Source organism: Mustelus asterias, chromosome 15 (genome assembly GCF_964213995.1).
Source record: "Mustelus asterias chromosome 15, sMusAst1.hap1.1, whole genome shotgun sequence".
In the NCBI taxonomy this organism is placed as follows: domain Eukaryota; kingdom Metazoa; phylum Chordata; class Chondrichthyes; order Carcharhiniformes; family Triakidae; genus Mustelus; species Mustelus asterias.
In genome coordinates this window covers 26,898,253-26,970,341 of record NC_135815.1, presented here as the reverse complement: position 1 = coordinate 26,970,341, position 72,089 = coordinate 26,898,253, and positions in this window count along the sequence as shown.

Genomic DNA, 72,089 nt, shown 5'->3' with positions numbered 1-72,089 from the left:
GAGCCTGGTGGAGTTCTTCAAAAATGTGACTAAACACATTGACGAAGGGAAGGCGGTAGATATGGTTTATATGTATTTTAGCAAGGCGTTCGATAAGGTCCCCCATGCAAGGCTTCTAGAAAAAGTGAGAGGGCGTGGGATCCAAGGGGCTGCTGCCCGGTGGATCCAGAACTGGCTTGCCCAAAGGAGGCAGAGAGTGGGTATAGATGGGCCTTTTTCTAAATGGAGGTCGGTCACCAGTGGTGTGCCCCAGGGATCTGTTCTGGGACCCTTGCTGTTTGTCATTTTCATAAATGACCTGGATGAGGAAGCGGAGGGATGGGCTGGTAAGTTTGCCGACGACACGAAGGTTGGTGAGGTTGTGGATAGTCTGGAGGGATGTCAGAAGTTACAGAGGGACATAGATAGGATGCAAGACTGGGCGGACAAGTGGCAGATGGACTTCAATCCAGATAAATGCGTCGTAGTCCATTTTGGTAGGTCAAATGGGATGAAGGAGTACAATATAAAGGGAAAGACTCTTAGTACTGTAGAGGATCAGAAGGACCTTGGGGTCCAGGTCCATAGGACTCTGAAATCGGCCCCGCAGGTGGAAGAGGTGGTTAAGAAGGCATATGGTGTGCTGGCCTTTATCAATCGAGGGATTGAGTTTAGGAGTCCGGGGATAATGATGCAGCTATATAAGACCCTCGTCAGACCCCACTTGGAGTACTGTGCTCAGTTCTGGTCACCTCATTACAGGGAGGATGTGGAAAAGATTGAAAGTGTGCAGAGGAGATTTACAAGGATGTTGCCTGGATTGAGCGGCATGCCTTATGAGGATAGGCTGAGGGAGCTCGGTCTTTTCTCCTTGGAGAGACGAAGGATGAGAGGAGACCTAATAGAGGTGTATAAGATGTTGAGAGGCATAGATCGGGTGGACTCTCAGAGGCTTTTTCCCAGGGTGGAAATGTCTGCTACGAGAGGACACAGGTTTAAGGTGCTGGAGGGTAGGTACAGGGGAGATGTTAGGGGTAAGCTTTTCACACAGAGGGTGGTGGGCGAGTGGAATCGGCTGCCATCAGTGGTAGTGGAGGCGAACTCAATAGGGTCTTTTAAGAGACTCCTGGATGAGTACATGGAGCCTAATAGGATGGAGGGTTATAGGTAGGTCTAGAAGGTAGGGATGTGTTCGGCACAACTTGTGGGCTGAAGGGCCTGTTTGTGCTGTAGTTTTTCTATGTTTCTATGTTTCTAATATCTATAAAATAATTTCCAAAGTTCCTGATTAATCTAAACTGGGACAATGAAAGAATGTGTTTGAATTTGCTCAGTTTGAATCCATTTGGCACCTTAAAAACAGAACTAAATCCTTTCCTGTCCTCCTCACAGTCTTCCAACAAAGTCAAGGGCAGTTTGAGATTAGTACTGTTCAGACTCAATCAATTTCATGAAATAAACTTTGGGAGGAATTTTACCGCCCCATTTTACAGTCCCATAATTTCACCACCCCAATTTAGCACTGCTGCCTCACAGCGCCAGGGTCCCAGGTTCAATTCTGGCCTCGGGTCACTGTCTGTGTGGAGTTTGCACATTCTCCCATGTCTGCATGGGTTTCCTCCGAGTGCTCTGGTTTCCTCCCAAGGATGTGCGGGTTAGGTTGATTGGCCATGCTAAATTGATCCTAGTGTCAGGGGGGTTAACAGGGAAATATGTGGGGTTACGGGAAGAGGGCATGGATGGGATTGCGTCGGTGCAGACTCGATGGGCCAAATGGCCCCCTTCTGCACTGCAGGGATTCTATGATTCGATGATCATGGCGGAAAAAGTGGCGAACCATTCAAACTTCCATTGACTTCAGCGGGACTGGAAAAACCCGTCGGCAGGAGGAAAAGTAAAATTCCACCCATTTGGTCTTAACAAGCAAACCACACTTATAGTCAAACATCTCATTCTACAATTCCTGTTCAGGAAGGTACACCATGTCATTAGGATAAATAACATTTGCTTATCCATCTGATCTGCCTGAGCATGAAAAAGAGATGATACTAATGAGACACCTGAATACATGAATCCTAATCATGATCCTCCCATTACGATATGTCATCAAGGACAATATCAGTTGTGCTCAGAATGTAAGAAATGGGAGCAGAGGTAGGCCACACTGTCCCACCAGCTTGCTTGGCCTTTCAATAAGATCATGGCTGATCATTTACTTCAATTTCATATTCCTGCCCTATCACCATGTCCCTTGATTCCCTTACTCTCCAAAAATCTATTGACCTTAGTCTTGAATATACTTAATGACTGATCCATAGCCCTCTGGGGGACAGAATGCTAAAGATTCACAGCACTCTGAGTGAAAAAAATTCTTCTCATCTCAGTCCTAAATGACAGATCCTTCACTCTGAGACCAAATACTATAAACAAGGAAACAATTATGTTGTCTGTGTAATACGTTGGTCACATGTTTGGCAAAGTACATGCTTTGGCATAAATAAGGTATTTTGGGATGGTTATGATCTTGGTGGAGACCAGTAACTTTTTAAAAAGAATTTGTACTCCCTGTTATTAACTAAAAGAATTGTACCACAAGTTTTAAACAATTTTTTTAACCACAGAGGAATTAAACAAAGCAAGTTAAGCAAGCATGAGTTAAGTGAATGTAGGTGGAAGGTGCCCATAAATGCCAAGTGTTACAGAAAGGTGCAGTCTACTAAATGTTCTTCACACCTTTACAACAGTTACTGAAAGTCACCGCCCCCACCCCCACCCTCCCCCCGCCCTCCCCCCGCCCCTCCCACCCAATCTTCTCAATTGTTACTACCTGCCTGCAATCACCACTATAGATCTGGTCGCGGGACCTTCTGGTTTTGTGGTCAGTACAATCGGACATGATCTTACCCATAGGGTGACACAGTGGCACAGTGGTTAGCACTGCTGCCTCACAGCTTCAGTGATTCCTGGCTTGGGTCACTGTCCGTGTGAAGTTTGCATGTTCTCCCTGTGGCTGCGCATGTTTCCTCTGGGTGCTCCGGTTTCCTCCCACAGTCCAAAGATGTGCGGGTTAGGTTGATCGGCCATGCTAAATTGTCCAAAGTATCCCGGGATGTGTAGGTTAGAGGGGTTAGCAGGGTAAATGTGTGGGGTTGTGGGGATAGGGCCTGGGGTGGGCTTGTTGTCGGTGCAGACCCAATGGGCCGAATGGCCTCCTTCTGCACTGTAGAGTTTCTATGATTTCTGTGCAGTACTACTAACAACACTATCCTGTGAACACTTTCTCTTTAATCTGAAAATCTCAACAGGACATTCCCCAGTCTACTTTTATTTCCACTCAAGAATTCCTATACTTCATAGGATCTTGAAGGTTCCTTTATTTCTAATGGGACCAACCCAATGTGTGCCACGGCTCCCAGGAATGCACTTTGATTCTCCTTAGTGTTCTTAGTAATTTCTGAGGTATGAGATTTCTTGTGGTCCTTCCACTAGCATTCAGCTAGGTGATGTCTAAACTTCCTTCCAGCATCTCATAATTGTGGACACCCCAGCTCAAGCATGGCCCTCACTGCTTTCTTACCTAGTAATTCTAAATCAGAAAATTCCCTTTGCTATTAGCCTACAACTCCTGGCAGGTTTCTCCCTCTGCTTGTCTCAAAGCTGCTTCCTGGCTCCAACGGCCAGTTTCTGTGTTTTATCACACAGATAAAACCCAACCCAAAAAATCCACCCCAACGGCAATGCGGCGTAACTGGGAGGTCCCAGATAGAGATTCAAATTAACCATCTGCAGTTCCCAAACCTTCTCTTTGTTCTGGGAAACTATATGAATAATTTAAACCCTTTATGAAGACAACTGTAGACATTTCATTGCCAGGAAACTCAGAAAGGGCCCACCCACTGTTTAACGTTATCCCACTTCCAAACCTAACATATTAAATAAACACAGGCCACCCTTGGAATTGCAATTAATTTATGTCTGTGCACTAGCTTCTCACCAGGGTTTTCCATTTATCATACAATTAAACTTTTCAATCTCAAAACCACAAGTTACATTTCTAAAACATATGAATGATAAAATTGTGTATTTGTAACAGTGTGAATTACCTACATACAATCTAATGCCTGTATGCTCAGTCTTTATCCCTCTCCCTCTTTGTTCTACATTTCTTTCTCTTTTGTACCTTAAAAATGAATAATTTTAAAGAATCAAATGTACTTTCTCTGACGTACTATTTTGCAAATTCAGTATATTTTTTATTATTCTTACCGAAACTGTCACCAATTAATCCCATAATCGATACATCACAGAATCATGCAAAATAAAAGCTTCTAAGTTACACTATTTAGTAGATGAATCTGTAATTTTCAGCAGAATACATTTCAAACAGCTAGAATTTTAAAGAGATTCAGATCAATGGCTTGTGCTCTTAAAAATATTCAATTAATTTACAAACTCCATAAAAACAAATAGGATAGTGACTCAAATGAAGCAATGGTTGAGGGATATTATTACTGTAATATCAAGTACTGGAAGACAGTAAAAAATCATTACCAGCGGCGCCTTTTAGTTTGAATTGAATTGGAACATTTAATGTTCTAATTAGTAGCACGTACTTAAATTGATAAAGGAATGAAGTAATCAAACATTGAAGCTTCAAAGACAGAAAATGTTAGGAATTACACCACCACGTATGTAATTTTTGAAGGAGAAAAGACTAGTTACTCTTTTGCATGGAAGCCCCTTCCTTTCCTATTTGGGTGGTATGGCGGCACAATGGTTAGCATTGCTGCCTCACAGCGCCACAGACCCAGGTTCAATTCCGGCCTTGGGTCACTGTCTCTGTGGAGTTTGCACGTTCTCCCCATATCTGTGTGGGTTTCCTCCCACAGTCCAAAGATGTGTGGGTTAGGTTGATTGGCCATGCTAAATTGACCTTAGTGTCGGCAGGATTAGCAGGATAAATGTGTGAGGTTACAGGGATAGGGCGTGGGTGGGATTGTGGTCAGTGCAGACTCAATGGGCCGAATGGTCTCCTTCTGCACTGTAGGGATTCTAGGATTCTATCATTCTATTCTATTTAAGATAATGGCCAGGATTTAATGGTCATTCACGCCCCACTGCTGCTGCAAGCAAAGGCAGAGAATTTGGCGCTCAGCCAAATCTCCATTCACTGCAACCAGAAAATCCTGCCGGCGTGGACAGCCGGAAAATTCCACCCATTGTTGGGTTGTTTTTTTTTGCTATTTCAGATTTCAAGCATTCGTAGTTCTTGTTCCAATGTCAAAAGTTAGAATCTATTACATTCAGATAAACAAAGAGAAATTCTGTGAATAACGAGGGCAATTATTTGCAATTGTTTGACATAGAAGTGAATTTATATAAGGTGTAATCATAATTTAATACCCTCCTAAAATAGCTGTTTGGCAGGCTGATATTTAAATTGGTAAGTACATTTCCTAAAATACTACCGACAGTCCATTCATCAACATATTGCACTTGAACAGTGATTAAAAACACAGGAAGCCATAGAATGTACCAACGTCACAACTTATGAGGAAAAATGAAGGAACACAGAGCTACTCTCGAAATATCAGGTGCTTGGTGACAGGCAGAAAATAACACGCATCCATCAATGATCAAGAGGTTTTCCAAAAAACATATACAAAATATTCTGTTCACATGAAAGCAATCAGTGTGACTTGCTATAACCTAACTATCTGGCTTTGTTGTAACTTTGTATAGTTCCATCCTGTAAAACATCACCGCAGTATAATCAGGACTTTGGCCAAGGAGAATTTAAAGAGAAAAATTAGATTTATTATGCAAAAGTGAATCAATGTGTGATGAAATGCTTCATGTTTATTCCATTCAGTTACACAAAGGAGTTAATCCAGTTTGATTAATATATGGAGACTTTTTCCAAAATGGGATGAAAAAATGAATCAAGAAAATTTCAATCGCATGGACCGTATTGAACCTGAAGATTTGTTGGTCTTTGGTGTCTTCGACTGGCTTTTGACAAGGCCATTACTTTACTCTCTTCATAACCGGTACTCCTCTCAAGAGAAGTTGGGCGGCACGGTGGCATGCTTGTTCTCTCATTGGGCAGCACAGTGGCATAGTGGTTAACACTGTTGCCTCACAGCACCAGGGACCCTGGTTCGATTCCCAGTTTGGGTCACTGTCTGTGTGGAGTTTGCACGTTCTCTGCGTGTTTGCGTGGGTTTCCTCCGGGTGCTCCGGTTTCCTCCCACAGTCCAAAGATGTACGGGTTAGGTGCATTGGCCATGTTAAATTGCCCCTTAGTGTCGCGGGAAGCATAGGTTAGAGGGATTAGGGGGGTAAATATGTGGCATTGTGGGATAGGGCCTGAGTGGGATTGTTGTCGCTGCAGACTTGATGGGCCGAACGGCCTCTTTCTGTACTGTAGGGATTCTATGATTCTATGTGACTATTGTTTTCTCTGAAGGTATTGACACTGTTCAGCTACATTGACCAAAACCATGGTAAATATGTCCCATCATCATTCCTGGGGCTGTTAGTTTCTGCAACAATTTTTTGAAGTCACTGTTAACTTTTTATATAAATCTGGTTGGTATTAAAAAGAATCAGAAATAATCCCCATTGTGCTGCTTGTCCCATCTAATCAAGTCATGACACAGTACTCCTGTCATGAGCTCTTGTACAACTCAGTCATTCAATGATTAACATGATTAATAATTATATCTAGTCCAAGGAAATGTGAGATTTATTAGTCCAGCCTACATGTGTCTGTTGTTTTGCTCCCTTTTCTCTTATTCCTGTGTAGTTTAAACAGTTCTCAGATCTCAGAATGACATGGCGAACATCGCCACATTATGATTGTGGTCTCCATCTGCAGGAATGAAATGCAAAATATGGCAGATAATGGAAAGATGAATTTAATAGGGAACACAGGAAATAAACAGCAGGCCAGACACCATCTAGGCCTTCTTAAATAATGGAGTGACATTTGCTGCCTTCCAAACTGCAGGAACCATTCCAAAATCTACAGAATTTTGGAAGGTGATAACTGATGGATCCATTATCTCCATAGCGACCACTTTCAACATTCTGGGATGTAAGTCCTGGGGCCACATCAGCTTCAATCCTATTCATTTCTCCAATACAACCTTCTTACTAATACAAATTTCTTTCAATTCCCCATTCTCCCTCATCTCTTGGATCTCTCGAATTCTGTGAGATTTATTGTATCCTCCTCAGTGAAGACAGACACAAAATAATCATTTAGCTTCTCTGCCATTTCTCTATTTCCTGTTATAAATTCTCCTGACTCTGGTTGTAATGGACTCACATTTGTCCAGCCAAATATTTCCTTTTTACATACCTGTGGAAGCAGTTACTGTCCATTTTCATGTCTTTTGCTAGTTCACATTGATATTCTATTCTCTTTTTCTTTATCAGTTTCTTGGTCCTCCTTTGCTGTATTCTAAAATTTTCCCAATCCTCAGGTTTACTCGTTTTTCTGGCAACTTTATATGCCTTTTCTTTTAATCTTATACAATTCTTAACTTCCATTGTTAGTCACGGTTAACTGACTTTTCTTTTTGGGGTTTTGTGTGTTAAAACAATGCATAATTGCTGTAAACTATGTAATAATACTTTAAAGACTCTCCGTTGCATATGTACGATCGTACCTTGTAATGTATTTTCCCAATCCACCTCAGCCAATTTGCCGCTCATACTTCATAACTTCCTTTGTTCAAATTTAACACTCTGGCTTCAGATTAAACTACATCACTTTCAAACATAAGATAAAATTCTATCATACTATAATCACTCTTCCCTAATGGTTCTTTACAACCATTATTGATCAGCCCTTTTTGGTTATACAATACAAAATCTAAAATAGCCTGTTCTCTAGTCAATCCCTCAACATACTGCTCTAGAAAACCATCCCTAACATACTCCAGAAATTCATCCAGCATGAGAACTCATTAGGTTTAACCAGTCTCCATGAAAGTTGAATTCACACTTGATTACTGTATGCGACATGCTTTTCTAATATCCTGATTTTCATAATGATGAAGAAAAAAAACAAAGTACCTGCAGAAATATTGAACTTTAAATAAGACCTGTGAGTTTTTAACAATGGGCATACAGACTAAAGATGACTAAGGATGTAAAGTCAGTCACTGGCTGAATTGCTGGTGGGTGATACTCTGAGAGACAATGGATAAGTTTCCTGACAGGGATATTTCTAAAGCATAGAAAAACTAATTGCCATCTCTGATGGAGATAATGGGAGGTAATGGAAGATGAGTATTATCTCAACAAGAAATATCCTGTGTGAAATGTCCCAGATGAATTTGTGGATTTTGCCTTCCAGGAACATGCAAAGATTGGAATAAAAGCCAGCTGAAAGGCTGGTCCAAGTGTGTGCTAAGTAGTGCTAGAAATGTTATCATGTATGTGACACAGAAACTAAAAGCCAGCCAACAGCAGTACCCCTGCAAAATGTTTTTGCAGGTATATCTCTATCTCTGTCTCTGATTGTGGAACTAAGCCAAGTCAGCAAAGACCACAGGTGAAAAAGAAACAGGGAAACTACTCAGTGAAACTGCAGAACGCTAGAATATCAAAACCGACTACTCATCTGCTGAAGTTAACGCTACTGGGATCACCAATCACAACGGCCACAACACTCAATCACCCACTCCTCACAAGTCAAGGACTGTTTTGTATCTTTTTTTTTACTTACTTTGGACTCAATCCTCACTTCTAATCTGTATGAATGTTTATGTAAGGGTTAGATCATTTTTTGCTTTTGAGCGGTGAATAAACTCACTTTTCCTTTAACTCGAGAAAACCTGGCTCCTTTTAAAACAATACTATTGGGATTGAGGAAAGGTATTTGCAGAGCAAGGGATTCCTTTTAAATTAATCTTGATGCCACCAGCAGAGGGGATTGAATAAGGAAAGGGAGCTTGTTCATCCCTCCTCACCCTGGGCATAACAATTTGAGGGTTCTCGTCCAGGTTGACCAATTTGGGGAACCTCACCTTGGACTTGGTCATAACATGGCTAATACCATGCTCCACACTACTGTTTGGTGGCCTACCAATGTTTGCTGCCCCTTGCTGTTTCTTAACTCCCCCCACCTAAATAGATTCTATATTTTGTTCTTCTAATCTAAAATTCTCCATACTAATGTACTGGTCCCATCCCTTATTATCAGTGTAACATCATCTCCTTTTCCTTTTTGCCTGTCCTTTCTAATTGTTGAATATCCTTGAATATTCAGTTCCCAGTCTTCACCATATTTCTGTTACTGCAGTTAGATCCAGAGAACCCCTACAGTGCAGAAGGAGGCCATTTGGTACATTGGGCAGGATTTTACAGCCTCGCTCCTCCCATAAAAACCTGCCCGAACCCACCCAACGGACATTCCCATGCTCCGCCCCTTGCCCGCTTCGATTCCCGTGGCGGGCAGGCCGGTAAAATTCCGGCCATTGAATCTGCATCAACTCTCCGAAAGAGCATCATACCCAGGAACCACCCCAGCAACCCTGTGCATTTACCATAGCTAATCCATCTAACCTATCCATCTTTGGACATGAAGGGGCAACTTTGCATGGCCAATCCACCTGACCTGCACTTCTTTGCATTGTGGGAGGAAACCGGATCACCCAGAGGTAGCCCATGCAGATAGGGGAGAACATGCAAACACCACACAGACAGTCAGCCAAGGCCTGAATCGAACCCACGGCCTGGCGCTGTGAGGCAGCAGTGTGAAGCATTGTGCCACCTGCCACCCACCCACCACTGACAACAAGCTCAATTAAACAAACCCCTACATCACTAGCAAATCTCCCTGCAGGGATATTAGTCCTGGTCCTGCTAAGGTGTAACCAGTCCAGATGTACAGGTCTCACCTGCTACAGAACCAGTCCCATTGCCTCAGAATTCTGATGCACCATACCAATTCTCCAGCAACGCATTCAATCGATCAGTCCTCCTATTCCTTTGCTTGCTAGCATGTGGCATTGGGAGTAATCCTGAAATCACTGCTCTTGAGGTCCTGATTCTTAATTTCTTTCCTAACTCCCTAAAATCTGCTTTCAGGAACTCATCCCACTTCCTACCTACATCATTTGTACCAATATACACCTTTATCTGGTTATTCACCCTGCCCCAGAAGTATGTCCTGCAGCCGTTCCATAACATCCTTAACCCTGGCACCAGGAAGGCAACACACTATCCTGAAGTCACATTTACTGCCAATGAGACAATGCCTCCCATTACTGAGTGAATTGGTACTCATTATTCCTGAGCCAACTGCAATTTAGTGGTTGGTCAGGAATTGAATGGAGCCTGCACAGGTCTTCCACACCCTTGGAAGTCTGTCCAACAAAAGCTATCAGGTTTCCAAGTAGTCTCATGAGGGAGGGGGTCCTCAATATCAGGCACTCTGTGCCCGATTGAGGTGATTTACAAAAACATTATGATTTCTTCCCTTCCTTCCAACCTTCCTCCCAGTCCATTCCGCAACATTCATCCACTCAACTGTGGCCTGGGGTCTTTGGGTATTTGTCCTGCCACCAGATGGCATGAGGAACTACCCGCCAATCATTGGCGGTCAGGACTTCTGCTCCCAGGGACCTCAATTGCTGGAAAAACTGATTCAGTGCAGCCAATTCAGTGCCTGAAAGACACATGATTCCATTAGGCCTCCCTCACACTACTGGCAAAGATTCGCCACCAGTTCTCTGACCGGTGGGTGAGATCCCCGTTGGCCCAACAAAATCCCGGTTACATTTTCCAATAAAAACATTGGTGGAAAAATCAGAAATCATAATATTTTTGTCAATCACCTCTAGTTAGGCTGATAATCACTGGTCTACATGAATTTAACTTTTTCATTAATCACTATGAATGGAAACATTTTTCAAGCAACTGGCGGCACGGTGGCACAGTGGATAGCACTGTTGCCTCACAGTGCCAGGGACCCGTGTTCAATTCCCAGCTTGGGTCACCGTATGGAGTCTACACATTCTCCCCACGTCTGCGTAGGTTTCCTCCAGGTGCTCCGGTTTCCTCCCACAGTCCACAGTCGTGCTGGTTAGGCGCATTGGCCATGGTAAATCCTCCCTCAGTGTACCCGAACAGGCGCCAAAGTGTGGCAACTATGGGACCTTCACAGTAACTTCATTGCAGTATTAATATAAGCCTACTTGTGACACTAATAAATAAACTAAAAAAAACTAACTGAAGTAAGCTCCGCATCTATGATTTGAAAACGAGATAGCATTTCACTCTTCGGTCCAATTCTAATTAAGGATAAGGAACATAGAATCCCTACAGTACAGAGGTGGCCATTCAGCCCATCGAGCCTGCATGGACCACAATCTCTCGGACCAGGCCCTATTCCCGTAACCCCAAACATTTACCCTGCCAATCCCCCTGACACTAGGGTCAATTTGCCATGGCCAGTCAACCTAACTAGCACATCTTTGGACAGATATGACTTTTCAAATAACAACAATTGGAAGGCACACATATCGAAGAGAGTGTGAAATAGGAAAATTGGTCTGTTATTTCTGTGCTTACCCGAGGAAGATGGTATCCAATTATCTTGCACTGCAGTATTTTTTCTCAATATCTGTTGCTATTAAAATAGAAGAGAAGCTGATGTTTATGAAAAAGCACCGCACAACATTTATTGAGCATCATCTTTCAAATTGAAGATGAGGTCATCAGCCCATATTCCAAACTATAAAATTATTCTTGATCTGTCCCTGATGTTTTCATGCAAATAATTTGATTATTTTACAATTCATATACATTAAGGAGGGTAGGTCAAAGAGAACTTAAAATTTAATGGCATCTCATTATCATATAGTTAAATACAGTATAACTAAAGACTGTGAAAGAAATTTTGTGCTTTAAAAGTTTTGCACCATCCTCTCCTTCAATTTCTCACAACACCTATGTTGTTTTTTGTAAATGGTAAAAGGTTCTTCCCAATTTTTTGTAAACTTAAGGAGATAGTTGTATATCTTGGAAACCAAAACATCTCCTGATTAATGGTGGCTACTCACCAACCCCTTGACCTGACGCATGACAGCTAGCAAAAATAATGTTATTATTTAAAACAAAGTACTAAAAGATTCTTGGGAGACTCCATAGATTGCTTTTTAGGTGTTTTAAGGCAATTGGGTAAAATGAATTTTCTGCAACAAGGTTTAGACTGGCAAAGGAACTTGTTATTTTTTTATCCATCAGGCTTGCTTTTAGTGGCATGCTCTATACACAGGGTGTTTTCAGGAGTACACTAACACTTGAAATTCTTTGGGTGCCTTCATCAGTGTCAACTGATGTTTACATATATACTCATCACACCATAACCTGCCTAGGAAAGAATCAGTATAATACACCATCTCCCCTCATGGGAGTAAAGCTGCATAATACTCGGACAGATAAAGATCAGTCACATTTATCTCCCGGATACTTTTTAACACTGAGTTATTTCCTGGCTCCTTTGCAAAATGAGCAAAATGACATGGTATAAATAAACCTAAATCTGTTCATCACACTAACATCATTCTGTCATATTAATGAAAGAGTGATTCGAAATGGTCAGACCACACAATATATCTCGCATGGAAAAAAAATACAGAAACTAATCCAAGGAGGTACAAATTTCGTTAATGCAAAATATATCAAGGAAATTACTTTAAAAAGTACATTATCATTCAAAACGTATTATCGGAAGTACTTCAGAGAAATGATGCTAGTTGTTCTTCTTTGTCAAAGCTTATAATGGGAGAAATGGGATGCTATGTCATGCCAACAATTTTCCAAACTGATCAATCTACTTACAAAAGGAGTGAAGTTATCACCACTTAGAATCATAGAATCCTCACTGTACAGAAGGAGGCCATTTGGCCCATCGAGCCTGCACCGACAACAAATCCATCCTATCCCTGTAACCCCACATATTTACCCTGTTAATCTCCCCGAAACTAGGGTCAATTTAGCATGGCCAATCAACCTTACCCGCACATCTCTGGACTGTGGGAGGAAACCAGAGCACCCAGAGGAAACCCACGCAGACAGGGGGAGAACGTGCAAACTCCACACAGACAGTGACCCTGCATCCCTGGCACTGTGAGGCAGCAGTGCTAATCACTGTGCCATCGTGCCACCCCCTTGTTTTCCCTTCACCAGAGTGCATACAAAATATCCAACATTAACTTTGAAACTAAAATTATCCAAACAAAAGATTAATAGAAAGGACACTCTGAGCAAATATAGTTGTTTTCCTATGCAGTTGGTTTTCTCCGAGGTTAGAACATTTGAGTTACTACTCACTAGATTTTATCTTTCATCCTAATACTAATCACTGACATAAATCTGTAAATTAATCATCCATTTAAATGAGGTGGCTGATAAATGTTAATGCTACTCCCAGCACCATCTAAATTGTTATATTCAGAGAAAAATGAAAGCCGTGGTAATCCTAACCAAATATGGGCAACTCTGAATAGCACGAGTATATTAACTTGATGTTACAACACTGCTGTTATCCGTTAAGATTGCCATGGTATTATGCGCAGTACACTGTTGGTGGCACTGCATGTTTGACACGTCATGCAACATATCTCTGAAAAGCGTGCTTTCTTTAGTTTATGAGTCCTTTACTGGGTACACTTGAGGCAGATAGCATGACTGTGGTACATGAAGTCTTGATCAGAGCCTTGATATGCAATGACTTGATTTGATTTGATTTATTATTGTCACATGTGTTAGTATACAGTAAAAAGTATTGTTTCTTGATTACTATACAGACAAAACATACCATACATAGGGAAGAAAAGGAGAGAATGCAGAATGTAGTCTTACAGTTATAGTGGGGGTGCAAAGAAAGGTCAACTTAATGCAAGATAGGTCCATTCAAAAGTCTGATGGCTGCAGGGAAGAAACTGTACTCGACTCGGTTGGTATGTATCCTCAGACTTTTGTATCTTTTTCCCGAGGAAGAAGATGGAAGAGAGTATGTCCACTGTGCCTGGGGTCCTTGAATATGCTGGCTGCTTTTCCAAGGCAGCAGGAAGTGTAGACAGTGTCAATGGCTGGGAGGCTGGTTTAAGTGATGGACTGAACTTCATTTCCACATAATGCTATTTCTTTAAGTGATCTCATTAAATATAAATGTAATTAAACCTGGTGTTTTACCCAATTATTGACAATAATAAACCTTGATATAGAACACCAAGTTTATTACAAAGTAAAACACAAGCAACAGCACTGTAAAATGTATGATGTTGCATGATGTTCTCAGTTGTTTAAGCATTCAATATCCAATAGTGACGTGTTTCGCACTTGTAGCATACTTGTACTTCTAAGTAGGCTACATATTCTTCAAATGATCTTAGTTCATACCCTTATATGCATCATACCCAAATTTAGTGCAGTTTAATTTTAATGGTCCAATGACAAATTCTCCACATTCTCTTGACTTCTCATGATGTATGCTGTTCACCCATTCAAAATGGTTGTCTCTCAACTTCTAAGCTATTTATTAAAATACGTCCATTCTTAAAGCTGGAGCAGATTGATTTTCCACATACTGGATTTTGCTGCTTCATCACTTTTCGTATTTGTGACACAAATGCGAGCATTTAAAAAAAAAATTATTGAAAATAAAACAGGATCAAATTGTTGAAATCTAATCAAATTGTGCCTCGTGTAGTAGAAGGGGAATAATGGTGGAATCTGCAAGAGGGAATAGGATTGGGTTTGCTCATTGTGCTGAGAATATCTGTGATTGTTCATCATGATGCTCCACAACATAAGATAGGTACTGGCGAACATGAATGGAGTGCTGAGTACCTTATTGCTAAAGGCGATTTGGCCAATATTTAGGATATAAGTGGACAGGAAAAGATTCTCAAAGAGCCAGCTGAGGCATTTAATTCAATATATCTTGTATTAGCATCTGGAATACGAGTTTTCATGGTGTACTAGTAAGAAGTCTCACAACACCAGGTTAAAGTCCAACAGGTGTATTTGGTATCACGAACTTTCGAAGCGCTGCTCCTTCATCAGGCGAGTGGAGAGTTGGGTTCACAAACAGGGCATATATAGACAGAGACTCAATTGCAAGATAATGGTTGGAATGCGAGTCTTTACAGGTAATCAAGTCTTTACAAGTACAGACAGTGCGAGTGGGGAAAGGGATAATCACAGGTTAAAGAGGTGTGAATTGTCTCAAGCCAGGATAGTTTGTAGGATTTTGCAAGCCCAGGCCAAATGGTGGGGATTACACGTAATGTGACATGAACCCAAGATCCCGGTTGAAGCCATCCTCATGTGTGCGGAACTTGGCTATCAGTTTCTGCTTGGCGATTCTGCGTTGTCGTGTGTCTTGAAGGCCACCTTGGAGAACGCTTGCCCAAAGATCGGAGGCTGAATGCCCTTGACTGCTGAAGTGTTCCCCGACAGGAAGGGAACACTCCTGCCTGGTGATTGTCGAGCAGTGTCCATTCATCCGTTGTCATAGCATCTGCATGGTCTCGCTGGTGTACCATGCCTCGGGACATCCTTTCCTGCAACATATGAGGTAGACAACGTTGGCCAAGTCGCATGAGTATGTACTATGTACCTGGTGGATGGTGTTCTCACGTGTGATTATGGCATCCGTGTCGATGATCCGGCACATTTTGCAGAGGTTGTGTGGTGTCGTGGTCACTGTTCTTCTGAAGGTTGGGTAGTTTGCTGCGAACAATGGTCTGTTTGAGGCTACGCGGTTATTTGAAGGCAAGTAGAGGGGGTGTTGGAATGGCCTTGGTGAGATGTTCGTCTTCATCAATGACATGTCGCATCTCCACATCATAGTGTACTAGTGTTTGAGGAAATAATCCTAATTTTCATCTGCTATTATGTTGTTTTCTGATTCTGCTGTTATTACAATGGCTTGGTAGTACAGAACTTGAATATTGCTGGAGAGAGAGACATGCTGCTGAAACGTTTTGCCTTGAACTCATTAGGATAAATGCAAGAATGCCAAATTTCAAACAATCACAATTTATACTGCTTGAATTTATACCGGGCTTGAAAAGGGTGCTGACTGGTTGGCAATCAACTTTGATTGGCCAAGGTGGAAAAAGCAATGGGGAACTATAGGCTCTCCAAACTCACAGATAATTCAAAAAATGTGCAAGGCTTGAACAAATTCCTTTTATTTGTTGAGAACAGGTCCCTGCGTAGAAATGTATGTCACTTCCAGCAAGCATAATTAAGTCATGTTCTGAGCTTGGCTGATTATCTTAAATTGGCTCTGGTGTAGCTGTTAGCACACTCAGCATTGTTTTGCAATTGCTGCCCAATTGCGGAATCCTATCTAACCGTAGATGCTTTGTTTTGGAATTTGCAAGGGCGGGTTGGTTGAGCATGGTCTGTATTCTGCCTATTATAGACAAGTGAAGGAATGTGCTGTTTGATTATGTTCTTCTTCCTCAATGTTTGAACAATTTTGTAGAGCAGTGGATGAAGCAGGTGGAGGTACAGCATGAGATAGAATACCTCAGTATGTAAAGCCTATTCCAAAAAGGTAACAGAGACATATTTCATTAGTGCTGAACCGCACAATTATTGTATGTACTTTGTAATCATTCCTTCTCCTTTTTCTCTGCAGTTTTAATGCTGCGGTGCAGATTTGGGGTGACACAGTGGCACAGTGGTTAATACTGCTGCCTCACAGCTCCAGGGACCTGGATTCAATTCCGGCCTTGGGTGACTGTGTGGAGTTTGCACATTCTGTGTCCACATGGGTTTCCTCTGCGTGCTCCAGTTTCCTCCCACAGTCCAAAGATGTGCAGGTTTGGTGGATTAGCATGAAATCAGAAATGGACAACATGATGCAGTGATCTGAATACAGACTGACCCAATATTGAGCAGCTGGCAGCAAAGATGGGGAACAGGAGCAAAAACTTAGAACAATGTTAGTCTGGATTCTATTTGTGGGCCCATTCAGTGGAGCTCTCCTACCCCTCCTGCTCCCACAAATTGAAATTTAATTTTGCAGGGCCTCTTTGACTCCATTGCCAGTAAAACTAGTCATACTGCGCACACTGCTGAATCCGACTAGTTCTATCTTAAACTAGCAATCTAGGTCCTCTGTAGATTCAAGAACCTCAGTTTGCACATTGAAATGACCTGTTTAATGCCTGGTTATAGCTCTTTGCAAAGATGGCAGCATGCCAATCATTGACATTAACAGGATAATAACTCTTCTGACCTCATTTTGACTACTCCTATCCCATTACCACAAATCTTGGTAAGTTATAATTGACTTCTATTTGTGCAAATTGACTGTTTAAATGTGTGACTGTCATGCAAACGCATTCATTTTGAAAAAAAAATTGATTTGATTTGATTAGTTATTGCCACATATATTAGTATACAGTGAAAAATATTGTTTCTTGCGCCCAATATAGACAAAGCATACCATTCATAGAGAAGGAAATGAGAGGGTGCAGAATGTAGTGTTACAGTCATAGCTAGGGCGTAGAGAAAGATCAACTTAACACGAGGTAGGTCCATTCAAAAGTCTGACAGCAGCAGGGAAGAAGCTGTTCTTGAGTCGGTTGGTACGAGTCCTCAGACTTTTGTGTCTTTTTCCTCATGGAAGAAGGCAGAAGAGATTATGTCCAGGGTGCATGGGGTCCTTGATTATGCAGGCTGCTTTTCCGAGGCAGTGGGAAGTGTAGACAGAGTCAATGGATGGGAGGTTGGTTTGCATGATGGACTGGGCTTCGTTAATGACCCTTTGTAGATTTCTGCGGTCTTGGACAGAGCAGGAGTCATACCAAGCTGTGATATAACCAGAAAGAATGCTTTCTATAGTGAATCTGTAAAAGTTGGTGAGAGTCGTAGCGGACATGCCAAATTTCCTCTGCCTTCTGCGAATGTAGAGGCACTGGTGGGCTTTCTTAACTATAGTGTCGGCATGGAGGGACCAGGACAGGTTGTTGGTGATCTGGACACCTAGAAACGTGAAGCACTCGACCATTTCCACTTCATCCTCTATGATGTAGACAGGGGCATATCCTCCACTACGCTTCCTGAAGTCCATGACTATCTCCTTCGTTTTGTTAACATTGAGGGAGAGATTATTGTCATCGCACCAGTTCGCCAGATTCTCTATCTCTTTCCTGTCCTCCGTCTCATCATTGTTTGAGATCCGACCCACTATCGTGATGTCATCAGCAAACATCAAAACTTGAAAACAGCAAACTTCAGGCAATTCCGGATTGATCTGAGATTATGATCACCATTCCTTCACCCATTCTAATCCTAATAAAGTGAGCGAAAGGCATGCTTCTTGTCGTCTTGAAAGTGCTGCATTGCAAACAGGTACTAAAATATCTATGAAAACAGCCAAACATGACTCAACTGTAGAATTTTCTTTCGGGTAGCATTTGACCTTACCCATATAATTCAGCTAAGATTTGGCAGCTCATCGTGTTGGGGATAGTCATTCAATTGATAAACCATTGGAAAATCAAAGCCGTTCTTAGGCTTCTAGGCATATACAAATGGCTTTGAATAGGTTTACTCTATGGTGTAGACAGAGATATTCCATCCCTTATCCTGGATCAAGTTCAGTGCCTACACCATGTTTGTGACATTCATCATGAGTGGGAGTGTGGCCGTATCATATCTCCAATAGCAAACAGTTAAAGTATTAAAATCCAGTCGGCCATCTCAAGTTACAAATGTCTAAGAATAATAATAAATCATTGTCATAAATCATTGTCTGCAAACATAATAGCTCTGGTGTTAATAGGATTTTCAATGGAACAGCACGGAACACGTGCAAGTCACTGTCAAGAGTTTGACACCAGTTGTGCTGCAGGGCACATGGCTATGCATAAAGAAAAGCATTACTTGGTCATGTTACATGAGGAGCAGGATGATTTACTCTTACCTGGGTCTGCTGAATTGTTGCAGAATGATAGTGACACAGCTGCGACACCATACAAATAAATTCAAATGAAGGAAGTAAGAGTAAAGCAGCAACTAGGAGTGGAATTTTCCGCTCTGGAGATTAAGTGTGATGGCATGTGGGATTAGTGACAAATTTCCCACTGACCGATGGATTGGGAAATCATACCCGATGTTACGCTTGGTAGCTCATTAATTATGCATTGGCAAGTAGTTCGTTGAATCACATGGTGGGGTGGCCAATGATTCGTCTGCTTTGCCATAACCTAATGGGGCCATTTCTGAATTCCAGCCTAACACACACATTATGCTCTCCAGCCCAGCTACGTGCACTGCCAAGGCTGAGATGACACCAAGGAAAAATAAGGCAGTGCCAAATTTCAGCAATGACTTCCTTAAGGCCTATTATCGTGGTGTGTGCCAGCACCAGAATATTGTCTATTCAAGAAATGATTCCAGGAGGTCCACTAACCTCACCTCTCCAGCCTGGGAGACAGTCACAAGGGAGGTCAGTTTTTCGGGCACCTGCCCGAGAAATGCCATTCAGTTCAGGAAGAGGATGAATGATCACATCTGTAATACCAGGGTAAGTTATCATTCAGCTCAACCCAAATGCACACTCTCATAATGGCATTATGCGCTCAGAGCAGCACTCAGCTCAGGGATCTCACACAATATTAGAGGGAGAGAAATCAGCATTGAAAGCTTGTTCACCAGCATCTCAACTATCATCCTGCACAAACATCATCCACAGTCCTGACTGGGGAGAGCTCAGCACACACAGCAGGCATGCCTGCTTCCCAACCTCTGCTCCATCCCTTCCCATCACGTCATCCATTTGTCTCCATCCAGGCCAAGCTTACTGACAAGAGGGAGAGATCCCAAACTGGGGGAGGGATGGCAGACATCCAGGATCTCTCCAAGTTTGAGGAGCATTCTGCCGAGTTGATGGGCGAGGACGGTGATTGTTCCCGTGGTGAAGGTGAGATTGGCCTCTCCGTACAAGCCAGTACAGGTAAGCCCTCCATGAGTTGATCACATCCTGACATTCTCAGTGAGTGACATGGAATATCGTATTCAGCCTGTTCATGAACTAAATCTAGCTTCTCTCACAGATCCAGACAAACCAGCAAAGTCAGCATAAGCCTCAGCCCTCAGGCCACCTCAGAGGAGGATGCTGAGGAGCCATTTGAAGAAGACTCATCACTACGTTCACCTAATCCTCCACTAGCGCAAAGACATGCACCCCAGTGGTCATGGATCTAGAGTAGGCTTGAGGTCACATTCTGGGGAGCATCACACTGGTGTATCTCCAAAGCAAGCGGACATGATGACAGTCCAGGTCTCTGGAACTCAGAGGGCTGCTGCAGAACAGTCACTCGCTGAATCCGAGTCAGATGATGAGCCCCTGGAAGTGGCTGTGGCTAACGTTCAACGACAGGTGGCAGAATATCAGGCAGAGTTGCAAAAGGCAATCAACAGACTAGAGTGATGGATGGAGGAGTCCGTCTGTGTTCTATCTGATGTTGTGATGCATATCTCACGAGCACCTCGAGGTGTTCATGGGAAGGGTAGTAGCCACTTGGAGCCTTGGTCCAGCAGGTTCTGCCAGACTTGTGCTCAAACCTTCATCCATCGCTATAGGCATTAGTGGGATCCAAGGGTAACTAGGTGAGAGGGAGGTTGGGCAGGGTGACTTCCTGCACAAGCCCTAGTTCTGCTTGACTTTTTGTGGAGTTTGTGGAACATTCCCTGTTCCAGTCTCACTCAGGCACAGCTTTTTTTCTGATACATCGATGACTGTATTGGTGCTCCTTCTGCTCTCATCTAGAACAGGGAAAAATCATCAAATTTGCTTCCAATTTTCACCCCTCTCTCACCTTCACATGGTCACATCTGTCCCTTCTCTTCCTTGATTTCCCTGTATCCATTTCTGGGGATAGATTGTCTACTAATATTCATAACAAGCACACCAACTCCTACAGCTGCCTCAACTACACCTCCTCACCCTTTGCTTCCTGTATGGACTCCATTCCATTCTTCTAGTTTCTCCATCCCTGCTGCAGCTGTTCTGATGATGCTACCTTCCAAAACAATACTTCTCTTTCTTTTCCTGAATCAAGGATCCATCCGCACCCCCACTGTGGTTGACAGGATCCTCAACCATGTCTGACCCATTTCCTGCACTTGTGCCCTCATCCTTTCCTTCACTCCCAAACTGCTGACAGCACATGGAGAAGCTGGAGTTTCAGAAATGCATTTGCCAGTGGCTATTTAGCAGGGCCATCTTGTTTGCATCTGACTTCCCCGTTTCCCAACCAACTATGTGAGTGGGTGTGGTGACAACCCACATCAGTCCATTGCAACTCCTAGAGTGAAACTTGAAGCATACTACAGGCATTCAAACAGAGCAAGAACCTACTGTTCTGGATGTACAAAGTTGCAAGGTAGCAGCACTGGCCGCAAGAGCATGCAGGGAGATTCTGTTCCCTGTTGACAGGCAGAAGAAACATGATACAGTGAACAAGGCGGCACAGTTGGAAATCAGCATGGAGATGGGCAGTAGGAGTGCAGTGCCATGCTCCTGGATTCAGTGCCAGAGGAACAGTGAATGACATTGGCACATTTAAGTGTATCCTGATGAGTGTTTTACCCCAGCCTCCCTCACTCTGCCTTCCCAAGCCTCGCCTTCATATTACTTCTCATACCAACTTACCTTGCAGGTGCAAACATCCTTCCCTGTCTAAACACCTCCTCACATCTGGCTATCAAGCAGTGACACTCACCTTCATCACAATACAATGTCATACCTATCCCTCACAGTGACCCTCAACAAATGTTCTCCTTCCATCCACTCAGTATATTTCATTTCTCTCATTCATGGGTCTCTTCTTTCCCTTCTCACTGAAGAGAATACAGAACATCAGCTAGAGGCAGAGAAATGGAGGTGGTCCTCCAGCCATCTCCATACTGACAGCTGCAGAGAAGGAGGTGCTGAAGATAAGTTGAATCCTGGTATGCCTGGCCACAGGAGATGGAGAGACTGGGGCCTCCCAACCACCTAGTGACAGAATTAAATGTCTCATGGCCACTTGATGTACAAAACTAACTCATGTTGACTTGATGTCATCAGGCAGTGAAATAAGATAACTTTCACAATAACCTTTTACTTTGACAGTTCTAATTCATGTCTTTCATCTCCCACAAGTGTTTCATAGGAGGTGGTGCAGGAGTAGAATGAAAACTGTTCAGAGGAGGTCATTTATTCTGAGGTTGCACCACCACAGGACTCATGCGGACCATTCACCAGTTCAAATGAACAGAATTTGGTGGGAGCGGCAAGACAGGTATTGGGTGTGTCACACATCACAAGAGCAGGTGTTGGAGGCAAAGACTGCAGTGGATTGACTGTCGAAGGGAGCAAGATGCTCCAAGCTCAGCTCAGCTAGATGCAGATGCTGAGCCTTGGGAGCTGTTAACACAGAGAAAAATTGTGGAGCAGCAGCAGGAAATGTGTGAGGTCCCTTTAAACTTCAAAGCTGCAATGTGCACGATTGGAGAAGGCCACCTTCAGCATGAGTGCGAAGATGTCGCTGGTCTTTGTGCTGATGTCTAAATTCATGGAAAGAGTGGTTACCTGCATGGAGCATCATGTGTGACATCAGTGCACACTTGGACCTCATCAATGGCTTACACACTCATAATGCCACTTTAAAAAGGATAGATGAAAACCTTGCCTTGGTCATTCAGTACCCCGCTGAAGTGTAGCAAAGTTCTCTCCTAATCGTTGCTGGCAGGGAAATGCAGGTGGACCATGAGAGGGAAGATGGAAGAAAGGAACATGGGAATGAGGTACTTGTGGTCCATTGCCACCCTCCTCCCTACCCTCCCTCTATTCAGAGTCTCACATGCTGCCTCCTGACCTGATGGCCTGGTCTGCCTCTGCAGAGTTGAAGGTGGAGCAGTCTTTGGTGGAACATCCACCAGCTCCAAAACCCAGAGGATTTTGCACAAGAACTTCTGAGCAGCAGAGCAGGGGTATGAGAAACCTGCCTGCAGCTTGACTGTAGCTATATGAGTTGGAATAATGTAGGAACAGTCAAAAAGGAAGATGACAGAATTGTACAATGATGCGCACATAGGTGTTTAATAAAATGTTAGATCGTTCATTTTCTGATTGGCTTTTCCTGCATGATTAAGATTATTTTTTCTCCAATGTCCCCTTTGCCCATATTTTGCCTACTGTCTGGTTAGTGACCTTCTGACTTGTGAAGAATGGTAAAATAACAGTTCAACGAGCAATCATGTGGCACGGTGGCACAGTGGTTAGCATTGCTGGTTCACTGCACCAGGGACCTGGGTTCAATTACCAGCTTTGGGTCACTGTCTGTGTGGAGTCTGCAGCTTCTCCCCGTGTCTGTGTGGGTTCTCTCCGGGTGTTCTGGTTTCCTCCCACAGTCCAAAGATGTGTGGGTTAGGTTGATTGACCATATTAAATTGCCCCTTAGACTAGCATTTACCCTAGCTAGTCAGGGGACTAGCTAGGGTAAATGCATTAGGTTATGGGAATAGGGCCTGGGTGGGTTGTGGTCAGTGCAGGCTCGATGGGCCAAATGGCCTCCTTCTGCACTGTAGGATTCTATGAATTGATGTCTGGGAAAGTTGATTGCGAGACTGCTTTGTGCTGGGGTTTGGGGATGCAAAGTAAATTCAGAATTTGGCTTCTCGATGAGTTCACTGCTTTCATCTAAGTGAACAGTGCTTGAATCAGCCCAGCCAAGCAGCTATATGAGTGATTGTTGGTGCCTCGACCACATCACGTTTCCTCTCTTTCAGTTCCTCATGTTGATTCTCCTCCTGCTGCTGCTCGTCCTGGATCAAAAAGACCATGTGTTCCATACCTTCTTCACTTTACAGCTTCAGTCCTCACTGCTCGCTGCTACGCTATGCAGTGCAAGGTGCAGCAGACCACTATCTGGATACCTGGCTTGTGCATGCCACAGGTCTGTCAAAGCACCTAAAACACATCTCCAGCATCTCATTACTTGCTCAAGAATGGATCTGGTGGTTGACTGACTTCTATTGTACCTCGCTTGGGGATCATTGATTGGGATCTTAATGAGTGTCATCAGCCATGTGTTCATGGAATCACCCTTATCTCTGAGGGGTCATTTGTTAGCTCTGCTTCAAGGTGGAAAGATTTCAGGGAGCCTTCGCTGATGCAAGGTGAAAGCATCATGGCAGCTCCCTGGGAACCTTCCAAAAACATGCATAATGTTATTTCTGTAGCTGCAGAAGAGCAGGTGGAGCGAAAGGTTAGGGCGGCACGGTAGCACAGTGGTTAGCACTGCTGCTTCACAGCTCCAGGGTCCTGGGTTCGATTCCCGGCTCGGGTCACTGTCTGTGTGGAGTTTGCACATTCTCCTCGTGTCTGCGTGGGTTTCCTCCGGGTGCTCCGGTTTCCTCCCACAGTCCAAAGATGTGCGGGTTAGGTTAATTGGCCAGGTTAAAAAAATTGCTCCTTCGAGTCCTGGGATGCGTAGGTTAGAGGGATTAGTGGGTAAAATATGTGGAGGTAGGGCCTGGCTGGGATTGTGGTCGGTGCAGACTCGATGGGCCGAATGGCCTCCTTCTGCACTGTAGGGTTTCTATGATAGTTGGACACTCCGGTGTGAGCTGGGGGACACTTTGATTGCCACATGTCTGGAGTTGAGGACTGATGGAGAGCTGGCCAGAGTGACAAAGCTGAGCGCCTGCTCATTCCAACTGAGTTCATTGGTTGAAAAGTGCACATCAGGCCCAGCGCTGGCAAACATGGCATCGGTCAACTCTGAGATATATTTGTTGACAGCTGATTGCAATATTTTACAAGTATCTCCTGCAGATCTCTGGGAGGAGGGGAAGAAATTAAGGTTGTGGTAATGACACTGGCAATGTTTATCCAGCTGGTCCATTGGGCAGGGGATTTTCTTCCAGGAAACTACAAATGTCAGCAACCACCTGGCAGGATTATCTGAGCCACGTAGAGGGGGGTACAATTTTATCTTTTAAAAAGTATTTAGATAGTTACATGGGTACGATGGGTATAGAGGGACATGGGCCAAATGCGGGCAATTGGGATTAGCTTAGAGGTTTTAAACAAAAAAGGGCGGCATGGATAAGTTGGGCCGAAGGGCCTGTTTCCATGCTGTAAACCTCTATGACTCTATTGCTTGGTGACAGTTAAGGAACAATAGCGATAACTGAGGAGGTGATGGCCTGGTGGTATTGTCACTGGATTAATAATGCAGAGATCCAGGGTAATGCTCTAGGGACCTGGGTTCGAATCCCACCATGGCAGATAGTGAAGTATAAATTTACTAAAAATCTGGAATTAAAACTCAAATGATGAAACCATTGTCGATTGTCATAAACACCCATCTGGTTCACGAATGCCCTTTAAAGAAGGAAATCTGCAATCGTTACCGTGTGACTCTAAATCTACAACAGTGTGTTTGACTCTTAAAATGCCCTCAATTCAAGGGCAATTAAGGATGGGCAATAAATGCTGGTCCAGGCAGAAACACCCACATCCCATGAATGAATTTTTTAAAATTTCCAAGTCAGGATGGTGATCAGCTTGGAGGGGAATTTGCAGGTGATGCCCTTGCTTCTTCTGCCCCATCCTTCTTGATGATGGAGGTGGAGGGAGTGAATGTTTAAGGTGGTAGATGGGGTTCCAATAAAGCAGGCTGCTTTGTCCTGGATGGTGATCAGCCTGTTCAGTATCCCAGCTACTCACCACTTAACACCGTCTCAGTGAAAGAACACTTTGTTATTATTTATCAAATGCACAAATGACACAGTGAAGGATGGGAAATGTCAGGATACAAATAATAATAGGGAAATAAGTTATAGGTTAAAGATATCACAAGTGTAAAGAGGTTACGGTTGAATAATGGACAAGTTTAGCCATTCAGTAGCCTCAGATCAATATTATGGAGTCTGAAAATTCCTCCTCGCCCAACAAGAAAATAAATAGCCATTGAAAAGCTGTGCAGTATAATTAACTGCATCACAATGACATAGAAGTCTGTTCCTGAGGCCAGATGTGATGATTTGCTGCACACATTAATACTCAACATCATCAGGTGGAGTGATGGGAAAGGAGTTTCTTCCAGAGAGAGCATCTCATCCTCATTCTGTTTGTCATAATGCAGCAGCATCTGTCATGGAAATGGATCAATATTATTGTCCAGATTGGTCTTTTTGCTGATGAATGAACGGAGAGGTGTCTCCCATACATCTTTTTAACGAGTTTTGAGATCACCTGAGTTTGCTCAATATGGTTCTTTACTTCAATATTATGTTCGGCAGCCATTTATTCAAAGGTACTGTTAACCATTTGGCATTTGTTAAACTTGTAGTCCTTGTTATTACATTTATGTAGGAAGACTTTAACCAAACTTTTGAATGGACTTACCTTACATTAAGTTGATCTTTCTCTACACTCGAGCTATGGCTGTAACACTACATTCTGCACTCTCTCATTTCCTTCTCTATGAACGGTGTGTTTTGTCTGTACAGTGCACAAGAAACAATACTTTTCACTGTATGTTAATACATGTGACAATAATAAATCAAATAAAAAAAATACAGCAGGATAATATTCTGCGCGAAACAGAGAGCAAACTCCAAGCTGAGTAACATTTGCATAAGTTGATCCTGCTGGCATATCTTTTCTCACAATCGTCGGTGATTTTTTTTGGTCAGGTGGTCCACGTAGATAAGAGGTGAAATCTAGAGGTGTTCCTCATTTCACCATTCTCCATTCATAAAATTCTGGAGGCCTTTTGCAGCTTTGCACGATTATGATTGAAGTATGATGATACCACCTTTGACATTGGTGGCACAGTGGAACAGTGATTAGCACTGCTGCCTCACAGCGCCAGAGATCCGGGTTCAATTTTGACCTCAGATGTCTGTCTGTGTGGAGTTTGCACATTCTCCCCAGGTCTGCGTGGGTTTCCTCCGGGTGCTTCGGTTTCCTTCCACATTCCAAAGATTCGGTTAATTGGCCATTCTAAATTGACCCTTCGTTTCAGGGGGAATTAGCAGGGTAAATACGTGGGGTTACGGGGATAGGACCTGGGTGGGATTGTTGTCAGTACAGGTTTAATGGGCCGAATGGCCTCCTTCTGCACTGTAGGAATTCTATGATGATTCTATGATTCTTGGCTTAAGTTTCCAATTTTTTGCTGTAGACCCCTTGTGACTGTAATATTTTGGTTCAAGTCCAAATGATCTCTCTTCTGAAGCAAGGCAGATGTCATCGTATGCTTGAATGGATTGGAGATTGTTATGGGCAGATCATTTGAAAATAAGTTAAAAAGAGTTGAAGCAAGAATCGATTCTTGAAGAAATTCATTCTTCTGGGCTATTCATATGTTTTATTTGCTGTCTAGCATCAACTAAAATTATCTGTCTTCAAGCATATTTGACAACTTGACTGGCAGACATGTGTGCCAGATGATATCATATATACTCCTATCAAGTCAAGAAGCACTGTCCAAAGATGTGCGGGTTAGGTTGATTGGCTATGCTAAAATTGCCCCTTAGTGTCCTGAGATGCGTAGGTTAGAGGGATTAGCGGGTAAATGTGTAGGGATATGGGGGTAGGGCCTGGGTGGGATTGTGGTCGGTGCAGACTCGATGGGACAGATGACCTCTTTCTGCACTGTAGGGTTTCTATGATTCTATGATTCACTGTCTCTGTCTTCTCCTTCAGTTAAAAACTGTTTTCTACAGAGTTAAGAACATGAACCTGGTCACAAATATTAGATGTGAAGCCTACCTGGCCACTCTTTAAAGCTTGTTTGATTGTATAAGTACAAGGTGTTGATGTTGTACTTCAAGTAGATCTCACAGAGAGGTTCTGAATCTTATATGTTTGAACATCCAGTGTGGGATTTTTCAGGCGTGTGTCCGCGCCCGCCCCCCCCCCCCCCCCCCCCCCCCACTACAGCATGTTTCCTACCATTGGCTGGCAGTGGGATTTTCTAATCCTGCCAATGACAACATGGTTTCTCATTCTGTGCACCACCTGCCACCAGGAAACCGATGTTGAGGGTTCACTATTGGTGTCACCAGAAGATCCCAAGAGATAATGTGCAGAATTTTCCAGCCCCAGTGTCAGTTGATAACGCGTTACTCTGTACATGTATACAGGGGTGGAATTTTCTCATCTTTTCCTAAGTGTTATCTTGGGAGGGAAAACTGGAGGGCAGCCCCCTAATTGCTTTGCTGCCTTTCCCTGGTAAATTTTCTTCCATTTTTAGAAAAAAGTGGACGGGGTGGGACATCATGCTGGTGGGGCAGGCTCTGAACGAGCCCACACAACATGCAACCTCAGCCCCTGACAGGTTAGAGCACCCTCTCCCCCCTGGAGGCTGTACTTACCTGTGCACCCCCAGCAGGGACTGTTCGCCAGGTCCCCATAGGTCCAGACCTGTTGTAAACCCCACCAATGTGATGTCATGCTGGCAGTGGTGGATGAGGGGAAACTTGCTGATATGCGGAGATAATACAGCGGGGAAGCCCATTAAAGATATTTAAATGTATGGTTATGGGGTCCCCTATCTTTCATGGTTGGAACCCCATTACATCATTGGTGGGCAGCGAGGACAATAGCAACAGGAAATCCTGCCTGCTTAAAAGCCATTTGTGGACTTCTGTTGGGTTCTACTCACCCACCAACTTTCCTGCCCACTGAAAACTGGAACAGAAAATCCTCCCAGGGTATAGCCCAACCGATCAGCTAACTCCATGCTTTTTTCTATACTGGTCACTGTCCAATCCACAAGGCATATGTCTCTTTACATGGCACTGTGGGCAATACTATTTACGAGTCCCACATTAACCTTGCTATGCAAGATACTACACTTCCCCCAATTCTTTACCCATTGTTTTTACATTACAATCATTCTACCCCTTTTCCCCCCTCAAGTCTCTGACTTTATAAAAACAGATCCTCTGGCGACTTGACAATTCTTTCAGATCTCATTTTGGTGACATGCAGAGGAATGATAAGCTTTGATGATTTGGGCACCCTGTGTTGATTCAGAGTTTGAGTTGCAGTCTGTGTTTCTGGTATTGGTTGTCTTTTCTCGAGTATATAGTAGAAGGTTTGCCTTGAGGGATGAGAAGGAGGCACCTCTTGTTCCTCCTGGTCATTCCTTCTGCTGCATGGATGAGATATGAACTTGGCTGGCAATTGACTCTCCAAGCAAAGACACCCTCTCAAGGTCCATCATTCATACCATGTCTCCTCTGTGTAACTGTGGAAAGTTTCTGGTGTGGTCCCTTCTATTGTAGGCAAAAGCCTGCGGTTGCCTGTAAGGACTGTTCTCAATCCAGAAGGGTCTTAATGATGCAGATGCCCCTTTTCACCATACCATTTGATTGTGGGTCCCTTGGAGAGGTGATATGGCGTTGAAAGCTGTAACTGATGGCAAATTGGGTGAAGTATCCATTTGCAGACTGTGGACCATTATCGGACACCACCCGCTGCAGATGGCTCTCAAACATTTCCTTCAAGGATCTCACAAGCTCTTAGGTGATTGTTGTGTGTGCAATTGCAGTACCTTGATCTATTGAAAGAAGTAGTCAACCACAATGAAGAAGGACCAGATACCCTTATAACAAAACTGTTGCACTGTGGGCACTCTTTACAGAATAGGCCATGCTAGAGGTCTTTAAACATTGTTCAAAAGTTGTTTAAGATGGTAGTTAGTGAGGAGGGAGTGGTTCTTCCTTTGTTAAGGGGTTCTGTGTGTAAGGAAGGGGGTGTGGTGACTTTATTTGGAGTCATCCCCTAATGATTGAAAGTTCTGGAATATCAGTTTGCTTTTCTTGATTTGGCAGCTGGCTCTCCTGTTCCAGTTCCTCATCTTGTAGATTTTCCTTGCGATCTGGGAGTACATAAATAAACCTTCTTGGTCGCTGTCTCTGGTGAGTGATTGCAATGAAAAGACAACTTTGGCTAGCAAAATCTGGCTTTCAGAGCCTCTGGAGCCTCCCATTTAACCACTTCCATGTCTTCAGCTTCCTCCTCTAAACGGTCAAGATGATAACATTCGCACTGAGAAATTTATGTTTATTATTTTGAGAAGGCGTAATTAAAAGTAATTGCAAAAGTACTGACTCAACCTCCTCCAGATGCCATATCCTACGAAGGTACTGGCAGCCATGGACTTCCATTGGAGTAGCCCATGGTTTTGTTGGGAAGGTACTTCAGTGGTTTGCCATTACCTTTTGCAGAATGGCTAACCAGGGAAACTCTCCCACTCTTTCACCACCTGCCAACAGGTATATTGGAAGGATTTATAGGCTGATAACCTGTTTGGCCATGTTATGCATGCACCTTCTGTGACCATCAATTCCTGAAGTGGGATTTAACCCTGGAGCCGCTGACCCAGAGACGCTACCACTGTGTCACAAGATCTCCCTAATTCAACCACCAAAGTACTAAAAAGATCATAATGCAAGAAAAGAGACACCAGTCTTCGGTGAATGTCTCCTGTGTATTATCTGCCTCCACGACACCTTATATGAGGTCTTCCTCATATAAAGGTGGTAATTATTTAAGGCTGATTTTGAATCAGAAATTAATAAGGAGATGGAATGACTTTGAAGGGAATTTGTGGTTTTGGGCAGAGAATATAGGTGCAGTATTTGTTAACTGATTTGAGGTAACTTATAAGAATGTATTTAATTCCATTTAGCGCTCTAAATCTAACCTAAAAATCGATAGTAATTCAGGGCAAATGCAGGTGGGGGATTGTTCTGGGGAGATGGGCAGGCTATGCACTCGTTACCAGGTGAAATGTAAGACTGTTTTGCAAGAGCTCACGCTTCTGATGGAAAGACAGTAACTGAAGAGTCCAAGGGACAACTAAGGATCTGATTTTGTTTTCAGCTGCTGACCTAGTGAGATGCCATTACCTGAGGTGGGCGAAAGAGCATACTATAATCCAGTGACAGGATCAGGTGTTGCTTTTGGGTACTATAATGGGTTTCTGTGCAAATCTGAAACTTGCTACTACCTGTTGACTTCTGTTGGGGTTGTCTGCAGGTTTATAGTAAATCAAGAAACCACATATGATACAAAAATGAGTACCTTGTTGAAAAATGAGAATCAGATACTTGTTTATGAAAGGTGATGAACAAAGGATCATTGTTGCGATGCACAAGCCTCTGGCAAGGAAATGCTTGTTTACAGCATGATAATCTGTTCCAAGCCCAGTTCTGAAACATTTTGAAAGGTAGCATATGTTTGCTTTCTTGAAACATTGCGACCACTGTACTTGGTTCACCAGCCGCACCATGGAAGCCCCGAAGCCATTAAATGGCATGGACCGTGCAGGCACACCAACAACCCGAGGAGAGGTTGGATAATGACATCAATCAGCCATTCTGACTGATCTGAGGCACATCTTTCGAACTAGGTCGGGCAAACATTTATGGAAACCTTGCGCTGCCCAAAAATCAAGGTCCTCCTCTTGACCTCCCTGGTTGAGTCCAAAGGAATGCAAAGCATTATATTTGGCACCAGCTTGGTTGCAGGAGTTCTCAGAATGATGATATGTTCAGACATCAGTCCGCCTTTGTCAGGGCTTTACTCCCTTAGCCTTCAACTCTCCTGAGGTTTCCGCAAGGCTATGGAGCTATTTGCCCACAGCTGGGAGTTGGGTGCATGAGTGCCTTTGGTATGTCCACATCATGGTGGGCCTGCACACTGCACATCTGGTGGTCAAACCTTCTCTGAGTCCCTCTGAAGCTTTAGTCTGGGGCTGGAAGGGACCAAGTTTCCATGTGTCACCATGAGGAGGTTTGCCAATGAAGATCCTGTGCATTGACAGGGAGAGACTTACACATTTGGCTCTGTTTTTTGCATTGCTGCTCGCCAGCGGTGTAGGCTAAAAATGAGAAGCAAACTAGGACACAAAAGCAGAAAGTATGTTAAACTCTGTTCACCCAGAAACTAGATGTATCACATTGACCCGTCAACATCACAGCAGCATAGAACTCCAATGCGACTGGATCTTTCCAGGCAGAGTGGGCATGTATCCAACAGCAAGCCACCCATTGATACACCTGGGAGGTGGCAGAGACGCTAAAGGTTAAGAGAGGTGATTATCTTGTTTTCTCTTGAAGAGAGGAGAAACAGGATGAGCAAGAACACTGATTTGCCAGCTCATGGATTCCTGATGTTAAATGTTTGTCATTGCTTAAATATTATCATATCCTTTAATCCAATTTCGTAATGCAGCTCAGAAAATTCATCCTTCAAAAATCCATAATTGGCTTTGTTTAAATTTGCAACCATCACCATTTTGAAACTTAATATGAAATTCTTTCCAATGACACAAAATTGGCAGGACTTGCAGATAGTGAGGACCATGGTCAGAAGCTACAGAAGGATATAGATAGGCTGGAAATTTGGGCAAAGAAATGGCAGATGGAGTTCAATCCTGATAAATGCGAAGTGATGCATTTTGGTAGAAATAATGTAGGGAGGAGCTATACGATAAATGGCAGAACCATAAAGGGTGTAGATACGCAGAGGGACCTGGGTGTGCAGGTCCACAGATCCTTGAAGGTGACGTCACAGGTGGAGAAGGTGGTGAAGAAGGCATATGGCATGCTTGCCTTTATAGGACGGGGCATAAAAGTTGGGGTCTGATGTTGCAGATGTATAGAACGTTGGTTCGGCCGCATTTGGAATACTGCGTCCAGTTCTGGTCGCCACACTACCAGAAGGACGTGGAGGCTTTGGAGAGAGTACAGAGGAGGTTTACCAGGATGTTGCCTGGTATGGAGGGGCTTAGTTATGAGGAGAGATTGAGTAAACTGGGGTTGTTCTTCCTGGAAAGACGGAGGTTGAGGGGAGACTTAATAGAGGTGTATAAAATTATGAAAGGCATAGATAGGGTGAACCGTGGGAAGCTTTTCCCCAGGTCGGTGGTGACGTTCACGAGGGGTCATAGGTTCAAGGTGAAGGGGGGGGGAGATTTAACACAGATATCAGAAGGACATATTTTACACAGAGGGCGGTGGGGGCCTGGAATGCGCTGCCAGGCAAGGTGGTGGAGGCGGACACACTGGGAACGTTTAAGACTTATCTAGACAGCCATATGAACGGAGTGGGAATGGAGGGATACAAAAGAATGGTCTAGTTTGGACCAGGGAGCGGCACGGGCTTGGAGGGCCGAAGGGCCTGTTCCTGTGCTGTATTGTTCTTTGTTCTTTGTTCTTGTTCAATGGTGATCATTCTTTCCCAGTGGATCCTTTATCATTGTCTCATTCGGTAATACAAGATTAAAATGTCCTCTTCCCTAAATGGTTCCTCAGCATATTATTCAAGAAAACTGTCTCGAATGCATTCTATGAACTGATCCTCCGTGTTATTTTTGCCAGTTTAGTTTGCCCAGTCTATTTGAAGATTCAAGTCTCTCGGGGTTATTGAACTGTTCTTGTTGTATGTTCCTCTAATTTCTCAAATCATACTTAGTCTAACAACGTGATTACTGTCAATGGGACCTATAAATTACCCCCAACAGTGTTTTCAGTACTTTGTTATTTCTTAACTCCTCCCATTGGGTGATTCTATATCCTGATTTTCTGGATTATGATGCTTCGTTTATCTTACCTTTTGTTATTAGGACTACCTTATCTCTTTTCCCATTTTGCCCCTCTTCTAAAAGTCACAGACCCTAGAATATTTAGGTTCCAACTTTGGTCACTCTGCAACAATGTCATAGCCATAAGATCAAACCCATCTATCTCTATTTGTGCCATTAATTTGTCCATCTTGTTACAAATGCTTTGCATATTCAGGTATCATACTTCTGATTTCAGCCTTTTATTATTTTTCCCTGACATATGCTGAAATTGGGGCGGGCGAGGCTCGCAGGACGGAATTCTCTGTTGGCCTCGGGTGCTATTTTACGAGCCTCACCTGAGCGAGGTGGTAAAATAGTGCCCATAGTCACTCTTGTCCTATTTCTGTTATTAAGCTCTCTGTCCCTCCTGATACAATCTGCTTGATGTTACCCAAATCATCTCTCTACTCTACAGCCTTGACTTTTTCCTGAAAACTTATAGATTTACCCTTTGCCTGAACCTTCCCTACCCCTTATTAGTTTAAAGGCCTATCAGTATAATATTGAGCTTGATGCTGAAGGGAAGGTGTTGTACGGAGTATGGCGCTGCTTCAGGATGGAAAGAAGGAAAGCCCAGGGTTCAGGCCATTTTGTGGATTCAGAAGGTTGTATTTTGTATCAATCTTACAGTATAATTATAGTGCAGCACTGAAAGAGTTTTCATTGGGATCTTGGTGTAAGCTGCTCAGCTGTCATGTTTCCTTTGTGAATGGAAGCCTTTCTTTTTACTTTCAGTATCATTGCAGTTTTTCTACATGCACTGTGATGGAAACAGGGCAATACTGCGTGTTATGTGCAAGTTTGAATGTGACTGCTTGACTTGATGTCTCGGAGATGCAGGCACTCAACTTTAGAGGTACTCTTCATCCTGGTAGAGTTGTACCATAAAATATTTGGGTGAAATGATGGAAGTGATTTTAAAGTGAGCTGATAAGTTATTTTGTGAATTGTTGAATTTTTTTGTCCTGTTTAAGTTGTGTAATTTGGCTCTTAACTCATTGCGTGATTCTCCTGCCATTTGGTGGGATATTGGTGGAACCTTTCACGAAGACAGCTTAAACAGTTCCTTTTGGTTGTTTACCCCATTCTTCAGGGGATTGCACTGATGGAAAAACCCAGAGAGGCCCAGTAAAATTCAAGGCATTTATCTTTAAGGTCACACAATAGGGTTGGTTTGGAAATGAGATGGAAACGTTTCATGGCCATTATCTCAAGATTTGTTTTGATTTAGTTCTTTAGGTATACGTGATTAGAGAACATTTTAAGTTGAGAATTCATCCTTTACACTTTTACTATGGGGTTTCAGCAGCTCTTCTGTCAAAGCGAGCAAATGCACCAACCCACAAAATTTGTTTCCCAAACACTATGAAGAAGTATAAAATTTGCCATTGGTTTGGCCTAGATGATAGATCCAACATGCAAGACAGATGTATAGACGCAATAATAATTATGTTAAAGATACAAAATGATCTCCCATTAAATTGAGGTCCAACAATTCCAGGATCAGTTTTTAAAGTTTAAAGTTTTAAAGTTTATTTATTAGTCACAAGTAAGGCTTACATTAACACTGCAATGTTGCAGTGTTTTAAACACTTTAAAACTTTAAACTTTAAAAAAACTTTAACAATTCCAGGATCAGATCACAGAATCCCTACAGTGCAGAAGGAGACCATCAAGCCTGCACCTACAACAATCCCACACAGGCTCTATCCCTGTAACCCCACACATTCACCCCGCTAGTCCACCTGACACTAAGGGGCAATTTAGCATGGTCAATCAACGTAACCTGCACATCTTCGGACTGTGGGAGGAAACCGGAGCATCCAGAGGAAACCCACGCAGACATGGGGAGAATGTGCAAACTCCACACAGACAGTGACCTGGCCTCCTGACTTTTGAAATAAATCTCCACCACTGAATTGAGAACGGGAAATTATGGTACAGCTTCACCTCAAAATTCAGACCAAGCAGACACTGAAAACTATTGGGTTGGCTCAACTACTAAAGGAGGACAAAATGAAACTCACCAACTATTCCCTCTTCTCTCTCAATCCAAAAAACTCAAAATTCTCTTCTTTTTTTTGTGGCTCAGCCTATCAATCCTCATACTTTCCTGGAATGATATATTCAACCTCTCTGGTTTCTGTGTCCATTCATGCCCTCCAGTATCTTTCCATACCTTGGATTATTGTTCATATCCTTTACCATACCAAAATGCGAAACAATAAAATTTTAGTTGGTCCATTGATGCTGTCCCAAAGGGTTATGTTGCACCATGTATCATGATTGCAGCATGAAGTTAACTGAGCCATGAGGTTACAGATTGTGGCTGAATACAATTTTGTTGCTGTTGCAGATGGCCCTAGCACTTCATGGCAGTGCGTCTCCACAAGAACTGTGTAGTGAATACTCCTATTGATACTGTCATGGACAGATGCATCTGTGGCAGGCAGGTTGGTGAGGATGAGGCCAACTATGTCAGACTCCTATTTATTGACTACAGCTCAGCCTTCAACACCATTATTCCCACGAAACTCATCTCCAAACTATGTGGCCTGGGCCTTGGCTCCTGCCTCTGTGACTGGATCCTGAACTTTCTAACTCACAGACCACAATCAGTAGGGATAGGCCACAGCACCTCCTCCATGATCATCCTCATCACCGGTGCCCCACAAGGCTGTGTTCTCAGTCCCTGATTATGCTCCTTATACATCTATGATTGCGTGGCCAAGTTCCCCTCCAATTCGATTTTCAAGTTTGCTGATGACACCACCGTAGTGGGTGGGATCTCAAACAATGACAAGTCAGAGTATAGGAATGAGATAGAAAATCTGGTGAACTGGTGCGGCAATCTCTCCCTCAATATCAACAAAATGAAGGAGATTGTCAACCACTTCAGGGAGCATTAAGGAGAACATGCCCCTGTCTACATCAATGGGGATGAAGTAGAAAGGATCGAGAACTTCAAGCTTTTAGGTGTCCAGATCACCAACAACCTATCCTGGTCCCCCCCATGCCGACACTACAGTTAAGAAAGCCCACCAACGCCTCTACTTTCTCAGAAGACTAAGGAAATTTGGCATGTCAGCTATGACTCTCACCAATTTTTACAGGTGCACCATAGAAAGCATTCTTTCTGGTTGTATCACAGCTTGGTATGTCTCCTGCTCAGCTCAAGACCGCAAGAAACTACAAAGGGTCGTGAAGGAAGCCCAGTCCATCACTCAAACCTGCCTCCCATCCATTGACTCTGTCTACATTCCCGCTGCCTCAGAAAAGCAGCCAGCATAATTAAGGATCACTTGCACCCTGGACATGATTTCTTCCACCTTCTTCCGGCGGGAAAAGATACAAAAGTCTGAGGTCACATACCAACCGACTCAAGAACAGCTTCTTCCCTGCTGCTGTCAGACTTTTGAATGGACTTACCTTGCATTAAGTTGATCTTTCTCTACACCCTAGCTATGACTGTAACACTACATTCCGCACTCTCTCACTTCCTTCTCGATGAATGGTATGCTTTGTCTATATAGCGCAAGAAACAATATTTTTCACTGTATGTTAATACATGTAACAATAATAAATCAAATCAAATCAAAGTATGTTTTTCCCTCTTCTTTCTCCCTCACCGCCTGCTGCAGACCCAGTCTAGTAGCTATGTCCTTTTGGACTTGATCAACTCGGTTAGTAGTGGTGCTCTTGAGCCACTCTTGCTGAGGGACATTGAAGTCCCCTACCCAACATAAATTCCCCGAACTAGTGCCGGAGTGTGGCGACTCGGGGATTTTCACAGTAACTTCATTGCAGTGTTAACGTAAGCCTAGTTGTGACACTAATAAAAAAACTTTTAAAAACTTCTGCGTCCTTGCCACCCTCAGTGCTTCCTCCAAGTAGTGCTCAACATGGAATTTTACTGGTTCATCAGCTGAGTGGGACGGTATGTGGTAATCAGCAGAAGGATTCCTTGCCCATGTCTGACCTGATGCCATGAAACTATATGGGGTCCAGAATCAATGCTGAGGATTCCAAGGACATCTTCCTCCTGATTGCTGGGACTGTCCTGCCGCTGGGATGGGACATGCACAGGGATGCTAATGGGAGATTATCTGTAAAGTAAGATTCCATGAGTGTGACTTTGTCAGGATGTTACTGTGAGACAACTTGTGGCACAAGCCCCAAGATGTTTGTAAGGAGGACGAGGCAGGGTGATGAGGGATGAGTTAACTGTTGCCATTTCCAGTGCCGTGGTCAATGCCACATGGTCCATTGGGTTTCATTCTTTGTAGACTTTCTTATGATTGTGATAGAACTGAGGGGCTTGCTAGACCATTTCAGAGGGCATTTAGGAGCCAACCACATTGTTGTGAGCCTGGAGCCACTTGTAGGCCAGACCAAGTAATGATATCTGTGAAAAAGTTAGGTTTTTATGACAATCAGCAATGGTTTCATGACCAGATTTTACTTTGAATTAATTTCCACCTTCTGCTGTGGTGGGATTCGAACCCATGTTCCCAGACCATTACCCTGGGTCTCTGGATTATTAGTGCAGTGACAACACCACTACACCAGTGCCTTCCCCTAATCATTGTTATATAATTTTTCTATTGGGTTAATTAAACTGTGTGATGAATCTACAATGGTAATACAACATGCAGAACTTCATATTTTTATAAGATTAATTTATGAAATTATGAAAATTATAAATACTTTTTTTCTAAATTTTATTATACTCTAAAGCAGATTTTAAAATTGAACTAGTTGGCAAAAACTGTGGTTGGGCCTCACTGGCGCCTGCATATGTGTTTACATATTGTAATGTTCTACAAGATATGAAGAAGGTCAATTCAGCAATTATTTGCTCCAACAAGCAACAAGAAAGGAAGAGTTGGAGAATTGGTATTAATCTTTACCTGTAACTTATGTTCCTTTCGAGTGAAATTTTTCACTGAGAGCACTGGGTCACAAAATGTAACCTCAGGTGACTGCAAGTTTAACAAAAAACAAAATAAGTTTGTTCAATTATTAAAGATCCAGATATTCAGCAATGTTTACTTCAAGACTCCAAGCAACTGTCATTGCTATCTTGCTAGACTGTCTCCAGACTGATTACATACAATTTTCTCTTTGTCTAAAGTATAACATTTCTAATAGGGGCTTTCCAGAATCAAGTACCGCGTACAAATAGAAGGAACACATTGAAGAGGCCCCTGAAAACCTGGATCATCAGACCTCAGGATTACAATTAACAAAAGCACGGCCTAAATGTTTTTTTAAAAAATCAGAAGAGCTGGTAATATTTTCCTAAGCTGTAACTAAACTCCTGTTCCAAACATATACCACCAAAAACACCATTCACTGAAGAATTGTTGTTGACTAATGTTGATGTGACGTTAATCTATACACTTGAGAAAGCAACCAATTTCCAGAAGTTGGAAGAGAAAAAATAGTGAACTGTACTTTGGCTGTGGGAATCAGTTAACACAAAGGATGAAATTATTTGTATTGATAAAGTGCCTTTCAAATCTGTGGGGTATCCCAAAATGCTTTACTGCCAATGAATTCCAGTTTAAGTGCATTAACTGCTCTTTGTAGACAAACTGTATTTGCAGCAACTATTGGCAATTTAACACAAGCACATAAGAATAGAAGAGGAATGAGAAATGGTTCTTTGACGCACGCTCCATCCTCTACTCCCTTGTTTCCCATTCTAGTATTGCTAACATCCCTAATGTTCCCATACCTAATACTCTGATCATTAATCAGTAACCTTGAGTCACATAATTTTTCCTAAAGGTGCTTTAAGATATTCTTCAGACTTTAAACTTTATTAAAGTCTGTTAAAGTTAAACTTTATGTTTTTTTTAATTTTTCTCTGAACTTACTTTGAACTAATATTCTGGGTTTACTTTTTCTTTCAGGTATTAGCTTCAGTGATTGATAGCACCTCTGGGGCTGAGTCAGAAGATTGTCAGTTCAAGATCCATAGCAGTAATTAAGCAGGTAAACTACATTGAGACCTCAATACAATACTAAGCGAATTTTTCACTGTTGCTTGTGCTTCATTCTTCAATATTGACAGAACTTGCCACCAGGTGCTTTGGGAAGATTCCGGCATTGACAGCAACTTACCCCTGTGATAACCCCCATGAGTTACATGCGGAATCACTGATTGACCTCCCTGTAGGACTTGTTGAATATGAGCTTCATGGGGACTGGTAATTAATCAACCAGCCGGGGCTTGTATACCGAGCCCTGTATAAAGCAGGTCCCTGAGAGGGTCCATTATTCCTTTTGTCCCAGTTGGGACCAGTTGTGTTTACCAAGGCCTTGTGGCTTTTGTTTTACTTTATTTTGTGCAATGAAAGCACTGTTCCTGGAGTTATTATAACCCCAATTGGTCTCATTGGCTAACTGTCTCTGCCAGTTGATCCCGTCTCCAACAAAATTGCTATGCGGCGGGAACACTATATTCAAATGTTGCTATGGCCCCTCTTCCATCTCAAATTCCACAGAGCTGATAAGATTCTGCCCAATGATTCTGTTTTACAGAAGTGACAATTACCCAAAACAAATCGCTTTAAAGAGCTACATGAACCATAAGTCATGCAACTCAACGTCATTTGACTTGGAATCATTCCACCAAGTCTACAGTGCATTATCAAGCTCTTCATAATGGCAATTATTTTGCTGATTTTCATTTGTTCTTTCTATATATTACCTGCACGGATATCCAACAACAAGTATCGTCATCCAAGGACAACTTACATTCTAATTAACCTTGCCAAAAAACCAAAGCAACAAAATAAGCAAAGAAGTCAGCAGAAAGGAAAGGTTAAGATTATATGCATACTAAGTCAATTGGCTCCGAAGAGATATTTTAAGCAACTTTTTGCAACCATTAACTCCAGGCAGCCAGCAGAAAGGATCTTTTGGGAGATGCCAACAGCCTTTAGTTTATAATTTCTTATTCTTCTGAATATGGTTTTAAAAATCCTATCAAGTATACATCGCAAGAGACTCAGGAAATCATTGTGTGGCTTTTAATTTCAGACTATAACCTGGTCGGTTTAGCTGGGGTTTGAGTATATAACAGACAGAAGAGCTTTATGAGGTTATAACAAGACTCAGAAACACCAGAGGCCACAATGCTCTGTCTAGTCTACTCAGGAACGAAGAAGGCCATCTACTTTATATTTTACCCAGACCATATACAACATTAACCCAAAGGCAATTCTTCCATTTGTGGGCAATTTCCTTTGGAAGTTCCAGACTGAATATCATTAGAGGACGGAGAAAACAATCTGTGTCTCGCAAGGACTGACCTAATTAAATATTCAAGTTTTCTTCTCAGAGGTGCCTCTGTGAGCCTTTTCCCCCAGGTGGGTCACTTCATTATTCTGGTTCGATAGAAAGGTCCTTTTTTTTCAGATTGAAAAGTATTAGCAGATTACTACTAACAACAACGTTCTGTGATTTTACAATCGATGCTGACTTTAATCCCAGTAATCACAAAAATATTGAAGATATATTTAAGTATTCTAATCCTTTTCCTGTGTATTTACACTGATTAAAAATACTTTTTCTTGAATAAACAATAGCAAATGGTTTGAAGGATTTAATTAAGATTGACAGCATAGCGATTTAAAAATGAATATCAGAGTCCAGAACCAGTCTAGGGATGGATTGCCAATCAGGAGGGGGCATGACAGGACATGTGGCTTCAGGTTAAAATCTTCTCAAAATGGCATTTAGACAATTGATTTGCGCTGTTCTGTGGCTTCATTGTTCAACTAATCGAAGGAAGTCATTCATTATAATGACTTCCATTCCTTTCCTCTCTATTTTGTGGTTCTTTTTGTTATATCTGAATAGCCTATTCTCCCCTATTCTCATGTGTAGTAAACCAACCAGTTTCCAGCTTTACCTGTATTCCTAATTCCATAGTTAGTCATTTACCATGTTGAAATAAGATTTTCATTTCATTATACTTCAGGTTTCAAAGTTCCTAAGGGTTCCATTTTAAAGTGTGCAGGAAGTAAAACAATATGATCACTCTCCAATTTTCCTTTATAGCCAATAGGTAGAGCTTAATGAGTACAGATCACCAGAGGATGGAGTTCGAGGTTCTCCAGTCTCCTCTGGCATCCCTCTTCCTAAGATTGTATTTGCTACAGCTACAAGGTGGCACAGTGGTTAGCAATGTTGCATCACAGCGCCAGGGACCCGGGTTTGATTCCTGACTTGGGTCAATGTCTGTGTGAAGTCTGCACGTTCTCCCTGTGTCTGCGTGGATTTCCTCCGGGTGCTCCGGTTCCCTCCCACAGTCCAAAAGGAGTGCTGGTTAAGTGCATTGGCCATGCTAAATTCCCCCTCAGTGTACCCGAACAGGCGCTGGAGTGTGGCAACTAGGGAATTTTCACAGTAACTTCATTGCAGTGTTAATATAAGCCGACTTGTGACACTAATGAATAAACCAAGTACACAGCAAAGAACAATGATACAAGGGAACAATTTGGGAGCAAGCTACAGCATCTCTCTACATCTATCAATGCAGAAATCCTTAAATTCAAAACTCCAAATATCCTCTCGATGGCCACTCCAGTTGACAATTGGGTTTAATTGTAATCAGATTCTGCTGGTAAATTTGGAATTCAAGGTGGGGTTAGGAGCCATAGCAGCAGGTGTTTGCTCTGTTTCCCAGATGCTATCCTGGTATTTCAGTTTCTGCTGAATGTTGCTGAAAGCATAGAGTGCTTCATCATGAAAACATTGGATTCATTGGTACTAATCAAAGATAATTTGAATGCAGGGGGAGCGGAATTCCTTTTTATTCAGAGTGGGTTCATAGTAGGAGCCCTAATACAGTACAATGCCAGTGATAATTACCATCCTCTTGAACCTTGGAGATCAGCAGCAGAATAGAACTAGATAACCCATCCCGAATGGATGGCATCAGTCACTTGTCTAGAACATAGAACATTACAGTACAGTACAGGCCCTTCGGCCCTCGATGTTGTGCCGACCAGTGAAACCAATCTGAAGCCCATCTAACCTACACTATTCCAATATCATCCATATGTTTATCCAATGACCATTTAAATGCCCTTAATGTTGGCGAGTCCAGTCCTGCTGCAGGCAGGGCACTCTACGCCCTTACTACTCTCTGTGTGAAGAACCTCCTCTGACATCTGTCCTCTATCTATCACCCCTCAATTTAAAGCTATGTCCCCTCGTGCTAGCTATCACCATCCAAGGAAAAAGGCTCTCACTATCCACCCTATCTAATCCTCTGATCATCTTATATGCCTCTATTAAGTCACCTCTTAACCTTCTTCTCTCTAACGAAAACAACCTCAAGTCCCTCAACCTTTCCTCATAAGACCTTCCCACCATACCAGGCAACATCCTAGTAAATCTCCTCTGCACCCTTTCCAATGCTTCCACAGCCTTCCTATAATGCGGCGACCAGAACTGTACACAATACTCCAAGTGCGGCCGCACCACAGTTTTGTACAGCTGCAACATGACCTCCTGGCTCCGAAACTCAATCCCTCTACCAATAAAACCTAACACTCCGTACGCTTTCTTAACAACCCTATCAACCTGGGTGCCAACTTTCAGGGATCTATGCACATGGACACCGAGATCTCTCTGTTCATCCACACTACCAAGTATTTTACCATTAGCCCAGTACTCTGTAATCCTGTTACTCCTTCCAAAGTGAACCAGCTCACACTTTTCCGCATTGAACTCCATTTGCCACCTCTCAGCCCAGCACTGAAGCTTATCTATGTCCCTCTGTAACCTGCAACAACCTTCTGCACTGTCCACAACTCCACCGACTTTAGCGTCATCCGCAAATTTACTAACCCATCCTTCAACACCCTTATCCAGGTCATTTATAAAAATGACAAACAGCAGTGGCCCCAAAACAGATCCTTGCGGTACACCACTAGAAACTGAACTCCAGGATGAACATTTCCCATCAACCACCACTCTCTGTCTTCTTACAGCTAGCCAATTCCTGATCCAAACCGCTAAATCACCCTCAATCCCATGCCTCCGTATCTTCTGCAATAGCTTACCGTGGGGAACCTTATCAAACGCTTTACTGAAATCCATATACACCACATCAACTGCTTTACCCTCATCCACCTCTTTGGTCACCTTCTCAAAGAACTCAATAAGGTTTGTGAGGCACGACCTACCCTTCACAAAACCATGTTGACTATCCCTAATCAAATTATTCCTTTCCAGATTATTATAAATCCTATCTCTTATAATCCTTTCCAAAACTTTGCCCACAACAGAAATAAGGCTCACTGGTCTATAATTACCAGGGTTGTCTCTACTCCCCTTCTTGAACAAGGGGACAACATTTGCTATCCTCCAGTCTTCTGGCACTATTCCTGTAGACAATGATGACATAAAGATCAAAGCCAAAGGCTCTACAATCTCCTCCCTAGCCTCCCAGAGAATCCTGGGATAAATCCCATCCAGCCCAGGGGACTTATCTATTTTCACACTTTCCAGAATTGCTAACACCTCCTCCTTATTAACCTCACTCCTGTCTAGTCCAATAGCCTGTATCTCAGTATTCTCCTCGACAACATTGTCTTTTTCCTGCGTGAATACTGACGAAAAATATTCATTTAGCGCCTCTCCTATCTCTTCAGGCTCCACGCACAACTTCCCACAATGTGGTCTAATGCAAACTGTGTTGGTGCCCTGGCTGATGCTGCAGAAGTCCCCAGTTTCCACCTGCAAGAAGGCATTACTATTAATGCTGTACCGAAAGCCACTGGCAGAATGTTTAGGCACTTGATCTGTGCTATGGGGCACTGTGCAGAAGGTGGCATAATTCATTCAGTCTATCCTGTATTCAAGCAAATTTGTCAAAAGACTGCAGTTTGCAAAATACTCTTAACATGAAGGCCAGAATCTTACCACCACTCATGCCGATGGGTTTTCCCATCCTACTACAGTGAACAGAGATTTGGCTTGCCGCCAAATTCTCTGACTTCGCTGCAGCAGGAGCTTGACATAAACGGCAGGTAAGATCACGCCCAAAATATTTCTAGCCTCCATGGGAACTAAATTCAATAGCCCCCAAAAAATAGTCGTGGGATCACAATATCTAGCAAACTCACACTAGTCAATTGCACACTAACCTCCTGGAACTCCCTTCCTAACTGCACTGTGGATATACCTACACCACAGACTGCGGCAGTTCAAGAAGGTGGATCATCACCACCTTCTCAGGGGAAATTACTGATGGATAATAAATGCTAGTCTAGCCAGCGAAACCCACATCCTGTGAAAGGACAAATAAAAATATGCTGCTCTCATGAGTAGCAACATTTTAACTACACAAAGTAGCAGGATGGTTTACGACTGATAAACTATCTCCTACTTTAATCGTTCAATTTGATTTGATTTCCACTTTTATTACAATCATAACTAAACAGTGACAAATAATACATTATACAAGGAAACAAATAAAACAAAAGCGCACCAGTGTCATTTGAGTGAATAGGCACTTCTTAATTATGTGTTAAATAGGAAAACATTTACATCTGAAGGCACTTGCTGTGTATATTTATCTATTGCTACATGTGTGAACAGCTGCATTTGCAATATAGTAGAGGGTTGTCAGCAGTAATACCTTTAGCACTTACCAGTGAATCAATGTGTTAATTATTCATTTGACTGTTGAAACCAGATACTGCCATCATCAGCAATGATGGTGGTGTGAGGTTGCCAAGAAGAAATATGTTACTGGTGCCATTTCAAAGATTGAGCATCATGTTACCCCAGGACAGTAAAAGACAAATGTAAGCTCGAGCTAGTTGGAGCAACATTTGCTCCATTAAAAAACAGGTGAAACAGATATAAGGAGATGTAGGGCCAGAAATTGGGTTACTTCACACCTTTTTCTTGGGAGTTATGAATACCCTTTAGCGCTCCAAAATGGTATGTGTGGTGTACACATACACTTGTGGACCTATTGTACCAGATGCTGTGTGAGTTCACAATGTCTGTGTCGATATGCGCGATCTTCTTGGAGATCCTCTCCACTTGGAGCCGAGTTCACAATGAACAGCCTTTCAATTCGTGGGACATTGGCACCAGTACTGTGGAAGGAGAGAGCTGTTCCGATGGGACAATCTTCACCTGAATCTTGCTGGGATCAGAGTCCTGGCAAATCACATAACTAGGGCTGTAGGAAGGCTTTAAACTAAGCACTGGGTGGAGGGTTCAGTTGCATGGAAAATTAGCAAATCAAAATTAAAGGAGAAGGTAGGAGTGCAAGTTAGTGATGAGGCAGATTGCGACCGGAAAATAAAACGAAGGGACAGAACACGTGATCATCATTTTGCAACAAGGGATTATACAAGATTAGGGACAATTGATAATAGAACAAACTTAAAGGCTTTGTGTTTGAATGCACAAAGCATTCGGAACAAATTAAAGTTAACAGCACAAATAGAGACAAAAGAGTATGATTTGGTGTTGATTGCTGAGACAAGGTTACAAGGAGACCAGGTCTGGGAATTGAATATCCAAGGGTATTCAGTATTTTGAAAAGATAGACAGAAAGGAAAAGGAGGTGGTGTAGCTTTGCTGGTGAATGAAGGGATCAGTGCTGAAGTGAGAAATGATATAAGCACTGGAGATCAAGATGTGGAATCAGTCTAGGTAGAAATACAAAATGGTGGGAGTAATCTATAGGTTCCCAAACAGTAGTTCCGCTGTGGGGCACAGCATAAGCCAGGAAATACCGGGGGCTTGTAAGAAAGGGATAGCAATAATTATTGGTGATTTTAATATCCACATAGACTGGATTAATCAAATTGGCAAGGGTAACCCCGAGGGAGAGTTCATTGAATGTATTAAAGATTGTTTCTTGGAGCAATATGTTGTGGAACCAAACAGGGAGAAGGCTATTCTGGATTTGGCATTGTGCAATAACCGGGGTTAATTAATGACCTCATAGTTAAAGATCCTCTTGGGAAGAGTGATCATAGCATGACAGAATTCAAAATTCAGTTTGAGGGTGAGTCCCACACTCGCACTTTGGAGTTAAACAAAACAAATTAGATAGGCATGAGAAAAAACTTGGCCCTAGTAGACTGGACAGGAAGGCTAAGTTGATGAGGAGTGTCATTTGTTTCAGGAGATAGTCAATTCCTCCCAACTAAAATATATTCCAGAGAGGAAGAAAGATTGTAAGAGGGAATAAAACCAACCATGGCTAAGCAAGGAGTTTAAAGACAACATAAAGACAAAATTAAGGCATATCACATTGCAAACGCCAGTGGCAGACTGGAAGGTTGGGAAACTTTTAAAGATCAATAGGTTACTGAAAAGTAATAAAAAGAGCAAAGGTAAATTATGAAAGAAAATTAGCACAAATATTAAAAAAGGATAGCAAAAGCTTCTAAAAGTATACAAAAGGGAAGAGAGTAGCTAAAGTGAATGTTTGTCCCTTGGAGGATGAGACCGTGGAGTTAATAGTGTGGAACATAGAAATGATGGAAATGCTAAATCAACATCTTGCCTCGATTTTCATGGTGGAGAACACTTGTACCATCCCAATAATAACAGATAATGCAGAGGAAATAGAAAGGAAGGAACGTAGAGCAATCATCATCAATAGGGAAAGAGTACTCAACAAACTATTGAGCTTGAAGGCAGACAGGTCCCTAGGACCTGATGGCTTACATCCTAGGGTATTAAAGGAAGTGGCTGCAGAGATAGTAGATCCATTGGTTATAGTATTCCAAAATTCCCTGGATGAGAGAAAGGTTTCAGTGGATTGGAAAAATGCTAATATAACACTTTCATTCAAAAAAGGAGGAAAACAGAAAATAGGAAACTATAGACCAGTTAGTTTAATGTCTGTTGTTGGGAAATTGTCAGAATCCATTATTAAGGAAATAATAAAAGGACACTTGGAAAGTCAAAACACAATACATCAGAGTCAGTATGGTTTTATGAAGGATAAATCATGTTTGACTAATTTGCTAGAGTTCTTTGAAGATGTAACCTGCCATGTAGATAATGGGGATCCTGTTGATGTAGTATATCTGGACTTTAGGTTGGCGTTTGATAAGATACCACACAGAAGGTTAATACACAAGGTAAGATCACATGGGGTTAGGGGTAATTTATTGGCTTGGATAGAAGATTGCTAATTGACAGAAGGCAGACAATTGGGACAAATGGGTCTTTTTCTTGTTGGCAAGATGTAACTAGTGGGGTGCCACAGGGTTTGGTCCTCGAGTCCCAACTATTTACAATCTATATTAAAGACTTGGATACAGAGACAGAAGGTACTACAGCTAAATTTGTAGTTAACATTAAAATAGGTGGGATATTAAGTTGCAATGAGGAAATAAAAAATTTACAAATCAATGTAGATAGGTTAGGTGAGTGGGCCAAAATGTGGCAAATGGAGTTTAATGTGTTTAAGTGTGAGGTTATCCATTTTGGTCGGAAAAATGGAAAGGCAATTTATTATCTAAATGGAAAAGAATTTGGGGTGCTTTGGTGCAGAGGAAACTGAGTGCCCTCGTGCATGAGTTGCACAAAACAGCAGGTAATAAGGAAAGCAAATGGAATTTTGGCATTTATAGCTAAAGGAATAGAGTATAATAGTAAGGGAATATTGCTGCGACGTTACAAGTCATTGGTGAGACTGCACCTGGAGTACTGTGTTCGGGTCCCCTTATTTGAGGAAGGATGTAGTGGCATTAGAGGAAGTTCAGAGGAGGTTCACTGGATTGATTCCAGAGATAAGAGGTGTATCCTTTGAAGAGAGATTGAGAAGTTTAGGCCTATACGCTCTGGACTTTAGAAGAATGTGAGGATTGAATTGAGGTATGCAAGATGATAAAATGTATTGACAAAGTAGATGTAGAGTAGATGCTTCTTCTTTTGGGACAATCTAGAACAAGAGGTCACAGTTTTAGGATAAAGGGGTAGCGTATTTAAAACACAGAGGAGGAGAAACTACTTCTCTCAAAGTATCAGGAATCTGTGGAATTCACAACCTCAGAGTGCGGTGGATGCCAGGCCATTGAGTAAACTTAAGGAGGAGGACAGATTTTTAATTAATGGGTTTTGGAGAACTGGCAGGAAAGTGGAGTTGAGGCCAAGATGAGATCAGCCATGATTGTACTGAATGGCCAACTTGTACCTCATACTATTGTAGTTTCCTTTATTTAGATTCAGGACCCTAGTCTCAGAATCAATCACGTCATTCTCCATCTTGATGAAGAATTCTATCATATTGCAGTCGCTCTTCTCCAAGGGGCCTCACACAACTAAATTGCCAATTATTGCTTTCCCGTTACACAATATCCAATCTAAGATGGCCTGTTCTCTAGTTGGGTCCTCAACGTATTTGTCCAGAAAATGAACCCATACGCATTCCAGGAATTCCTCCTCTATGGCATTGTTACTAATTTGATTTGCCCAATCTATATGGAGATTAAAATCACCCATAATTACAGATGCTGCCATAGCGCATGCATCTCTAATCTCCTGTTTAATGCCATCCCCAACATCACCACTAGTTTGGGGGTCTATATACAACCCCCACTAACATTTTTTGCCCCTCAGTGTTTCTCAGCTCTATCCATCATCGGAGCTAATATTTTTCCTCACTATTGCGTTAATTTCCTCCTTAAACAGCAATGCAACCCCACTGGCTTTTCCTTTTTGTCTGTCCTTCCAAAATACTGAACACCCCTGGATGTTCAGTTCCCAGCCCTGGTCACCCTGTAGCCATATCTCCGTAATCTGGACTGCACATCTTTTTGATTGATTAATTCATTCATTTTATTGCAAATGCTCTGCACATTAAGAAAGAAAATCTTAAAGCTTGTCTTTATAACATTCCTGTCCATTCCTATTATATCTCACTGTGGACCTATCTAATTCAGGCCCTTGATTTCTCTGCCTGCCGCTTTTCTTATTCCCCTTTCTGTCTTTTGTTCTCATGCTTATTTCCCCCTCCTCTGACTCCTTGCACAGGTTCCCATCTCCCCACCATTTTAGTTTAAACCTTCCCCAATCACTCCAGCAAATAATCCCTCAAGGACATCATCCCAGTCCTGCTCAGATGCAACTCATCCAATTTGTACAGCTCCCACCTCTCCCAGAAAGGGCCCCAATGTCCCAGGAATCTGAAACCCTCCCCCTCAACCATCTCTTCAACCAGGTATTCATCTGATATATCTGGTATAACGATGGTGATGAATGTGTATGTGTCAGGTTCCTTCCAGGCTGGGGCTTGAGATATTTGCAACATGTTGCAGTTTGCTGTGCACTGTTGCATGAGAAAGGCTACTGAGGCTCTCTTTTCAATCAGGGTTACATTTCATCTCATTGACAACGATGTCCTCATTGTGCAGCGCGTCAAAGGATGCATGTGTCACATATCAACTCTGTCCAATGCATGTACTTCCACTCCCTCCAAGTCCAATTGGTGTGCGATCATTTACAGTGAATCATACAGGCCAACATTTGCTATTCTAACAGCAACCACCATACCTCATTCTGTGACAGTCTACTGTGCTACATTCGAACCATCACAATGAACCAAGATCCAGCTGTAGGATAACAAGGGCTATCAACTGATGATATGGCTAATGAATTTGATGTGCAAACCACCCACTCGTGCGCAGTATGCCAAGGTGACCAACCATTCTGGATTTTCCAGGACTGTCCCAGAATTTTTTATTTCTGTTTCTTATCCCAGGTCAGAACCTCCCCGTGACCCCATTTCACCTGATTTTCTCTGGTATCCGCGTCTTCTGTATCTGCAAAATGCACACTGTACTGCAGTACATGCAGATAGCCGAGCTCCCACAAGGGAGCATAGGGAAAACTGGCTGGCAGTCTCCTCTGAGAGTACTCTGGCTGTGCCAATTGTGGGGGTTAGACTAGTGGGGGTGTGCAGCATCGCTATGAAGGGTGGGGCCCCAGCCAGTGGTAGCTCTGAAGTTGGATCAGGCATGGAAGGCAGTCTCAGGCCGAAGTCCAGGTTTGAAAATGAACTCATGCATATCCCCCCACCTCACTCCTGCAGACTCCACTATAACCCTCCGCTCCTATGATCCTGTGAGCAATACCACTCCCCCCACCCCCACTCATAAGCTCCCCCATGGTGAAGTGTCCTTTATTTTGTCTCCCAGAGTTGGTCACACTTCAGCATGCCTGCAGTGAAATGCATGTTCCCACACAAAATGTAGTAGAGCATACTGTGGGTGTGCTCAGTGGCGGATTAACCATTAGGCTGAGTAGGCTTAAGCCTAGGAGCCCGGAAGGGAGGGGGGCCCCCGAGAGCAAAAAAAAATTGGTTTAACCCTTTTAAGGGTGAATAAATTTTCATAACTATAGCCCGTGGGTGAATTAATCTAACAAATACCTATAAATAGAGGAGCTTCACCCCCGGTCTTGTACTACATGCAACTAAATACAAAATAAATGCAACAAAGAATTTATTGTCATGCTATAACATGTATACATACTTATTTTAGTGCATACTTCGTTACATATCGTACTTTTTTCAACATTCACCCTTACATAGTATTAGTCCCACACCACAGCACGATGACTGTCACCACTGCCTCCAATACTATCAATGTATGAAATTCACGATCATCATCTGATAATTCACCAATATCAACATCAAAATGAAAATTAAATGAATAAAAGGGCTGTAATTGATTCATATAACTTTATGATATTATACATGTAGTACATTACACATAGTACAACAATATAAGTTATCTAACGTCACTTAACGTCACTTTATTCTATTCAATGAAGGGAGGGGCAGGAGGCAAGGTCAGGGGGCCTTACTAAAGCTCATCCTAGGGGTCCGGGTGGTAGTTAATCCGCCACTGGGTGTGCTGAAACAACATTTCTGCGGACGGCAGGAACCCTGCAATACTCAGAATATTCATAGTGGTCTGTCGCAAGCGGCATAAACTCATCATCATCATGGGGGTGTTCTTGCTACCAGCTATACCTGAGTAGCTGCGAAACAGAAGCATGAGGGGTAAGAGGGAAAAGAGAAAAGGGTAGCAACCTAGATGGCTGCTTCCTGACCACACTGTCCTGAAGGACTCATCCAAGTGCAATATTAATTCTTGATTCAAGTGCAAACCCTAATTTTTATTCACCAACATTCCCACACCTTATTTTTCCTCCGTCACTCCATCATGCTTGGCTCAATGCAAAAAATGAAAGCCAACACAAAATAAACATTCTGGACCAAATTTATATATAATATCATGCCATATAATTCTAGATATGAGAACTCTATCTAGTTTGAAAGTAAAGCCCTGTAACAAGCACCTAAAAAGATGGAAGCGACTGGGAGCACCGCATCCAATGAATGAAGTCCTTTCTAGATTAGCAAATTATTATGGCAAGTTTGTTCCCAACTTAGCTACATTATTGAAGCCATTGCATAATTTACAATGTGTGGAATAGTCATGGGACTGGACAACAAGAATGTGAGAAAGCAGACAAGGATGTCAAAGATGCTTTGCAGAAATCTGAAGTATTGGTTCATTTTAATCTGAAGCTACCATTATTGCTGGCCTGCAATTCTTCACTTTATGGAGTGGGAGCACATATTGGGCGGAATTTTCCCCCAAAAAATTCTAAGTGAAACAGAAATCTGAAAAACCAGAGGGTGGAATTTTCCAGCTGCGCTTGCCCCAAGACTGGAAAATCCTGCCCGAGGTCAATAGGTCTTTGCATGGTCCTGTCCCACCTGCTATGATTCCCGTGGCGGGTGGGACAGGAAAATTCCACTCAGAGTGTTTCACTCCGTTTTTTTCAGTGAGCTACCCCACACAATTTTGCCACACTCTGTTAGTGTTTTTGGCACTCAGGGAGTTTCATGCTGATGGTCACTGGGGGGGGGGGGGGGGGGGGGGGGGAAGAGGTGGAGCCTAAGCTCACTGGGGAAGCTGGCTGCAGACTGCTAGGCATGCGCCTTGATCTCCCATATACTGTGCACAAGTGTACACAGTATATGGGAGATCTGTGAACTGCCCCCCCCCCCGCCTCCAACGAACATCCCCTCTGCCCCAACTTCCCACAGACTGCCCTCTCTCCCCCCAATATCACAACCTCCCCAACACACAATTCAATCAGAACAGGTTATCTGGTCATTATCACATTGTACACAGCAAGCTCCCATAAACCTCAAATTGGGCTGCTGCATTCCCTTCATTATGCAACTGACCACATTTCAAAAAGTACATTTCAAAAGGAATGTCCTGAGGTCATGAAAGATGTTATAAAATGCAAATGTTTTTTCATGTAAATATATATTTAATGCCTACTGTATTTCAGTCTATATAGCAATTACTTAAGTGCAAATGGAATATTTCTCTGGTGAATATTTAATTTTCAGGCTTGTTAAATTGTGCAACAGTGTAAAGTTTAATTTAGATGTGTAAATAATTTTAAACAGAATATTTTTTGAATTTTGTGATTTTTTTTTCACATTGTTGAAGAAAAACAGTAAAATAAATGGTCAAGCATACAGCATAAGCTGAGATCTGACAATCCTAATGTATTTTTTTCTGTGACAGGCCAAGCTGTAAGATTCGGGTCAGTCTTGCTTTTAAAGGGCAGTCTCTGGGTTACTGATACTCCCAGTGCTGCTATGGATAAGTAACATGGTTTAACAAGTGCCAGACTGTAAACTGGAGGTACATTTTGCAATCAGAATGTAGCTTTGTATTTTATAATGACTTCACTTAAGTAAAGAAATAACAAGAAAAAAATACACAACAGTTTTCAACTCAATCCACGATGATACAAGAATGTGTAATTGCTCATGTGTGACATTCTCTGGTGGGAACTCCTTTCCATAGAAAAAAGATTATTGGGTTTGCAACCTACAAGACAATAGAAAATCAGCCGTTTTTTGTTATTTATTCCTTTTTTTGCAAATAATAGTCTATTCTATCATAGAATCCCTACAGTGCAGAAGGAGGCCATTCGGCCCATTGAACCTGTACCAACAACAATCCCACCCAGGCCCTATTCCCATAACCCCACATATTTACCCTGCCAGTCCCCCTGACACTAAGGAGCAATTTAGCATGACCAATCAACCTAATTCAAAGACTTCGTCTTTGGAGTGTGGGACGAAACCGGAGCACCCGGAGGAAACCCATGCAGGCACGGGGAGAACGTGCAAACTCCACACAGAGGGTCATCCGAGGCCGGAATTCAACCCGGGTCCCTGGCGCTATGAGGCAACTGTGCTAACCACTGTGCCACCACGCCACAATCTACTGCTGGCAAAAGAAACTAATAGTAACTACCAGACCCTGCCTCTATGCCTTCATATTTCCGGCATCTTTGTTCACCTTTTGTCCATGCCATGTCATTCTTGCAACATCTATGTTTAGTGGAACCACTGAATAATGGCAAGGGTAGAAATGAACACCAGCTGATTAAATTCTGTACATATTATTTTTGTACCAGAGGTATATTTTAGGTGGGTTACTTCTAAAAGTTAAACTTTTATAATATTGGGAGGCTTGCAAAGAATCATGAAAGATCTTTTATGTGATGCTTTTTCAACACCCATTTAACCTTTCTTGACGGCTAATGATATCATTAAAAAGATGAAACTTTTAACTGTTCTCTTTCTGATCCCAATTTGCATGCCAGCCAACTAGCTTCACCCTGAATTCATCAACTGTAATGTGACCACATCACACTTCAACAGCTGAATACGAGGGAGTGCCCAATAGCTTTCTACCCTGTCCCCACGGAATAAAGTCAGCAGTCTTTCTTTCAAATCAATCTTTGAAAATGAAACTTCAAACAAAGAAAATCAGCCACTATTAGGCATAAGCAGGTTACCCAGTGTTACTGAATGATAAATCTTAGAATCAAGCCTGCGGAATTCATGTCTGTATGATGGTTGTGAGTTCAGGACTCAACATTGTTCAGTGGCTTATTTAAAATAAGTCACTAAATCTTGTTATATGCCACTATTTATTATTAAGAATGAAAAGTATCTGGCAGTGAGTTCAAGTTAGTAACTCAGTCTGGGGATTCTTTAAAATTTCATATACTGTTCCGATGTTGTTCTCATCGTGTATAATACTAGCATGGATTTTTTTTTGCTTGACTCATATTTTAAAGCCACACCCTAAATAACGACATCAGTTAATAAACTTCTTAAGGACACTGACAGCAGGCTCTTTCCTACCGTTCTGTTGCATTTCAGGTAGATCTGGAATGGAAAGAGGCAGGATATCAAGCCAAAGTCCTTTGGTTGACTTTCCTCGGGTTGACACCACTTCTGGAATTTCTCATCAGAGGTAAGACTGGCTATTGAATAAATCAAGTGAAACAAGAGTGAGCATAATCGACTGGATGCTAATGGCTATATAAAACGTCATACAACATTTTATCTGTCATAACCACCGTAGCAATGCCCTGGTTGTAGTTGACCTCAGTTCAATGCAGTTCACAGCTGCCTGCAGCAGCCATATTCTATCCCACCATAGACTCCCTCAGGTGAATGGTAAACCTGCTAAAAATATAATGGGGAAAATTGCTGGGGTCATAGAAGCCCTGCAGTGCAGAAAGAGGCCATTCGGCCCATCAAGCCTGCACCAACAATAATCACACCCAGGCTCTATCCTCACAACCCTACATATTTACCCTTCGAGTTCCCCTGACACCAAGGGGCAATTTTGCATGGGCAATCCACCTAACCTGCACATTTTTAGAGTGTGGGAGGAAACTGGTGCACCCGGAGGAAACCCACACAGACACAGGGAGAATGAGCAAACTCCACAGACACTGACCCGAGGCCAGAATTGAACCTGGATTTTTGGCGCTGTGAGGCAGTAGTGCTAACCACAGAAGTGCTACCGTGCCACCCTCTTTGGTCCTTAGAATCTTGGGGTGAAAGAAAGCCACATTAATTTCCTGCAGAAATTCTGTCAAAGCAAAATTTTCCATGCTGAAAATTTACATTTGCTTCTCAGTTTGGTTAATTTCAGTCATGCAACAGGTAAATGAGCCGTGTTTTTAAGTTATGGCCCAAATTCCCCAGTAACCGGTCTTGCACTTTTGCAAGAAAAGATAACCAGCTGAGGATGAGAATTGATGAGTTGACCCTGAGAACATGCATTCAGATTCAAAGTCCTCAACATGCATAGCAGGCCTTCTACATATAGGGAGAATACAAGTCTTAGCACTGGAAGATTGCGTTCAGATTAATTGCGTGCTTTCCCTTAACTTCATGGGGTGGGGGCTGGTGGGGGTGGTGCGTGTAGAGTCAATTACACCCAAGAACTTGGGCGGGTGAAGATTAGGATTGCAACCAAACCCTAACTACTTATTTCTGCACCTTTGTGAAGGAGCACTGGAATTCATGGGGCCCCCGGTGCCCTCCATCATTAGTACCCTGTGCACAAATAGTCAGGCTCAAGCAGCATTGAATTTAGGCCTCCGACCCAATCGTAATGAACATCTGAAGATGCTGCTATGCTAGGAATCAGTGCATACAAGTAACCAGGACAGGCTGCAGATGTCAGGGAAGTGGAGGGGGGAGGGGGGAGGGGGGGGGGGGGGGTGGTGGTGCATAGGGGGGTGTTGACTGAGCCCTGGATATTTCAACTGGGGTTGTGGACAACGAGGCCAGTGATTGTTATTGCGCTACATACTTACCTTTTTAGTTATATGATAGTTAGGATTGGTTTTCTTGAGACAGCCAGCGTTAGCAAACCAATGTTGCAGATGAGATATGAGGCAGGCATTAGGTCCTTTATTCCTCAGGTGCCTCCTGTTTATTCTTACCTATGAGGCAGTACACTTTTGGTCATTAGTGTGCGCCTGTTTCCAGCCTGCTGTTTGGAGGTCTTACGAGGTAAGCATAGCTTAATTTTAACCCCATTGATACTGCCAAGTTTTGGGGAATGCACAGGGGTGATTCTCCCATCCCACTGCGCTAATGTTTTAGCACAGCAGGCCGGGGGAATCCTGCGGCGGGCGATGCGCGGGATTCAGACATGCGTTCCCGCTGAAATAGCATCTCCCATCACTGGATTTCTGCTCTGCTCTGCACCGGAAATCGTCGGGGAGGCAGGGTAAGTATTTTAATTTTAATACAACTTAAATGCAATTAGCGGGACCGGGACTGAATACACCGGGACTGCTAGCCTCTCCCACCCCGCCAGATTAGCTCACTCCAGCTGGGTTTACAGTAGCTCCCCACTTTCGGGGAGCTAGTGGCCTGATCCCACTGGAGTGAATGGGGGGCAATCGGGGCCCCCCAGAGACTTGGGTGCCAGAGGGGTAACCCCTCAGCATTGGCATCTTGGCAGTGCCAGCCTGTGCCCCCAGGTACTACCTAAGGGGCAAAGTGCAAATGCCCCGGGAGCACCTTGGCACTGCCTACCAGGCATGGGGCAGTGCCAAGGGGGTGGAGCCTATGGAGACGGGGCCTGAGAGGGCAGGGCCTATGGGGTGATTGGTGGGGGTGGCAGGTCCCGCTGCCACTCTGCAGTCTGGATCAGTGGAGGAAGCAGCAAGACCAATTATTAGGGCAGGATTGGGGTGGGTCAGCCAGATGGACGGTCAGCTTACTGTGGGCATCAGCACTTCAGTGGGGGGGGGGGGGGGGGGGGATGGGGACTGCGAGGGGGGGCCAGGACTGTGGGGGTGGGGAATTTGGGGGGGGAGGGGCTGGAGATTGGGTTGGACCGGGAGGGAGGTTCGATGCTGACCCAGGAATGGTCGGGGGCCCAGTGATTGGGCCGTGGGGTGGGGGGGCAGGTGGAGAGCTGGTGTTCAAGCTGCCCAGCAATCGGAAGGCTATCAGTGTGGGGCCATTGCACATGTGCCAATCTCGGCACTGACAGATAGGCGCATGCACAGTGGCCCACTAATCACGCTGATTTCAGCCTCCAGCGGACATAAGCCTCGCCCCCCTGAAATTTAATGATATTCACACTGGTGGCCTCTGCAGTGCACAGAGTGTGGCAGATTCTTCTCTGAACTCCCAATGAAAAAAAACAGCGTGAATTACTCCAGTTTTCACACAAATTCGACACTTAGAATTTTTTTGGGAGAATTCCAGGCCCTACCTTTGACTAATGGCCCATTTAATTGAAATTAGTTTGAAAGGATGCTCTTTGATTGTTTTCTATTATGAACTATTATTCATCATTTTTTTTTCCCTGGAGTGCCACATCATTCATAGACACTGCTCCTCCATTAATCTTAGATGCAAGTTCGAGCCTCTCCCATTTTCTGTGCCTTACATTCCTCTATTTTGCGGTCCAGACCTCCCATTCATTCCAGTTTTCCTTATAAAGAACAGATGCCAAATTATAATCACCTGGCAAGGTTTGGTAAAGTATCCATCACTTATAATTAATATGTATATTTTGAAACTACAGCAGTACTAAATCTAAAAGGATACAAATAATGCCTCATTTGCTGTTTTTCCAACAGTGTAGGGAAATCAATACCAAAGTTTTGAACTTGGAAATCTGCACAGATCACAAAACTATTTTGTGTCAAGTTACAATGCTGTTTCCAAGCCTAAAATTTAACAACTTGCAATTGACAAAAATGTAATCCTGAACTTGAAGAAACTTTCAAGCATCCTTGGGAAACAGGAAGGCAGTCCTCAAAACTAGCCCTCTTTGTGCCTGTTTCATGCAAATAAAAAGGGTGCAATTAGGTCATATTTCTTGGCTGCAGTGATTTTCTATCTTTTGACTATTTAATTTACTGACCACAATATGTCTTTTTTAGTTACTTTATGTCAACTGCAATAACAAAGCTGCCATCAATAAACAGCTCAGTGAATTTTGTTTATCCGAAGTTTTATCTGTAAATGCACACTGACCAATTAGAAAACATATCTTCCATCTCCAAGCCACCACAAGTTGAAACTTAGCTCTTTGTATGCCTTCTTCTATCACAGTTTAAATATTAGAGGAGCACCATGTTTCTGTTAAGATTATGTATATATCTGACAGGCTGTTATGACTCTTCCAGAGTCCAGACCTGGACAAAAGAGCTGAACTCAAAAGGTGACTGTTCTTGACGTCAAAGCAGCATTTGACTGAGTGTGGAATCAAGGAGCCTTAGCAAAATTGAAGTCAACAGAAATCATGGGGAAAACTCTTCACTGGCTGGTGTCATGCCTAACATAAAGGAAGATGGTTGCATTTTTGGAGGTTAATCATCTCAGGCCCAAGATATCGCTGTAGGAGTTCCTCAGGGTAGTGTCCTGGGTGCAACCATCTTCAGCTGCTACATCAATGATCTTCCCTCCACCATGAAGTCAGAAGTGAGGATGTTCATTGAGATTGCACAATGTTCAGCACCATTTGCGACTCCTCAGATACTCAAGCAGTCTTTGTCCAAATTCAACAAGACCTGGACAACATTCGGGTTTGGGCTGACAAGTGGTAAGTAACATTCACACCACACAAGTGCCCGGTGATGATCATCTCCACAAGAAATAATCTAACCATCTCCCTTTGACACCATTGCTGAATTCGGCACTATCAACGTCCTGGGAGTTATCATTGTCCAGAAACTCAGCCAGCCGCGTAAATATTGTATCTACAAGAGCAGGTCAGAGGCTGGGAATTCTACAATGAGTAACTCACCTCCTGACTCCCCAAAGCCTGCCTACTATCTACAAGGAACTAGTCAGGAGTGTGATGGAATACTGTCCACTTGTCTGGATGCCTGCAGCTCTAAATACACTCAAGAAGCTCAACACCATCCGGAACAAAGCAGCCCACTTGAATGGCACCCTATCCACTACCTAAACATTAATTCCCTCCATCACAGTGGCATTAGTGTGTACCATCTACAAGATGCACTGTGTTGAGACCAGTTGAGAAGGGGTGAACTGGATCCTATCTATTCAACCTGCTCACTTAGTGACAGCAAAGGTTTAAGTTTCCTTTCTTTTTATGAGGATATGTCTTTTCTAAATCAGAATGTATTTAACTACTTAAGTTGTGAGCAATAAGGAGCCAATCAAACAAGTTCACTTGAGTCAACGAAAGAGCAAATCTATTAGTCATTAAACCTAAGAAAAATATATTTTTAAAAATCAGGCATTCGGCCCTCATATAGCCATTCAGGCCCACACAGGGGTATCAGAACTATGGGGAGTTAGGTTCAATAATGAAGGTAAAAGAATATATGGTTACATATGCTTTGATTGTCATTGAGGGGTAGTTTTCAAATATTGAAACTGGTTTAGTTTAGTTGGTTTCTTGGATGCGGTCATATGTAGAACAGGTTCTAATTATTAAGAAATTTCAGTTCACTGGTAGGTTCCTGATAACCAGGTAACACTTTTATTCTAAAAGAGAGAAGGAGCGAGTGAGCTTATTTCCCCTGCTCACGACTTTCTTGACACCGCCTGCGTCACTTTCATCCTCTCTCTAGTGGCAGGGCAGCCTTGCCTTGAAATACTTCACCCATTGTGTATTCCCAAGAGATTCTCAGATGTGTGTCTGTGATAGCCATTTTTTCACGGTCTGGTACTTTGTATTTTTAATGTCTCTTCCTGAGACAGTCATGGGTTTTTATTGGGGACTAGATTATAGGAAGTTTCTTTCTCTCTTCACTCCCCCCTGAGGGTGATTTGTTAGTTTCTCACCTTTGGATGGAATTTTAAGCAGTTTGCTCAGTTGAAATTGCAAAACTTCCAATCAGTGGAAGTTTAAAAAATCATATTTTCCAAAATAAAGGGGCCTTTCCTTGTAATGATTGCAGAATCTCACCAAGGCTCCTTCAACAGCACTTCTGAACTCATCGCTGCTACCAACTAAAAGGACAAGGGAAGCAGGCACAAGGGAACACCACCACCTGCAAGTTTCTCCAAGTCACATACCATCCTGACTTGGAACTTTATCACCATTCCTTCACTGTAACTAGGGTAAAAGCCTGGGGCTCCCTTCCTAGTAGCACTGTGCTCTGCTCTACACCACAGCAGTTTAAGAAGGCAGCTCACCATCTCAAGGGCAATTAGAGAGGATTAATAAATGCTCGCCTATACAGTGGCATCCACATCCCATAAACAAAAAGGGTCTCTGAACAGTGCAAGGTTAATAACTAGATCATAGTGACAAAGCTGCCTGCAACTTTTATATTTTTCCACCGAATGAATTGTTGTAAATGTATACCCAGGGATTTTTGAAAGGAAGTAACGTATTAGAAACACTTAATGATATGTTTACTCCCACTTTAAGAGATTCTCATGGTTGATAACTAAAGGAATACACATTCAAAACTATTTTCAAATCTTGAGCTTTGGATGAAGATTTTCTTGCTCTTTTGATTACTGAGATGCCGGGCACAATTTGAACTATACTTGCCTGGCCAAAATCATGTGAATTAGGGGTTTAAATTGCCCAAGTGATTTACCTGATACAATCGAGTGTTGACCATTTTCAATCATAACCTGCTCTGCGAGTCATTTTTACATATGCATGTCAGGTTCCAATAATGCCCAGTGCAAAGTTGCAGTGGTTCTCCTGCCAAGCTAATGGTGTAGTGGTAAAGTCACTCGACTAGTAATCCAGTGGCCCAGGGTAATGTTCTTAGGATCTGGGTTCAAATCCCACTGTAGCAGAGGCTAAAATCTGAACAACAATAAGCAACAGCCTGTCATATCAAATTTAATTGGTCTGGCTGAAATAATATACCTGCAAAACATACATTTTATTAATTTTTCCTTTAATTATCTTCATTTAAGTGAAATATCTATCAGGAAGATCAGTATTTTTCAGCCACGAGCAGCTGGGGCAGAAAAGCCCAGAAAGGTAGGTTCACTTCCATTTCTTAGTGCTTCCATATGGACTAGGAGGAAGAGGAATGCTGCACTGGGACCCACAGGGAAGTCTTGGGCATATCCTACCCTGAGCTACCACCCTACCCCACCCCCGTCCTGTGACCATCATGTCCTGCCCAGCAAGCCAGTCATGTTTCCCAGTGCATCCAGGCAGGAGACTGACTGGGCGTATGTAGATGAGGATGGATGATTTTCATCTGCCTGCACTGTTCTTGGCAGGGAGTTAAAATTGGCCCGAATGTTGATATCTGGTGTAATAGGCTGCCCATTGCATTGCAACTCTATTTCGAATTGTTGGGGCAGGTGGCCTGCACATGTGAATGAATTTTAGAGGAACCCACCTTGCTGTACCAATGGAGCTTGAGTAGCCCCCAGTTAGGCCAAGTTGAGGATACTGAACTGATGAAAATAATTTACATTTTTTTTACTTTTGCTAATGAATCAAATAGACAAATAGCAGAAATGGCCAAAAATCCTAAATCCTGCCCCTAAACATGACATTTTTTATTTTCGTAAGGGCTGGACTAGAGTCAGGCTGGAATTTATGCATGCATGTTTTACAAACGCAGCTAGTCGATTAAATAATCAGCTGTTTCCACTAAAGTGGGATTTTGATGATGTTATTATTTTAAACAAAAAGTCACGCTAATACATAAAAACCCATTCAATATTTAGAAACTCCTTCAACTAACCTCTTATGAGAACAAACATTTCTATCCTGTAACCACTTGGAATTGTAAATCAAACAGTTCACCGAATAGGCACCCACCCTGATAATGTTAGTTTGCAAAATTAGTCATTGCAACACAAATTCTATAATGATAACCCTCAGGCTGATGTCAAGAGAAATAATGAAATATCAAGCACTGAATTTTTTGAACTCCAGACTTAATGAACTCCAATTTAAAACCCAGCAGAGTTAAATCCATTGACAGTTCCAATGTGTTTTGACAGCTCAGGACTGTGAAACCCAGCATGTGTAGATTAGACCAGGTAAGAGCTGGTCTGACTTTGGTGGATTAATCTAGATTGCTAGGGTACCCCTTTGGAGAGGTAAGGTACCCCTTTGAAAATCTTCACCTTTGGGAGAGATAAGGCATACGTTGGTGTAAATAAAGTACCCTTTTCTATAGGTAAGATACACTTTGGGATTGTGAAAAGTAAACATGATTTGACCTAAGAAAGTGCATAAGCTCATTGGAACTGTCAAAGTTGTTGAAGAACTGTCAAAACTGTGGAACTGTCAAAACTAATTGGAACCGCTCAGCCCACCTCCACAAATGGAAACCTCTGCATGAGTCTGGGAATGGCACGTCCAGCTTTTAACCCAGCCCACTCACCCATCCCCCATCCATGCTTCTCAAAATGTTGGTGATGCTGAATGTATTTCCTATCCTTCATTTCCCTGAGAAGGTGGTGGTTGATCTTCCCCTTGACCAGTTGCCGTCATTGTGCTAATGATGCTCCCAAATTGGTGTTAGGCATGCTAATGCATTTTGGCCCAGTACTAACAAAGGGACGGTGGAATGTGTGCAGATCAAGGTGTAATGTGACTTGGAGGGGAAGTTGCATGAAATTGTGTTGCTAATCTCGTCCTTGTTGATGGGGGGGGAGGCAGGGAGAGCTAAGAAGATGAACCCTGCCACTCTTCACAGTAGCCACAGTACTGATATGGCTGGTCCAATTAAAATTTTGGCCAATTATGACATCCAGGCTGTTGATGGAGGGGAAGGCATAAAGGAACACTGAGCTGGATTTTAGAGGGTACCATTGTCCCTGCGACTCCTTCACCCCAGCTAAAATTTCAGCCATCTCAGGGGAGGAATGACTGCCTCATTGTCAATTAATAGTCAATTGGCCATTATTAGGCTGAAGACAGGATTTCAGGAACAGGAGGTCCCACGTCAGAGAGCTGTCAGCCAATCGGATGACTGACAGCTGTGTTCCTAAGAGCAGCAGGTAGGAGCAGTGGTTACTGCTGAGGTTACAGGCAGTCTCCAATGTAGATTGCCACTGGAGCTGAACACCAAGATACTTGGGGGGGATTTCACGGGGGTCATGTTGACAGGCCTCGCAATGAGGGTGAGGAAGTTGGGGAGCTGCTTTTGGGAGCGCCGGGGGGCGGTGGGGAGCAGGTTGTGGGAAGTGTGGTCTTGGAAGGGAGCGCCTCTGATGTGCACAGAGGAACTGCAAAGGAGGTTCCCCCTTGCTTGACACCAGCCCGTGCAGCTGAAGCTCCCGGACTACTCCAATGGCATGGGTCTTCCCCTATCATGGGTAAAATAGCACCAGGGGCATGATGAGGTCCTTAAGGGTCTAAACAGGTCCGAGGGTGGGCAGATCACCAAAGAATGGGCATTACCACCTGACACCTCCATTGCCCCCATAAAACTCCATACATTGTGGGAGCAGGCAGGAAGGCCCTGTGCTGGATTTTATGAGATCCTCCTACACCCCCACTCCCCTGCTTTCAAACCTGTCAATGGGGAACATAACATCCATCCCATAGTTGCCATTGAGGTTTGCTCCTATGCTCCAGATGTATGATTGGCAGGAACTGAGATCAGAGTTAAGGGTACAGATAGCAGCAAACACTGAAGCTGACTTCTACTATTAAGTTGCCATAATGAATGGAGTTAGAGGAATATTTGTTAATAGACAGGCTGCCTCAACTGCTACTTTTTAATCTAAAACAAGTATTTATGAACACTGCGACCACATTTTTGATCACATTTAAAATTTTATGAGCAGGTCCCACTCATTACATTGAAAAATATGGGGGTCATGTAAATGTTTAGTAATCTCAAATCTGTGGACCCACATTAATTCTAACATTTGCAAACTTAATGAACCTTGCACTGTTACATGGTAGAGGTAGGTTACACTGAAAAAAAAACATGCAATGCCAGTGCAAGTTGATAGTACAAACTACAATCCTTGGCTTTTAATACAAACATAAGAATCCATAACTATTTCTGCTGCTTTGCCTTGTGTGGTTTTGTCTGCAAGCGGCAGATAGCATCTAACATCACTGGTATTGGCCAGATACCAGATACTCATGTTGGTTTTGCATTTAATTGAACATGGTTTTTAATTTCAGTTAGTCTTTGAATACAATGGCATCCGAGCAACACCTCTACTCTCACTTGTTTGCAGTAACAAATTGTTTGAGAGTTTAAGATCTAACACATATTTCATGGATCTGAACATATGCTCAAACTAATTACCTGATGCTGAATTTCAAGGAACAAAGAACCTTTGGTGGTTTATTGCAATTTGTTGCTACATAACAGACTTGGCATCAACGATTTGTGGGATGTTTGAATCTTTCACAGCTTTTATTCATAATGGTAATGGGCACTTCCACACATTAAAAAAACTGCGATCCACATTTAAGCTTTCAGAATAGTAGACAGCAACCATAATAACTGATCTTGTTTCAATTAGGGTAAAAGTTCAAATTTCTTTGCGAGCAGCACTTAGAATAGAAAATGATATACACTTTTTCATATGCAGTAAAGGAAAACAAAATTGGTCAAAAAACAAAACTAATAAGGTTGAAATTTGATATAGAAGTTAAACACCATTTTATCTGTCACTGTCATTCTAACAGTTCTATTAGACATCACCCTTAAGCCAGGTCATTTTCCCATGATTTTAGACACTCTCATTCCTGCCAGTGCATAACACTGATTGATCCATATCTAACATTACTACCACACTTTCCGATAATACTTTTTCCTGTAAAAAAGAGAATGATGTGTAAAAGGTAGATCTAACGCACAACCTGCAATAATTCTTTTGCAATGGAGCACCATGTAAGAGTTTGTCAAAAAGGATTCTTTGTAGTTGAAAATATTGCATAGTTCAAATCAACCTAAAGACCTGTAATTTCAAAGGTTGGTCTACTGAAGCATTAATAATCCAGAATGTACTGTAAGACCTATACAGTCGTGTCCCTGTCTACCTCTGTCTTGATTCATTCAGGGTGAATGGCAGATTCCTAAGCAGTGTTAAGTTTCAGATCACCATAGAAACAAACTAGGAGGCAGTTTCATTAATCATTTAGAGCACAAGAAGTCTAGGTCAGTCTGATTGCAGCATATAGAGTATCATCCTAGCGCCACATGGGACTCTGTTGATTTGAATTAAAAAAGATTAAGCTGCCCCTGCGACGCCCAGCATCATCAGTTTAAGTTCTCATGTAACAGTGGTCTCTGGAGCCGCATGGATTAAGAGATTGAAGCTACACATTTATTTTGCAGGACTCAGTGAAACATTAGAAGACTGCAGGTGTCTAAGGGGGGGAAAAAGGACAAAGAGCACGTATTGCTTTTTTGTACTTGTTGCTGTTCTTTTGAAACTGGAAACAATAACTCAACTTTATATCTCCACTGACATTTCCACTCTTTCAAGCCATGAAATGGTACATTTGTCATGATGTTATCAAACTTTACAACCAAATCTGAAATTTCTTTATGGGCCTTTGTGGCAATTACTCAAAGCTGAATTGTTTGGTGGTAGATTTAAGACCATGCTTAGGTGGCATACTTTGGCTGTACTTGTACCTGCTTTTTTTTGATGTTTCACACAATATTTCTTTAAAGAAATTAAAATCATCCAAATTAAGGAAAAGTGATAATTTATTTATTATTGCTGAGAAGAATTATAGTTCGCTGGAAAATGGGATGCAGACAACTACAAATCAAGCTGACTCCAAAATGCTTGTACACATACAAGACTTGCTCCCAAAGGTGTCCGCTTTATTTATGGCTCACTCCAAAACTTCAAAGAATCTTTTGGTAACTTAGTCCAGACTATTTTTTTTTTATTTTGTGGAAGTAAGATGACCGAACAGGAAAGACAAAGGGTAACAGGAAAAAATTTAAAGAGCATAAGTATCAGGGAAAAGAAATAAAGAACCTTTTATCTTTCACTGGTATTTTCTCCGTGCTGACATGGCATACTGTTCATAATAGAAATAATAAATTACACAGAATTTGAAAACTGTAATAGTGGCATCATCTGGTTTCACACAGATTTATACATCCTACTATCACTATCAGCTTCATTGCAGAAGAGTGAAATTACTGGGTCATAAAATTATTCTGAAATTGCTTGTCCAGATATGCCAGGTAACTTTTTCATGTAACTTCTCTCCCCCTTCCCTTATATTATAATCCCCTCTGGGCAACAAGTCAATCCAGACCAGTATCATCTTCAAAGATACTACTGTTTCTTCTTGATCAACCTTTTAGGTGATAGTTCTCAGATTGGAGGTGGTGCCTGTGTCATTCAATTAGCTCTCCCTCACTCTGTCAGGAGGCTTGTAAGACTCCAAAATGCACCTTCCGATGAAGTTTGAATGAAAATGTCTGTAGAGATTGGAGTTCCAGCCTACAGTCCAACAATCCAAGAGTATAGTAATGTATTTCAAGTGAATATTGGTAAAATGAACAATTTTACTAGCTGAATGCAGGTAGTCTGTTTAGGTAAATATGAATTACAGGGGGAAAATAAACAATTTATGACATTGACTTACGTACCAAGAAAAAATGAAGAAAAGGATTAAGGAAATAACTAAAATGTATGAACATACCTTTAAATTATAAATATGTTCCATCTATCCTCTTGGTTGCAAACTGCTGCACTTTTTGCTGGATAGAATGTTTACCACTGATATATGAATTCATTCATTTCATTTCCATTGTCGTGAGAATGGTTATCCATGGAAAATGAGCCTGATTCCTAATTCCTGAGTATCAAGCTGGCTGGATCAAGAAAATTGGTATGAGCTCCGTCTAGCTAAAAGTGCAGTAGTTTGCAACCAAATGCACTTTCTGTAAGCAGGATCAGCTCTGGTAGAAACACCAGCTTAAATAATGCAGCCAACTCACCTCAATCTGCCTGTTTTTGGTTTTTGGTACTACAGATCATTTTCTGTTCTTCTGGTGTGCAGGGTGTTCAACTGAAATGGCTTCTAGGTAGCATGGAAACAGGATGGAGCACAGCTATAAGTTAAAGTCATGTGTATTTTAATAACTTCCCATTTGCTCCTCTTCATTTTTTTCTTACCTGGTGCCGATGACACAATGGATGGGCTTTTATGGCCTCGCTTGTCCCGAAACCATAAAATCCCAACTGAGGTCAACAGACCTTTCCATGTTCCGTCCCTCACCCACTCCAATTCCCGTGGCGGGGGTGTGGTAAAATTCCAGCCAAAATGTTTATTCCCTCCACCAACAGCCCTCTCTCCCACCTCCCCGCTTGCCCCACTGTCACCTTTGAGTTTAGAACATAGAACATTACAGCGCAGTACAGGCCCTTCGGCCCTCGATGTTGCGCCGACCAGTGGTACCAATCTAAAGCCCCTCTAATCTCCATGGGAATCTCCCTATCTGATATGTCTGGTCGAAGCAAACTTAAGCCGAAGTTCCTGGTATGTCAAACTAACAGGAAATGATATTTTTCCATTCCCGAATTTGCATACCTCCTCTTTCCAAAGAAATGGGACATCAGACCTGATGACACCCATTAAGACATTCGATGCCAGGCTAAATATATGGTTGGGGTGCTATCAGGGCAGAATCCAATTACAGTTTGTTCTTTGCCAACGGTATCGCTTACTCACCTTTACAGCAGCTCATCCAGGAACATCTGAAGGTTGATCTAAATTAATTTTTTTGCTCTTTTCAACTTCTTTGACTCGCTCTTCTGCCTTTTTGCCGTGATTCTGCTAGGACATTCATTTGATGACATGCGTTAGAGCTACCTGACAATCAACAAAAGAAGGCAGCTCACCACAACCTTCTCAAGGACAATTAGGGATGGGCAATAAAAAAGCTGGTCTAGCCAGTGGCACCCACATCCAATTACTAATTTTAAAAAGACTCACTGTAACAAGCAATTTTCTACTAATGCGCTGCTTCCCCAGCCAGGTTTTGCAAACTTCATCTATTCTTGGTTTTTTAATAGCTGCCTTTCTCATTTCCAAGCTATACCAGCACACAATGGGTAGAATTCTCCAGCCATGTGCGCCCAAGACCGAAAATTCTCACCCGGGTTCAGTGGACCTTTCAATGGTCTGCCGAATTTTCTGTCTTGCCCGCTATGATTCCCGAGGCGGGCGAGACAGGAGAATTTTGCTCCACATCTTGACTTTCCTTTTGATAATGTCTTGATTTTAAAATTCACGGGTCGATTCTGGTCTTCCTGGCGGGTTCAATGGTGGGTGGGGGAGGGGAGAATTTGGAGAGAGTCCAAAAATTAGTTTCACGCCAGCATGCATTTCCTGCACGATCTTCCGTTGGTCCCCGCCATGGTGGATCGGGAAATCGGTTGGAGGCCAGCATGCAATTGATTTGCATCCCACAAATGGGATGCAGATGAAAACCAGACAGGAGGCTTCCCCCACTCCTGATTCTCCACGATGCCAGCACAAAAACACGCCATTTCCAGAACACATCTGGAACAGCATGGCATACAGAATTGGGTCTCATGTGCACAATACCTGGGGCTGCCTTCGAAGTTTGGGACGGAGGCCGCCAGCAACCCTGGACTCTGGAACACCACTGCTGCAGCTAGAGGAAGCAGCCATCAGGTGGATCTTCCAGCTTTAGTGTGCTACAGGTAGTCCATCTTCCAGCCTTAGAGTGTTCCCAGAAATCCATCTTCTTTCGCAGGAGGCCCATCCTCTTCAATGTTGGGTAAGTGATGTTGGGCATCTTTTCAATATGGCGCCCAGATATAATGGCGGGACTCATGTCATCATGCCTGCCCTGCCACAGAATATGGCGTTAAACACCTGACCGCATAATTAATGAGGTCGGGCCAGAAGATTTGGTTTGGATTCCCTCCAGCCTCTGCAGCAGGAAAAGCACCATGTTCCCACCCCCTTCACAGTACTTAGTCCCAGGTGGGAGAATTCCGCCCTCATCTTTGTTTTCAAATGCCTCCAGAGCTTTGGCCCTCTCGATATCTATAACCTCTTCCAGGCCTACAACCCTTTGAAATGTCTGGGCTCCTGAAATTTTAGCCTCTTATGTAGCCCCAGTTTTCTTCTCTTCATCATTGGCAGCAATGCTTTTTGCTATACCTGGACCCTCAGTGCTAGAATTCCCTCTCTAAGCTTCTCCGTCTCTCTGCCTCTCTTTCCTTCTTTAAGATGATCTTTAAAACCTGAGCTGTCTGAAAACCTCTGATGGGTTCAATGTCACATTTTGTTTGATAGCTCTCCGTTGATGTGCCTTGGGACATTTTAACTATGTAAAAGATGCGATATAAATGCAAGTTGCAGTTGTTAATTTGGAGTTCTCCTTTGATTTCTTTTCTTTGCTCTTGATTTTTAAAACAATTTGCACTTTGAAGTTTTTCATATTTATTTATACTGAAATAGATTTGACATGACAAGTCACAATGCAAATATTCAAGTCTTAATATGATTTTGAAAAACAATTGTTGAACGCTGTCTGTTCAGAATGTTTTATTTTGCACATAGAGGTTTTACCTTATTTGGGGCTTGCAATACTTTGGAACAACTCGTCTGTTTAACCCAACAGAGACAATGCCCAAGAGCTTCTGAATCAGAATTCAAAGGCAGAATTCAAAAACAAGCCTCAAGGCTGTAATGGATCCCATAACTCCCAGCAAAGCATTGGAGTGACCAACATGGCCTTGTGAAGTGTTTCCAGTCAGTGTTTCTAAGATGGTCTAAAATTCAGTTCCTTGCTATTTATTGGTTCTGACTGAGCTCATTAAAACTCAGGCCTATAACCAAAAAAAAACTCAGACCCTTCAGTTAGTCAGGAATCTATTTTTCTAAGTTAAATGATGGAAATTGTGAACATTAATAGATTTCCAATTTGCCTCCTAACTGAAAACCAATGCGTTTTCCACTTAAAAACTTACCTCTTTACTACAGTTGAGCATTCTCAATTAGAGGTGAGTCAAAAAATACAAAATGTTAGAAAATCGAGTTGGGGGGGAATTTGGCTGCACAGACATAGGTGTATAAGGAGTACAGTAGGGGGCTGAGAACACAGCCTTGTGGGGCACCGGTGTTGAGGATGATCGTGGAGGAGGTGTTGTCGCCTATCCTTACTGATTATGGTCTGTGAGACAGAGGGTGGTAGTGGAAGTGTCTTTTTCCGGCTGGATGCCTGTGACTAGTGGTGTTCCGCAGGGCTCTGTATTGGGACCTCTGCTGTTTGTGATTTATATAAACGATCTGGAAGAAGGTGTAACTGGGGTGATCAGTAAGTTTGCGGACGACACAAAAATGGCTGGACTTGCAGATAGTGAGGAACATTGTCAGAGGCTACAGAAGGATATAGATAGGCTGAAAATTTGGGCAAAGAAATGGCAGATGGAGTTCAATCCAGATGAATGCTAAGTGATGCATTTTGGTAGAACTAACGTAGGGGGGAGCTATACGATAAATGGCAGAACCATAAAGGGTGTAGATACGCAGAGGGACCTGGGTGTGCAAGTCCACAGATCCTTGAAGGTGATGTCACAGGTGGAGAAGGTAGTGAATAAGGCATATGGCATGCTTGCCTTTATAGGACGGGGCATAGAGTATAAAAGTTGGGGTCTGATGTTGCGGTTGTATAGAACGTTGGTTCGGCCGCATTTGGAATACTGCGCCCAGTTCTGGTCGCCACACTGCCGGAAGGATGTGGAGGCTTTAGAGAGAGTGCAGAGGAGGTTTACCAGGATGTTGCCTGGTATGGAAGGGCTTAGTTATGAGGAGAGATTGGGTAAACTGGGGTTGTTCTCACTGGAAAGACGGAGGATGAGGGGTGACCTAATAGAGGTGTATAAAATTATGAAAGGCATAGATAGGGTGAACGGTGGGAAGCTTTTTCCCAGGTCGGTGGTGACGTTCACGAGGGGTCATAGGTTCAAGGTGATGGGTGGGAGGTTTAACACAGATATCAGAAGGACGTATTTTACACAGAGGGTGGTGGGGGCCTGGAATGCGCTGCCGGGCAAGGTGGTGGAGGCAGACATACTGGGAACGTTTGAGACTTATCTAGATAGCCATATGAACGGAATGGGAATGGAGGGATACAAAAGACTGGTCTAGTTGGGACCAGGGAGCGGCGCGGGCTTGGAGAGCCGAAGGGCCTGTTCCTGTGCTGTATTGTTCTTTGTTCTTTAGGAAGTTCAGGATCCGTTCGTAGAGGGAGGTGCCGAGGTTTTGCTAACTATACGACCACAGATAGCAACCTTAACTTTTCCCATAGTCCACAACTCGAGAATTAGTAACATGTAGCTTCTCTTATTCCACAGAATGAACTCTTAATCTTAGCTCATGTAATGACTTCAATCAGGCCATTAAGGTTGACCTACTGGAGTATGAATTCCCTGATTCAGGATCTCTCTGGAGAGGGAGCATGCAGTGTCCGAGGGCACCATTAATTCCTTCTGTGACTGCTGGGCACCGCGGGACTGAGGTGTATTATTGACCCCTTTAATCACATTTTAATTTGATGTTTTAAGTTTCCTTTCCACTT